This window comes from Rhinoraja longicauda, chromosome 26 (genome assembly GCF_053455715.1).
Source record: "Rhinoraja longicauda isolate Sanriku21f chromosome 26, sRhiLon1.1, whole genome shotgun sequence".
Lineage (NCBI taxonomy): Eukaryota > Metazoa > Chordata > Chondrichthyes > Rajiformes > Arhynchobatidae > Rhinoraja > Rhinoraja longicauda.
Genome location: NC_135978.1, coordinates 21,272,049 through 21,337,209, shown reverse-complemented (window position 1 = coordinate 21,337,209; position 65,161 = coordinate 21,272,049). Strand labels below are relative to the sequence as shown.

Here is a 65,161-nt window from a genome sequence, read left to right as displayed (position 1 = left end):
TTTATAATAATCAAAAATGATCATTAAACTGATAACCGTAATACTATTTTGAGGGTTTAACCTGGAGGATGGTGAAGAAATCAACACAGAAGGAATGGAATGATACTACACTATCAGGATGTTCATAGACAAACTAAAAGCTGAAGTAGGTGTCGACAAAGAAAGCGGAAGGAAATGTTGTCTTTTCAAGGCAGAGGAATTACCTTGGGGTGACTTTAAACAACTACTTTCCCTCTGTGCTCAGAGTGGAGATAGAAGGAATCAAGGGCCCAGTACCTCATGCGGTTGAGGGACTCAAAGACTCCTTCTCAAAGACAAAAGGGACAAGCTTTAAAGGCTGGTCGCTGCAGTGGCCCCCAAATCTTAGGAATTATTTTTTTTAAAGAACTCGACAAACTAATGGGACTAACATCCCATACTCCTCTGGACCAGATAGCCTATGTCCTTGACTTTTAAAAAGGTGGCTTCAAAGATTCAGAATTATGGAATTTGGAAGGGATATGGATCATGTTCAGGCAGAGGAGATTAGTTTAACTTAGCATCATGTTCAGCACAGACATTGTGGGCTGAAGGGCCTGTTCCTGTGCTGTACTTTTCTATGTTCCAATGGCTCCTGTGGATTGGGAAGTTGGAAAGTAATTGTCATTCATGAAAGGAGGGAGAGAGGAAGCTGGGAATGAACTGGCTGTCGGACACACACCAGCAGACAGGAATTACAGCAATCCATTGTTGAAGGTGTTTGGAAAACAAAAATCTACAGATGCTGGAAATAGAATCACAATCAAACAACAGAAGAGCAGGCCCTTCAGCACCACGTCCATAATCAACTATCAAGTACCCATCCATATGAATTTCATTTACCAACGCTTGATCAGTAGTTTTTAATGTCTTGGTGATTATGAGTTTGGCCAGATGCTTCTTAAATGTTTGTATCACAAAATGCTGGAGTAACTCAGCGGGTCAGGCAGCATCTCAGGAGAGAAGGAATGGGTGAAGTTTCGGGTCGAGACCCTTCTTCAAACTGAAAGGGCCCATCTCGACCCGAAACATCGCCCATTCCTTCTCTCCTGTGATGCTGCCTGACCGTTGAGTTATTCCAGCATTTTGTGATACCTTCGATTTCTACCAGCATCTGTAGTTATTTTCCTACACTTCTTAAATGTTTGATTGATTGAAAGATATACCGCATAGAAACAGGCCCTTCTGCTAATGAGTCCACGCCTATCATCAGTCACACAGGACCTTCAAACCACTTTGATTTATATCAGCATCTGCAGTTATTTTCCTACACTTCGTAAATGTTTGATTGATTGAAAGATATACAGCATAGAAACAGGCCCTTCGGCTAATGAGTCCATGCCTATCATCAATCACACAGGACCTTCAAACCACTTTCTCATCTACTCCCTACACATCAGGGGCAATTTAGAGGCCAATTAACCTAAAAACACACACATCCGTGGAATTTTGGGAGAAAACCGGAGTACCCAGAACAATCCCATGCGGTCACAGAGAAAACGTTCAAACTGAGGTCAGGATTGAATCTGGGTCTGTGGTGCTGTGAGACGGCAGCTCTACCAGCTGCAACACTGTGTTATGAGAGTACTTGCTTCCATCACATCTCAAGTCAAGTCAAGTTGAGATTATTGTCATGTCAGTGCAGTGAGGTACAGGTGCATTGAAAATCTTGCTTCCAGCAGCAGCTTAGGCATCCAGACTCAGATAGCGCACAAAAACATAAACTTTGCATAAATCACACATACATTCTACAAGACAGTGAAAAGAGAAAGAATGCAGGAAAAAAAAATTTAGATAAAAAAATTGACATTAGTGCAAAACACAATGAGAAAACAAGTCCATGGTTGTGCAAGAGGTGGTCCTCAGTGGTCAGGAACATGGGGACTGCGGGTGCCGGAGTCTTGTGCAAAACATAAAGTGACAGAGTAACCCGGCAGTGTAATGTAGAAACAAGGAAATATAAATGCTGATTTACAAAAGATGACTCAGAGTGCTGGAATAGTTCAGCGGGACAGGCAGCATCTCTGGAGGACATGTATTGGCAATGTTTTGGGTCAGGACCCTTTTTCAGATGCCAGTGTTTTGTAGTGTTCTGTTGCCGAGGTAGGATTAGGGTCGTGTAAGTCAGTTCAAGAAACTGATAGTTGTAGGAAAGTAGCTGATTCTGAACCTGGTGCTGTGAGACTTCAGGCTTCTGTATCTCCTGCCCGATGGTGGCAGTGAGAAGAGGGCATATGTACCAGATTCTGCTTCAGGGAACAGTGCATGAGATTCAGTTGTTACAGAGATACATAGATACAAAGACAATAGGTGCAGGAGTGTAGGCCATTTGGCCCTTTGAGCCAACACTGCCATTCAAAGTGATCATGGCTGACCACCCACAATCAGTACCCTGTTCCTGCCTTCTCCCCACACCCCTTGATTCCGCTAGCCCTAAGAGCCCTATCTTCTCAATCTTGACAATCTTCTCAATGAAATGCAGGAAGGACCAATAGTGTTTGATGCGTGGGCAAGTCGGCTGTGTGTAGGATGCAAAGAGAAGATGAAACCGCACAGACTGGTGCCTGAGCCAGTGAGTGAACCCCAGCTCTCTGCTCAACAAAGGACCTGATCTGTGTAGCCTGCTGTGCCCTCCAAAACACCAGCCTGGGCAAATTCACCAGCAGTGCCCGCCTCTCCCTTTTCTCCTAGCTTCAGTTTTTGTTAGTAACATCTGTCCACTTCCAGATGTTGCTGATGTGAAAGTGCTCTGAAGTCTGACACATGTTTTTTTTCCATAGAGTGGTGGGTGCCTAAAACATGCTGCCAAGTGTTGGTGGTGGAGGTAGATTCGATAGTGGTGTTCATGAGGCTTTTAGATAGACACATGGATTTGCAGGGAATGGAGGGGATATGGATCACTTCCGGCAGAGGAGATTAATTTAACTTGCCGTCGGCATGGACATTGTGGGCTGAATGGCCTGTTCTGAACCATTCTATGTTCTATGGTCTTGCTGGCAGCCAACAGATGTTCACTCCACAGGATTCAGAGATGAGGTCATGCCTGGCGTTGATCCATTCTTTATGAAACCTTTGTTTTGTGAGATGACACACCTTTTGAAAGTGCGTGAGAAGCTGAAGGTATGAAGGCGGATGTCGCCTGGATCAGCTGGACTCCACCCTAGATTTCTGAAGGAGGCAGCTGTTGAGATTGTGGAGGCAGTAGTAGTGATTTTTCAAAAATCACCAGAATGGATCCAGAGGACTGGAAAATCGCTAATGTAACTCCACTATGTAAGAAGGAAGCAAGGCAAAAAAAAAAGAGAAAATTATAGGCCGGTTAGTGTGACCTATTGGTTGGGAAATTTTAGAGTCCATTATTAATTATGAGGTTTCGGGGTATTTGAAAGTACATGACAAAATAGGCTAGTCTGCATGGTTTTGTTGAGGGGAAATCTTGCCTGATAAATCTGTTGGAATTCTTATGAGGAAGAAAAAGCAGGATAAAGTCGAGTCAGGGGATGTTGTCAACTTGAATTTTCAGAAGGCCTTTGAGAAGGTGCTGCACACGAGGCTGCTAAACAAGATAGGAGCCGATGGTATTAGAGGCAAGGTATTACCATGTTTAGCAGGTTGGCTGGCTGGCAGAAGGCAAAGAGTGGGAATAAAGAGGGTCTCTTCTGGTTTTCCGCTGGGATCAATGTTGGGTCTGCTACTATTCACATGAAGTTTTAATGATTTGGATGATGGGATTGATGGCTCTGGGGCCAAGTTTGCGGATGATACGAAGGTATGTGGAGGGGCAGGTAATGTTGAGGAAGCATGCAGTCTGCAGAAGGACTTGGACAGATTGAAAAAGTGGGTAATGAAGTAGCAATGAGCAGCCAAATGTGCTGCCATGCACTTTGGTCATAGGAATAAAGGCGTAGAGGATTCAGAAATCGGACGTGCAAAGGGACATGGGAGTGCTGGTGTGGGATTCCCGGAAGGTTAATTTGCAGGTCAAGTCGGCAGTATTGAAGGCCAGTACAATGTTAGCAATCATTTCAAGAGGAATAGAATATAAAAGCAAGAATGTAATGCTGATGCTTTATAAGATGCTGGTACCAGGCCACATTTGGAATATTGTGAGCAATTTTGGGCCCCATATCTGAGGAAGGATGTGCTGACATTGGAGAGGGTCCAGAAGAGGTTTATGAGCATTATCCCAGAGATTGGGTTAATGTAAGATGAGCATTTGATGGCTCTGTGTCTGTACCTACTGGAGTTTCGAAGGATGAGGGGGGGGGGGTCTCATTAAAATCTATTGAGTAATGAAAGCCCTAGATGGAGTGAATGTGGAGAGGATGTTTCCAGTAGTGGGAGAGTTTGGGACCAGAGGGCAGAGCCTCAGAATAACAGGACGTACCTTTAAAATGGAGATGAGGAGCAATTTAGCCAGATGGTGACTGATGAATCTGTGGAATTAATTGCCACAGACGGCTGTGGAGGCCAAGTAATTTGAGTATCTTTAAAGCCGAGATTGATAGGTTCTTGATTAGTATGGGCGTTATGGGGAGAAGGCAGGAGAAGTCAAAGGTTATGGGGACAAGGCAAGAGAATGGGGTTGAGAGGGAAAAATAGATCAGCTATGATCAAATGGCAGAGCAGACTCGATGGGCCAAATGCCCAATTCTGCTCCTATACTTTATTTCTGCTCCATTCTGCTTGGACAATTACTCTCATGGGCCTTTGGTTTTAAATAATAAAACATCCTGAAAGCCTGCTGCCAAAACTTGCTTTGTTTTCCGTCGTTGATAAAATGCCATCCCGACAACGAATGGCAACCATGCCAAATGCACACCTTATTTGCTACATTTTACACCTGACCTTCAAAACCCGCCTCTGTACAATGGCGGTGACAGGAGCCACATTCCCACATTCCATTTAACCTCGCGGGGCCCAATTCCCACATCCTTTTATCCCACTGGGGCCCATCCCGCACCCTTTAATAGCATGAGAGCCCCCATTACCACACTCCCTTTAATTCACGGGGCCTTAATACCACACTCTTTAAACTCACGGGGCCCCATTACCACACTCCCTTTAAACTCACGGGACCCCATTACCACACTCCCTTTAAACTCACGGGGCCCCATTACCACACTCCCTTTAAACTCAATGGGCCCCATTACCACACTCCCTTTAAACTCATGGGGCCCCATTACAACACTCCCTTTAAACTCACAGGGCCCCATTACAACACTCCCTTTAATCCCATTGGGGCCACATTCTCACGCTCCCTTTAAACTCACAATGGTCCCATTTGTTAATTCCCTTTAATCCCTTTCCTTGAACTCCCTTTAAACTCACTGGAGCTCCATCGACCAGGCACCACCAAAATCGTGAGAGTGCCGGATTCTCGGATTTTCCTATATATGTTTTGCACTGGTTATACTGCCCACCCCAAGGAGTTATTTATTGGGGTATTGCCCAACTGAGATCACTGCCTCACGATGCTGGAATCGGTGCTTAAATCCCCTCACCACTCCCATCATTTGGACCGATACCATCCACAAACAATTCAGACAGAAACCTCAGCGCTGAGATGAGGAGAGATTTATTTTTGCAGAGGAATATAATTAATTGGACCTCCCCTCGTCCCGCCCCCCCCCCTCATGTCCCCCCCCCGCTGAGCTGGGCGGTAACAATAATCGAGGTGTGCTCACGGGGGGGAATGGTAGAGTATGAGGGAAGGTGGAACCCAGGCAGACAATGCTCTCATTGCTGCCATTAAACTGGCTCGAGTCGGGAGTGCCAGCTTTCAGATCCCACCATGTCAAGCCCTCAGAAAACATTTTTCTGTTCCAATGATATCACTTCTCATCCTTCACAGCTCCAGAGAGTCTGCAGGGCGTACGACGCGTGATCATTAAATTAATCGCCATCTGTGCGGCTTGGAAGCACCGGTGATGCTTTGTGTCATCGCTCTGAGATTTGCCGAGGCCTCTGACATGACTGTTTTTAAACGGTGCAGAACCAGTCGGCGAGGCTGGTCAGGAGGTCTAACCACCAGCATCGGCAGCTGGTACCTTCGCCCAAGCTGGGTTCTGGAGGCAGGATGGCGCTGCAGAACAGGTGCCAAGGGAAGATGGTAGTGGGCCGGATTGTACCTCCTCAGGGTTTCTCCCTCCTGGAACGTGATGCGAAATTGCTTAGCGTCTCTCCTTCAACATTCCTTTGGTGCTCATCTTCAGTGCAAACTACAAGAGAACAGTGGGAAGCCATTCAGTCCCTTGAGCCTTTCCCACAGTTCTGTCAGTTCATGTCCTCATTAGCCAATACCTTAACTCTGTTTACCTGCCTCCCCTCTGCAACCATTAAGATTATATTTCCATATGACCTTATGATATAGAGGAGGGCATTCGGCCCATACTAGCTGAGAGCGCAATCCTATCACACACTAATTTTCTAGTTAAATTACTCAACCTGGTTTTGAACTTTCTGTTCGTAAGTGATAGGAGCAGAATTAGGCCCTTCGGCCCATCAAGCCTACTCCGCCATTTAATCATGGCTGATCTATCTTTCCCACCTAACCCCATTCTCCTGCCTTCTACACCCATACTAATTAATTTCCAATGGACCGTCTGGCTCCTCCACTCCCTGATGCAGAAAGGAACAGGTTTCCATTCCCCGTTGTGTGACACACTGCTTTCTGGCATCGCCCCACAGAGCCCACAGAGCCCAGAATGGTTTCAAGGCTTTGTCTCCTTGGTCTCTCTCCCCAACCAGAGAAAATGGTTTTCCTCCACCCATGTAGCCTAGCCTCCTTCACTCTTCCTAAACACTTCAAACATCCTCCCCTAACATTTTATACTCGAGGGAAAACGGGTTCCAACTGCACATCTTTTCCAAGTGGCCGTGACTGTTGAGTAAACTCAAGTCGTACCTGTCAAGGGAGATCACATCTTCCTGTGCAATCTGAGCATGGACAATCCACGTGGTGGTGCCAACCTTGCACCCCTGTCGTTCTGGATGGTGGGCTTGGGAGATGCAGTCGGAGCAGCCTGGCTGGCTGTCAACAGCGCCCACTCCGCCCCGGTGCTGGAGGGAGCGAGAGTTCAGGGGGGTGGATGAATGCCAGTCAACAGGGCTCTGTTGTCCTGGATGGTGTCCAACTTCTTCACCTACACTCTTCCAGGCAAGTGGAGAGTGGTCCATCACATTCCCCACTCCCGGCTCTTCAATGGTGGAAAGTTCTTGGAGTGTCCGAAGGTGAAGGCCACAGATGGCAAGTGGAAGGAACCCTGCATGCAGAGGCCTGGATAAAGAGGAAAACAAAAGCATACAGTTAGTGTAGAAACACAAGAGACTGCAGATGCTGGAATCTATTACAAATAAAAGAAGAGCAGCTAGAGGAACTCAGCGGCTCAGGCAGCATCTGGAAAGTGAAATGGACAGTCAAAGTTTTAGTTGGAAGGAACTGCTGATGCAGGTTTAAACCAAAGATAGACCCAAAAAGCTGGCGTAACTCAGCGGGACAGGCAGCATCTCTGGAGCGAAGGAAAGGGTGACGTTTCGGGTCGAGACCCTTCTTCAGACTGGTTAGGGATAAGGGAAATGAGAGATATAGACAGTGATGTGGAGAGATAAAGGACAGTGAATGAAAGATATGGGAAAAAAGTAAATTATGATAAAGCAAACAGGTCATTGTTAGCTGTTTGTAGGGTGAAAATGAGAAGTTAGTGCGACTTGGGTGGGGGAAGAGATGGAGAGGGGAATGCCGGGGCTACCTGAAGTGAGAGAAATCAATATTCATACCACTGGGCCAAAGTTTTCAGTCGAGATCCTTCAGCTCAATGAAGGGCTCATCCTGAAAGGTTAACTGTTCATTTCCCTCCACAGATGCTGCCTGACCCACTGAGTTCCTCCAGCTGCTCTTGATTTTTGGTAGGTACAGAGCATTGAAAGACGGACAACCTTTCGTCAGCAGAGAAAGTGTGGGCAGGGGAGGGAGGGTTCTTAAAAAAATATGGCATGGAGAGGCCAAGAAGTATCAGCGGCAGATAAAAATATTTAAAATCCCAAGCATATTACGAGTGAGCGGGAACCAGGGAAAGAGTGGGACTCATTAAAAAACATAAAGGGGCAAACTGTAGATAGAGCCAGGGATTAAAAGAATACCTTTGGTTTAATCCCAGGAAAGGAATAGCTTTCATCTGTATTCACTCAGGCGAAAGACATTATAATCGGACTTTTCAGTTGGAACATTGAAATTTCAGAACGTGTTAAGATTAAAAAACGAGGAGATATTGGATATCTTCATGGGCACAAAGGTGGATAAATCCCCGGAGCCTGAAGTGGGTTCCCAGGCTGGGAGGCAGTGAGGAGAATACTGGGGCTCTGATAGACATGTTTAAATGGAGACGCAAGAAACTGCAGATGCTGGAAACTTGTGCAAAACATAAAATGCTGGAGGAACTCAGTGGGTCAGGCAGCATCTGTGGAGGGGAAATGGACAGATGACATTTCAGGCTGGGACCCTTTCTCAGACTGATGTTTGGCTGCAGGTGAGGTGCCAATGACTGGAAGAGACAAGATGTGATGCCTTTATTTGAGAAGTGTACAGGGGTACCAATCAGACCAGTCAGTCAAACCTCAGTAACAAGGAAATTATTGAGAAAAATTCTGAAGGACGGGATTACTTGGAAAAGAGGGATAGTTAGTTAGGATTTGTTGGTGGGAGATCCCGTCTGATGAATTGACATTTTGAAGAGGCAACAATGTATTGATGAGGGCAGGTGGTTGATGTCATTTATACAGCCCTTGTCAAGCTCCTACATGGGACACTGGTCCAAAAGGTTGGAATCCACGGGATCCAGGACAAAGTAGCAAATTGGATCTGTAACAGGCTTGGTAATAGAGACAGAGGGTGATGATTGAGAGTTAGTGCATGTCACCAGTGGTATAACCACAGGGATTGATGCTGGGACCCTTGCAGTTTGTAATATCCATTGGCGACTTGGATGTTCACATGGGTGGTGTGATTAACAACTTTGCAATCGATACAAAAATTGGTGGCGTTGTGATAGTGGGGATGGTCGTCGAGCCACATGGACGATGTTGATCATTTGACAAGTTGGACAGTGCAGTGGCTGATGGTACCTAATCGTGATGAGTGTGAGATGATACACTGGGAGGTAAAATAAGGGTAGGAAATGCACGGTAATGTTCGGGCCTTGGGGAGTGTTGAATGGACAGAATGGATAGAGGGATCTTCATGTAAAAGTCTATAGGCCACTAAATGTGGCAACACAAGTAGGTAAGGTGGTGAAGAAGCATTATGTGATGCTTGCTGGTGTTATGCAGGGAATGGAGTGTCAGGGTAGAGTGACTATGGTAGAATATAACACGTTGATTCGGTGGTGTCAGGAGTACTGTCTGTAGCCTGGTTGCCACACTGCAGCGGGATGTGATTACACTGGAGTGAGTACAGAGGAAATTCAACAGGATCAACAATTTGGGTTGAAGCAATTCAGTTATGAGGGGAGACTGCAATGGTTGGATCAGTCTGAAGAAGGGTCTCGAGCCAAAAAGTCACCCATTCCTTCTCTCCAGAGATGCTGCCAGGTTTTATATCAAAGTGTCTACCTTCGATTTAAACCAGCATCTGCAGTTCTTTCCTGCAATGGTTGGATTTGTTTTCCGAGGAACAGAGGAGGCTGAGGGAGGATGTGGTAGAAGTGTACAAAACCACGACAGTCGGAAACCATTCCCAATGACAGAGCTGTGGGGAGTTAAAGGTTGAGAAGGGATCTGTGGAAGAACCCTTCCCTCCAGATGGTTAGTGGAGTGAGTGCAGAGGAGATTCACCAGGATGTTGCCATGACAGAGGAAAGCAAGCATGCCATACACCTCCTTTACTACCATATCTACTTGTGTTACCACTTTCAGGAAGCAATGGATTGCACCCCAAGATCCCTCTGTACATTAAGGTTAATTTTACATCCATCAAGCAGTGCAAGAGCTCACATGCAGCTGGGAATCAAGGGGTTCAGTGGAAGGACATGGCATTCTCAGCAACTCCGTGGAAATTGAGTCCACTCCACCAAACATTGCCCCTTGGCCGAATAAGGAGATGGGTGGGATGCGGTCATTGGAGAAGATTTGATATTGCTTAATGGTGCCAGACAACACAAGCCCCATTGAGCTGAATCATGGAGGAAGATTGAGTGTAAACCAAGTGAGATACATTGAAGCAGAGAGATGTAGGAGAGAACAGTGGTGCAGCTGGTAGAGCTGCTGCCTCACTGTGCCAGAGACTCGGGTTTGATCATGACCTCGGATGCCGCCCGTGTGCAGTTTGCACGTTCTCCCTGTGACCGGGCCCTGGTGAGACCGCACCTGGAGTACTGTGTGCAGTTTTGGTCTCCAAATTTGAGGAAGGATATTCTTGCTATTGAGGGCGTGCAGCGTAGGTTCACTAGGTTAATTCCCGGAATGGCGGGACTGTCGTATGTTGAAAGGCTGGAGCAATTAGGCTTGTATACACTGGAATATAGAAGGATGAGGGGGGATCTTATTGAAACATATAAGATAATTAGAGGATTGGACACATTAGAGGCAGGAAACATGTTCCCAATGTTGGGGGAGTCCAGAACAAGGGGCCACAGTTTAAGAATAAGGGGTAGGCCATTTAGAACGGAGATGAGGAAGAACTTTTTCAGTCAGAGAGTGGTGAAGGTGTGGAATTCTCTGCCTCAGAAGGCAGTGGAGGCCAGTTCGTTGGATGCTTTCAAGAGAGAGCTGGATAGAGCTCTTAAAGATAGCGGAGTGAGGGGGTATGGGGAGAAGGCAGGAACGGGGTACTGATTGAGAGTGATCAGCCATGATCGCATTGAATGGCGGTGCTGGCTCGAAGGGCTGAATGGCCTACTCCTGCGTCTATTGTCTATTGTCTATTGTCTATTGTCATGTGGGTTTCCTCCCAGTGCTCTGGTTTCCTCCCACATACGTGCGGGTTTGTAGGTTAATTGACCTCTGTAAAAATGTCCCTGATGCGAGGGAGTGGATGATCAGTGGGCCGAAGGACTTGTTTACATGCTGCATCTCTAAAACTAAATTAAGCAAATGTACATAGCTCTGGGAGACAGCAATTTATTCCATGCCCATTGGAAGCAAAAGGGAGCTGAACATGGGATGGTCACTGAATAATGGAATCAAAGAAAGGACTGCACCATGAGCCCTCCTCCTGCTGTAATAACCCCCTCCACCCTTCCCTTTTGCCCTATTGCTCTGATCCTTGCCTCCCAACCCATTCGCCACAATCTCCACGGTTCCACCTCACTCCACGCTGACGATTGGTCTCGCAACTAGTGGCCACTCATCATTTCTAAACTGGTGTTAAAGCAAATGACAAATGAATTTTATTTTAGTCTTTACAGGAAACAAACACGACAGGGGTTAGGGGAAGGAACTGACAGACGTTATCACAATGGCCACCGCTGCAATGGATCAAATTGGGGAACTGAAGCCTTTATCTGCAGAACCAGAAGTGTTTGATGATCAGGAGGATGGAGCCCTGGATGGAGCCCTGGATGGAGCCCTGGATGGAGCCCTGGATGGAGCCCTGGATGGAGCCCTGAATGGAGCCCTGAATGGAGCCCTGAATGGAGCCCTGGATGGAGCCCTGAATGGAGCCCTGAATGAAGCCCTGAATGAAGCCCTGAATGAAGCCCTGGATGCTTTGGTTAAAATCGTCCAAGTCAAAACAGGGGGGGTGGGAGAAAAAAAGAGGAGGCAAGGCCAGTGTATAAAGCATTAACGGGCACCTTCAGTGAACTTGGCAATTACTCACACTGCAGTCCATACCTGCTGTCAGTGTGGCCGTCAAGGGCTGGGGCAGGAGGTGGGAGAAGGGGGTCACCCTTAGGGCTACCGATATTGGATTCCAACAATGAGCAGGGCAGGTGGATTGTGGAACTCGTGGTTGTGGAGCTCCCAACAGTTTCTGGAGATCAGCACAGGCTCAATGGACCGAACAGTCACCTCCGACCATGGGTGTGCTGTGAAGTGATGTTAAATAAGTGTGAGGGGGGTAAAGTCAGTCAACAAATAATGAAATCTGGCCATGAAACTGCAGAGACACTACTTCAGGCCATTCAGCTGAAGACATGAAAGTAACGCGAGATTTCTTCCAAGATCTGGCTGTTCACGTGCAGATCTCAGTGAGCCAACAGTTGCCGGTGCCCTCAATCGGACGCTGGTCACATCTGCTCCAGGCCCACACTGAGAAAGCACTGAGCTTCGAAGTCTCCTGCAGATTCACCAGCACGTACGTGCCTCCGGCAAGGGTGAAATCTAGGGATGGGAGGGAGAGGGGAAGACTGGGGGAGGAGTGTGACTGTTCTTTAAAGAAACAATTTAGAATAGCAGTTGGTGCTGGGATCGGACTCCTGCTAGGGCACAGTTCAGGTTGGGTTGGGTAGAAACGGGGCTGCAGTGGGTGTTGGAGGTGGGCGAGGAAGGCTATTAAATGAACGGGAGCATAAAGAAGAAAGTGGAGCACACAGTGGCGCAGCGGGTAGAGCCGCTGCCTCACAGCGCCACAGACCCCGGCTCAATCCTGACCATGGCTGCTGTGTGTGTGGAGTTTGCATGTTCTGCCTGTGCCCGTGTGGGTTTCCTCCCACATCCCATGGCATTGCAAATTATTCCCCACCATATATTCATACAGCTTCCCCTTGAAGGCCACAATAGAACCTGCTTCCGGCACATCTGCAGGCAAGGCGTTCCAGATTCCAACCACACGCTGTGTGAAGACTTTCCCTGATGTCACTCTTAACTCTCCTTCCACTTTATTGCGTGCACGTGATCTCTAATCGTCAACCAGTGAGAATAGCTTTCCGCCACAGTTTAAATTTTTTTTCTTCCAAATCTCCCTTCAGCCTTCTGTAAAAGAAAACAGCCTCGGCCTCTCTGATCTATCCTTGTAACATTGGCCCGTCGAACCAGGAATCTCCTCTGGACCCTCTCCAATGTTCCCACATCCTTCCTGTAATGAGGTGGCCAGAATTTAGCGCAGAACTCCTGCTGAGGCTGGAACAGTGCCGAGTGAAAGTGCAGCATAATATCCCGTTTTACATTCTCTGTGTAAATTTCTGTGTAAATTTGGAAATGAATATCTGCATTGAATGTGTAACCTCCGGGATTGTCGGATGGGGCTTTTGAAAAGAAGATGTTTTGTAAATATTTATTACTTGAATAAAGTTTTTTTTAAATATATAAAAACAAATAAAAAAATTTAAATTGTCTGTGCCTCAATTGATAATGCACCGTTATGCTTGCCGTGTTAAACATTAAATGTGGTGATCTTTCTAATCCAGTGTAGGGTAACATGACCTGTCCTATCAGTGTAGTCATCTAGGCTGTGCAGGGGAGATTTAGATTTAGAGATACAGCGCAGAAACAGGCCCTTCGGCCCACCGGGTTTGCGCTGCCCAGCGATCCCCGCTATCACACTAACACTATCCTACACACACTAGGGACAATTTTTACATTTGCCCAGCCAATTAACCTACATACCTGTACGTCTTTGGAGTGTGGGAGGAAACCGAAGATCTCGGAGAAAACCCACGCAGGTCACGGGGAGAACGTACAAACTCCGTACAACACCCGTAGTCAGGATCGAACCTGAGTCTCCGACGCTGCATTCACTGCAAGACAGCAACTCTACCGCTGCGCCACTGTGGAAAGTGGTCAAATCTGTGGACAGACATGGACAACCACCACAAGCTAGCATCTCGCCAACGGAAAGGTTTGCATTTCTGCGGCACCGTTCACCACTGCAGGACTTTCCAGAGTATTCCACAGCTAGAGAAGCACCTCTGCAGTGTGGTCACTATTGTGGAGGGAAGAGGAGGCAAGCTCCCACAAGCAGCTGTGTAATGACCAGCAGGCAGTGTTTAGGTGAGGATTATTGAGCACATCAGGAAAATGGCTGCTGACATGGGACATGGAACATAGCAGCACAAAAGACCCTTCTGCCCACAATGTCTGCATCGAACATGCTTTCCACACATGATCCATATCCCTCCTTATCCATTATGCCTATCTAAAACATTCTTAAACACCGCTATCATATCTGCTTCACCCACTGCCCTTGGCAGTGCATTCCAGCCACTCACCATTCTCTGCGTTTAAAAAAACTTGCCAGCACATCTCCTTAAACTTTCCCCATTTGATCCTAAAACTATGCCCGCTGGTTTTTGTCATTTCAATCCTGGGAGAGAGATTCTGATTGTCTGCCATATCATAATGTTACAAACATCTATCAGGTCAGTCTCGACCTCCAATGCTCCAGAGAAAAAAATCCAAGTTTGTCTAACCTCTCTTTATTGCCATTACCCTCCCAGAAGCATCTGGTAAACCTCTTCTGCACCCTCTCCAAAGCCTCTGTATTCTTCCTATAATGAGGCAACCAGAACTGCCCACAATTCTCCAAATGTGTGTCACTGTTGTTTAACTGTTCACTTGACAATTTTTGTTGGATAATGCTATTGGCTCCCAGAACATTTTCCTTATAAACGCAGTTTTTTTTAAATGGAAATTGTTTCATGAATCCTTTTGGAGAAGGATTCCTGGCCTGCTCGGCCCACCTGGGCTGAGACATGTCTCCAGTCCACACCACTGCGGTTGAATTTAGCAATTATTCGGGAGTCACAACTGACCGCAGCAAACTCACCGATACCTTCACAAGGCAGCCGGTGAATGGCCATAAATGCCAGCCGCATCCACGTACTTAGAATCAGATTCGGAACTGAACAAAGACAAGTCAGCGGTAGATCTGCTTCGTGGAGGCATGAAGAAAACAGCCTTAACTTTGCTCCTGTCCTTCCATAACCAACACCCCAAATCCAGAACCTACTGAGATCCACGTGCACCACTTCGGTCTTGTTGACACTGTCCCCTGGTGGGCAAGTAATCCTATTACCTATTGATTCACAAAATGCTGGAGTAACTCAGTAGGTCAGGCAGCATCTCAGGAGAGAAGGAATGGGTGACGTTTCAGGTCGAGACCCTTCTTCAGACTGATGTCAGGGGGGCAGGACAAAGGAAGGATATAGGTGGAGACAGGAAGATAGAGGGAGATCTGGGAAGGAGGAGGGGAAGAGAGGAACAGAAGAACTATCTAAAGTTGGAGAAGTCGATGTTCATACCACTGGGCTGCAAGCTGCCCAGGCGAAATATGAGGTGCTGTTCCTCCAATTTCGGGTGGGCCTCACTATGGCACAGGAGGAGGCCCATGACAGAAAGGTCAGACTGGGAATGGGAGGGGGAGTTGAAGTGCTCAGCCACCGGGAGACCAGTTTGCTGCCTGACCTGCTGCGTTACTCCAGCATTTTGTGAATAAATACCTTCGATTTGTACCAGCATCTGCAGTTATTTTCTTATACTACCCATTACCTATTGACCTCTTCACAACTCCTCTCTCCTGATGAGAGCGGCCCAGTGGTACAGCTGGTAGAGACGCTGCCTCACAGCGCCAAAGACCTGGGTTTGATTCTGTCCTCGGGTGCTGTCTGCATGGAGTTGGCACGTTCTCCCTGTGACCGTGTGGGTTTCCCTCGTGTGTTCTGGTTTCTTCTCACATCCTAAAAACATGCAAGTTTGTGGGTTAATTGACCTCTGTAAATTGCCTCTATTATGTAGAAAGTGGGATAACATAGAACTAGTATGAAAGGGTGATCAATGTGACTTGGTGGGCTGAAGGGCTAGTTTCCATGCACGGTAGCGCAGCGGTAGAGTTGCTGCTTTACAGCGAATGCAGCGCCGGAGACTCAGGTTCGATGCTGACTACGGGTGCTGTACTGTAAGGAGTTTGTACGTTCTCCCCGTGACCTGCGTGGGTTTTCTCCGAGATCTTCGGTTTCCTCCCACACTCCAAAGACGTACAGGTATGTAGGTTAATTGGCTGGGTAAATGTAAAAATTGTCCCTAGTGTGTGTAGGATAGTGTTAATAGTGTTAGTGTGCGGGGATCGCTGGGCGGCGCGGACTTGGTGGGCCGAAAAGGCCTGTTTCCGCGCTGTATATATATGATATGATATGATCTCTTTTTAAAAAACTGATGTCATCAGCAAATTTAGCAACCATACCTTCAGTGCTTCATTCAAGTCATTTATAAACCATGATCAATATGATCAGCCATGTTCATATTGAATGGCGGTGCTCGCTCGAAGGGCCAAATGGCCTACTCATGCACCTATTTTTGATGTTTCTGTTTTTATAAACAGCAATGATCTCTATGTGTCACACCACCAGATTTTCTGCTGACTTGCTCCCTTTTTGAATTCAGGAACTACATTTGCTACGTTCCTATTAAATTGAACCTTTCCCAAATCTGAGGCATTCTGGAAAATTAAAACCAACCTTTGAAAATTAAAACATCAAACCATCAACCTTTGCACTGGCCATTTTATTTAAGATCTCCAGATGAAATCTATGAGGGATGCAAGGATGTATTAGCCCTCAGCCTCAACAATCTGCTCAGTGCAGCTTCTCACTGATTTCCCACCTTCCTCTCGCCTTTCCTTCCAATTTCTAACTTAGATTTTTCTAGGATATTATTTGGATCCTCTACAGTGAAGAGTGACATAAAATACCTGTTTAATTCATCAGACATGTCAATATTTTCAGTTATTAATTCCACAGGCGTATACTTCAGGGGACCTTTGCTCATTATTATTTTCTTAAAATAAAATATATTACTACTCTCTTTTACTGGGTCGCTTCATTCCACATTTGAGCACAAAGTGCTGGAGGTACAGGACGGGTCAGGCCACATCTGTGAAGGGTATCGACTCGACCTTTCAGAATGAGAAACTTCTTCAGACGGACCCAGCCTGAAGAAGGGTCCCGGTCCAAAACATTGCCTGTCCATTCCCTCCACAGATGCTGCCTGACCCGTTGTGTTTCCTCCAGCACTTTACGTTTTGCTCAAGACTCCAGGATCTGCAGTTTCTTGCGTCTCTCTTTATTCCACACTTAATATTTTTGTCACTCTTTTGATTTTTATATTCTGTCCAATCTTCTTACCTATCTTTACATTGATAATATCTTAACAGACCACAGATGGTGGATATGTTGTTTATATATTTTTCTCTTTCGAATCTGATTAGTGCATTCTGAAGATCTCCTTAAATGTCTGCCACTATGTCTTGATTGACCAATCTCAACCCAGCTAGCTCACAACTGTCATCCCTTTAACTGCCTGTATTTAAGTCTAAAATATTAATCTTGGACCCATTTTCTTCTCAAACTGAAGATAAAATTGAACCATATTACAATTTCTGGGGCAGAGATTTGCCTTCACCACGGGATTAATTTATGAACCGATTTGATTTCACACTTTACCTTCTCTTTAATGTTGATACGAGCTGGACCAATTCCTCGAATTAGTTCTGCGTATTAGGTTTACATATCTGTTGTGCTGCTGCAAGGATTCAATTTTTTTGTTTGGGGACATAAGACAATAAAACACTCTTGGCTCTTGAACTCATTCCTTAAGCTGGAATGTCAACATTGATCACATTCCACACCACACACAAAGATCTAGCCAGATAACCCGTAACACTCTCACCACCTGGCAGAGCCTTTGTTACTCTCAACAAACTTCTCTCGTTTGATTTCTCCAACTTTCTACAAATCAAAAGTGTAGCCACAAGCACTTGCGTCGGCCCCAGCTTGCCTGTCTTTTCACTGCCTACGAGGCACAATTCGTGTCCCAGACCTCCTCTGGCATCCCCTCCCACCTATTTTGCTGCCACATTGAGGACTGCATTGGTGCTGCTTCCTGCACCCACAAAGAACTTGTCAATTTTATCATATTTGCTGCGAACTTCCATCCTGTCCTCAGATTCACTTGGACCATTTCTGACCACTTCTCTCCCTATTATGGATCTGTCTCCACCTCAGGAAACAAATTAACCATCGACAGTCAAGTGTTGACACTAGGAACTGCAGCGGGAATGGAACACTGAAATTCTTGGTGCATGTCTGCTACAAATCCACTTACTCCCACAGCTACCTTGATTACACCTCCTCTTTATTGATTTTTTGTTTATTATGTATTCTCAATGTGTACTGTGCTTACAGGCCTGTTAAGCTGCTGCAAGTAAAATTGTCATTGTTCTGTTGTCGGTAACAATGACAACTGAACACTCTCGAATCTCGACTCCCACCTTGTCTCCTGGAAGGGTGCCAACCCTTTGCTTCAGTTTCTCCATTTTTGCCACATCTGTTCACAAAGTTATGGTTTCCAACCAGGATCTTTTTGAAAAGCCTTCCCCTCTGCCATAGTTGGAGCCCTTGTTTGCATTTTCTCCATTTCTCAAGACGTCTGCTCTCGCCTATCTCCCCCCCCCCCCCCAACAACAATAGAGAAAGTTCCCTGCATTTTCACCTTTCACTCCAGCAGCCTCTGCATCCAGCACGTCATCTATCACCATTTCCACCAGCTGTAACAGGATCCTACTACCAACCACATTTTCCCCGCTCACCCCTTTCTGCTTTCCTCAGGGACTACTCTTTCCGTGACTCCCTGGCCCACTCATCTCTCGCAGTCCCCTACAGCCATAGATGGTGAAACATTTGTCCCTCCATTTTCTCCCTCACTGTCATCCAGGGACCAAAACAGTCCTGTATGAACATTGAATTTTCCCGCTTCAAGTAAATTTCATTTGTGTTTTCCCCCCACTTCCACCAGTCCACCTTGGTTCTATTTTCCTTTTTCCCCAAATCTGTTGTCAGCCATCACCCACCACACTGCCTTTAAATTGCTTCCTTCTCCACCTTCCCATCAGTCCCCACCTCATCTGATTTGTCCTATCCCATACCAGCCTATCACCCTCCCTCTCATTTCATTATCATGCCTATTTCCCTCCACACATTCAGTCCGGATGCAGGGTCTTCACCTGCATCATCAAACATCCTTTTACCTCCACAAATGTTACTTGGCCTCTTGAGTTGCCCCAGCAGTTTATTTTGTTTTGCTCCAGATTCCAGCATCCACATTTCATGTCTACATTTCAAATCTCCCAATGTCTGGGAAAAGAACATGCATTCAATATCCAGTCTACCCCGTATCTCATGGGGAAATTGCAATTAAGTCACATTGCACGATTTAACCATGTCAGTGTAGAAAACTCTGCCAATATCCCACAAACGGCAAATTAAAAAGCACCGTAGAAAACAACCAGTTGGGATGCACCACAGCTTGGTTTAGCTACAGCCCGCCCAAGACCACAAGAAATTCCAGACTTGTCATTGCACCTTAGTCCATCTCACAAACCTGCCTCCCCTTCACTCGGGAGAACAACCAACATAATCAAAGTCCGCTCACAACCCGGTCATTCCTACTTCGCTCTCTATCAGGCAGAAAATACCAAGGTTTGAAAACACACACCACCAGATTCAAGAATAGCTTCTTTTCCACTGTTATCAGACTCTTGAATGCCCCCCACATTTGTGTAGGCCGTGATGTATTCCCAATCTTTCAAACTGCTTTATTACAGCCCTTGCACTTTCTTTTCACTTCACTTTCTCTGAAACACTATATTCTGCAAGGTTTGATTGAATTCACATATGAATGTTTTACCTGGATAACACACCAAGTAGATTTTCACTATGTCGCTATGCTCTAAACTCATACCAATATAGATGAGGTGGTGTAAATTGTGAGTTCAGATTTCAAAAACATCACTTGTGATTATTCTCTTGAATATGAAGATTAAGTTGCAATCTAATGGATAGAAACCATTTCCTCTGGAAGAAGAATCTGAGAAAAACTTTAACATTAAGGCTATGACATTTTTAGAGTCAAATCGTGAAGCAATTCTGTGCACCTTTGCCAAGACAATACATACCGAGGACTGGTTGGGATACCTGTCAATAGATTTATCACGGACACAATTCAAAAATGGCAATGTAAGGATGGGGGTTAAATGTATTCAAGAGAGTTGGATATAGCTCTTAGGGCTAATGGAATCAAGGGATATGGGGAGAAAGCAGGAAGAGGGCACTGATTTTGGATGATCATACTGAATGGTGGTGCTGGCTTGAAGGGCCGAATGGCCTACTCCTGCACCTATTTTCTGTTTCTATGTAAATATTCTGTCTCAAGTTGGCAGAAGAGGCTTAAGGGGTAGAGCTTTTAATTTCATTTGCAGCTCGAGTGTTGCAGCCCATCCCTAAATGGCCTCAAGGTGGTAGTGGTAAACTGTAATCTGTGTGAAGGTGCAGGCAGTTATTGGGAAGCGAGTGCTGGGATTTTAAACCAGCAGAGGAGGATGAACGATACATAATTTCCTTGCCTGGAGAGGAATTTGAAGGTTATGGTGCCTCAACAAATAGCTCTGCAGCCCATCCTTAGGTTGTAGAAGTCACTGTTGTGGGAAAGTGTTGTTGACGGAGCATTGATGAGTGAATGGTTAGCATGGTGAATGGTGCATCAGCAAACAGGTCAGTTTGTATCATGCATTGTTTTGCTGCACTGCACTTTTCCAGACTTGTGGTATTATGTTCTGGATAATTGTTAAAACAAGTTTCCATTTAAATGGCCTCTTTCACACTTGGAAGCAAACCAAAAATGCTTTCCAGCTAAAGAGATGTATGTAATTGCAGTTTCACCCATTTTGTATCCCACAAGGTAATTGAAAGAACAGGGTATAAGATGAGTGATCAGCAACAACTCTTGAAAACATTTATTCAAAGGGCAGTAGGAATAAGCCATGAAACTACAGGCTGCTGAGCCTTACAGGGAAATTATTGGAAAATAATTTAATGGACATTTAATTTCACGTGGAAAAGCAGGGAAAAGGGGAGTCAACGTGATTTTGAGGAGGTAAAGAAAATTGCTGAAAGAAGCCCGGCAAATTGTTTACATAGACTCTAGCATGACATTTGCCAATGGCTGGTAGGGTAGGCCGAGGTTAGGGCACAGAGGACCCAAACTTGGATTGGTGATACAAGATTTTTATAATAGCAGAATAGTCATAATAGCAGAATTAGGCCAATCATGGCTGATCTATCTCCCTCCTAACCCCATTCTCCTGCCTTCTCCCCATAACCCGACATCCATACTAATCAAGAATCCATCTATCTCTGCCTTAAAAATATCCATTGACATGGCCTCCACAGCCTATAGTGGCAAAGAATTACACAGATTCACCACCCTCTGGGATTACCCTCTCAGGTACTATCCCAATGTTTAAGGAACAGTTAGACAGGTACATAAATAGGACAGGTTTGGTGGGATACGGACCAAAGGCGGGCATGTGGGACTAGTGTAGCTGGGACTCTAGTCTTAGACTCTCCCACAAGTAGAAACATCCTCTCCACATCCACTCTATCCAAGCCTTTCACCATTCGGTATGTTTCAATGAGGCCCCCCTCATTCTTCTATACTCCAGTGAGTGCAGGTCCAGTGCCGACAAACATTCATCATAAGTTAATCCTGCACCAGGGCTCCCAAGTCCCTTTGTACCTCCAATTTCTAGATTATCCCATCATTTAGAAAATAGTCTACCCCTTTATTCCTACTACCAAACTGCATGACTCCACACTTTGCTATGCTGTGTTCCATCTGCCTCTTCTCTGTCCACTCTCCCAGCTTGTCCAAGTCCTTCTGCAGAGTTCCTGCTTTCTCTGCACTACCTGCCCTTCCCCCTATTTTCGTATCATCTGCAAACTTGGCCACAAAGCCTTCAATCCCCTCATCCAAATCATTGATATACAACGTGAAGAGTTGCAACCCCAGCATCGATTTCACATAATGAAAAGTGACCCGAGATGGATGGACTCAATTTAGATATCCAGAAGTATCTAATGCAGTTTTATAAAAAAAAGTTTTGACCCGGATAGACAGAGACATCACAGTCATTTCCAAAGTGATTTATTTGCTAGGTATAATAAACATACATTACAGTACATGCTACAGAAAATAAAGGCATATTTTAATTGTCATGGAGAATATAGTGTTGTAGATGGTACATCTCTTCATATTAACAATACAACAGGATTTCCACAGTATTAACCCATAAGTCCCCCTCCCAACAGCTCGACAAGGTATGGTACAATTACAAAAATAAGAGCATCTTAAAACATTGATTGACATTTACTGAGGGAAAACAGTGTTAAAGTCAGTATGTATAGCTTTTGTATGAAAACAAAGTAAAGCAACCATAACTCAAACTCTCTCCCAGTAGCAAATAATCACGATCCCTCGATTTTGATCTCTTCCAGTGGAAAGAAACATTAATTCAAAGATGGAAATGTGATATTTGAAATAAAGAAGTGTTTATATGTCCCATAATCACTGCAGGTCATGTTTGGAATGATGTAGGCTTGGTCCTCACAGTACCCCCAATATGGGGACTGCATGGAAAAGAAACATTAACATTTAATGCTTGGACTGTTCTCTCAAATTAATCCCATAAAAAATGATCAATTAGCAGCAGTGTGGTTACAATGACGCCCAACCCATTCTAATTCACTGGCTGCATTAAGTTAGTTAGTCTTACCCACCAGAGAAGTCTGTAAACAAATTACACTGTCTGAGCCACCCTGAGTTTCTTCCCATAATAGCTCCGGCTGTTCAATTGCACTTCCACCAGCAGCTTTCTGCACTTTACCCAAAATGCCAGCCTGTTGTTACAACACAGGTTCCTGGGCAGGGCAACATAGATTTACATTTAAACCCAAATTCCAACTGCGGCTAATGTCAAGGTCAACTTCCTGTTCATTTGCCCAAACCCAAACCGGTGATGCTAAACATGAATGTGGCACTATCCCCGCCTCACTAAGATGTGCTGATATTAGTTAATGCAGGGATTGGGAAGGAGATAGGAACCCTAGTTCAAATGCCCAAGTAATATACAAAGCAATTGTTAACCTTTTACACTCTTGGGCTGGGAGACAGGTTTCAAACTGAACCACCTGCCTTATGGCATAGTCAAGGTATCAAACTGAATTGCTGCATTTATATATCATTAAAAACTGGCAAAAGTCACTGCTGCTGGGTGCCTGACAAGAGTCTGGTGGAAAAGGGATGGAATGAATTTTGCACTCATTTAACATGCTTCTTCAGTGGTCCCCGATGTGTAGCAGTTGGAAAATGCACCTGATTTCAGTCTTTTTGTTTCTGCATCTCAAGGTTAATTAAACTGCAAATTGCATGCTTTGCACGATATGTTGCTCAATCCCTTAACAGGAAATGCTCTCACCCACTGAGCTCCAGGGAAATGCAGAATTTGCATCTTAGTTGGCAGGATGGGCGGAGTGGGGACAGGCCGACTCACCCGTCTCCCAGTAAAGGAAATAGTCCCCAAAGGGAACATTAATCCAACAGATCAGAGAAAGAATGCTTGTGTTAGCTGGGTCAATGCCAATGCTGCTACTTCTCCACAGAATGTGTCAAGTACTTTCAAGTAACTATTGGAGGGCCAATGTATTTTGTGGTGCAAGTCACTGTCACCGATCATCACAAGGAAGTGTCAGGTATCAAAAGATTGACGAATCACACTCCCCTACACGCTCTCTGGAGAATAGCCACTTCCATAGATACCAGTGGGAAATACATTAATATACTGGAAACACAATAGACCAAGACAGCACATGATGTCATGACGACCCAAAGGCAATAGCAAGATTTTTGCATCTGTCCATTCTCTCAATCAGTTGGAATGCTCTCATTCCAAACCGCCCTCAACAATTAATAACACTGAACATTTGATTTCAATTCTATTAAACCATCATATCATATCATATCATCATATCATATATATACAGCCGGAAACAGGCCTTTTCGGCCCTCCAAGTCCATGCCGCCCAGCGATCCCCGTATATTAACACTATCCTACACCCACTAGGGACAATTTATTACATTTACCCAGCCAATTAACCTACATACCTGTACGTCTTTGGAGTGTGGGAGGAAACCGAAGATCTCGGAGAAAACCCACGCAGGTCACGGGGAGAACGTACAAACTCCTTACAGTACAGCACCCGCAGTCAGGATCGAACCCGAGTCTCCGGCGCTGCATTCGCTGTAAAGCAGCAACTCTACCGCTGCGCTACCGTGCATCAGAAAATATATATTTTTAAAGTGTCTCAAAATAAACAGCATTTACTTTTTCTTAGCAGAGTAAATCACAGTGGCCGAAAGGAAGTTACCAAAAAGATTCATCTGTGCATGTGGTTGCAAGCTCACTATCTTCACCATTTGCTGTGATGGGCGCTGTAGGCGCAATAATCACATGCTCCTGACGCACAATTTGTAATTTATGATTATTTCATTATCACACAAAAAAATCAAAACCAGAATTAACCAATAATTTATAGATTTATTAATGGAAGTCAGTTTAGTGTAGAACAGTGTGAAGTAATGCATTAGGTGTAGGAAGTGCAAAGAAACACTACTTGGACAGCAACTGCAGAACTTATAATGAAAATATTTGTGAATTTAAAAAGGAGAGATTAAGGAAGAAACATATTCATATGGATAGTACATCCTAGATACATGCCATTTGGACCAAATTGCTTTATCTGCAATCTTGTAATGTTTGAGATTCAGAATGCTTTGATAACATCCAACTCTGCACAAACTGCATGTAATTTTGGGGGGGATATTATCTTACACAAATGACAGGCTTAAAAATCAAGTCCACTAACTTTCAATCATCAAATATACAAGGGCAGGCTGGGAAAGGAAATCATGTCCTCCCTCCCCCTCAGCCCAAAACAGGTTAACATAAAACTTTTGTGATACATGAAATACTGTAGGTAAAAAGGTCTGTAGCACTCAAATAAATTTGCTCGAGATGCAGCCAATTTAACGATAAATACAACAAAATATGTGAGCATAGACATTCCACTTAATCAGTTCACTTCTATGTTTAAATCAGTTTGATCATCTTTGACGACAGGAACTGTAAAAGGGAGTTAAGATGTGAAGCTACTGGTCACAAGACTAGGAGTATATGCACCCCAAATCTTCAGTGAGCGGAAAAAGTAAAATTAAAAAGCAATGTAATACCAATATATTTCAGTCATGGGTTTCAGTAACACCAGAATACCATTAACACTAAAAATTCAATCACAAGATTAAAACTCACTGTGCAAATTTCCACCATTCTCTAACCCAGGCAACTCATAGCGGATTTGTTCTTTGGCTCTCCTACTTTTGTCTGCTAAGAAATAATAAATTCAATCTGCAGATTGGAGATGCCGGCAGAGAGATTCAAGTAGTACAGTATTGGCTCCACAGGTTGCACATCAGCACTGATCGACTGACTGTTGTGACTTGCAATATGGAATTGTGCCCAGGTTTCCTTCTCCCTTCATCATTCAAGGTCACTATTGCCTCAATCATTGTTCACCTAGCATGCCTGTGAAAGCATTGTTGGAGAATCAATTCCACAGACTATTTGCGTGAGCATTGGCAGTTTAGTCACCTGTAGATATGCTAGGTACATTCCAGTGGCTAACAATTAGAGTGACCTACCAAAGAGATCATGGGTGGAATTTACATTTTGACTGAGCTACTGTATTGCAACTGCAGACAGTCCATGGGGAAAATCCACAGTTACAAAATAATTATAAAAAGGACTTAGTATGAGCCGGGTGTGAAATAAATCACATTTAAAACACTTAATCGATGAATCACTGCACTGCACAGGTAATTCCAGAATGTGAGCAAGAACACACCTATTTCTCTTAAGTGCCAAATACATTTTACAAGGGGTTACTACTCAGGTATTGGGAAAGTTCTACTAATGTGCTGACATACCTGTGAGTGAAAGAATTAAATAGTCCATCCACAGACTTGCATAATCTACAAAATCATAGCTGTGCCTTTTCCTGACCTCCAACAGCACCCACTTGTTGCACAAGAAAACACGTTTCTTTCCTATTTGACTGGATGGTAAATGGAAAGACGAGCATCACCCTGGAGGCTTCAATAAGGACAAAAAAAACCCAGCCACACCTGAAAATAGTTTTGCCCATAGATCGGCAGGGAAACCCAGAAAGGGGAAGGTTACTATTCTTTTAAGAATGGATTATTACAGATCTTCCAAAGGCACAATAACATCATTCAGCAGGTTTAGCTATAGAGAACTTGTTCCATTCCACGTTCCTGATCTAAAGAAAGCTTTCAAAAGCTGAAAGAATTTGTCAATCACAAGTAGCAGTGAACCATCATTGCAAGGTGCAAAGGAGCCATGTATAAAAAGAGGCCAAACTCAGAGGCTTGGTTCAAACATTAAGTCCCCATAATTATTAAAAAACTTCAATATGGAGAATGTTTTTTTTAATTGCCAAACTTCATACTTTTCATAGCATGTCCACAGTTTTATTTTCCATTTTGGGTGAAAATGTATACACTCAACCAAGATTGATAGACTATCACTGAAGCCAATGATGATTAAGGTTAAAATACTGATAGAAGCACAGATGCATAACGAACCCCATGGTGTGCATTGTTACAATTAAGAGCAGAGTAACCAACAGAAAACAAAGCCCACACCATCAATACTTCCATTTGACCTTTTCCAGCTTAGGCTTATCTCTTTCAGTCTTTTACAAGGTACTGTTGAGAAAAATAGGGACAACAAACCAATAAGCACCTTGACAATATGTCAATATAATATAGAACTTGTATTGACTATTCCCATTTCTCCCATTGCCGCTCCTCACACCCCGCTCTCCGGTTGCATCAATTACATCATTTATATCCCAATTCTTTTGAACATGATGTGTATTCTGCTTTTGCTGATCTTTGTATTGTAAATGAACTTAATTTAAACACTGGAAATCAATGCATACACTGAGACCAACAAGTCAGTCAATGGCATCCACGTTCTCATTCTGATCCCCTTTCTACCAAGGATAAAGAAACAATATCTGAAGATAAACAAATCTCACCTATTCATACAACCCCACCAAACATAATGTTTGTGTCAAGGCACATTGTGTTTGTACACAAATTAAAAAATCTTCAAACACTTGTCATATCATGATTATAACTGTTCTCCAGAGTAAAACCTGAGCTATCCTTATACTTCCTTAATTTTGGTGGGGAAATATTTAAAAACTCACATCATGCATCGTGTTTGAAAAGAAAAGTTGTGTCCTAATGTGGTATCTGATTACTAATGGCAGATGTGAGATACAGGCATAGATCTATGTTCAATTTCCATTTACCAATTTCTCTCATGATAAGCAACATATAAGCAAATGATCCAAGTCTAAATTTAACCTCAGAGCATTAATGACCAGTGAGAAAAGCAAAATGTCACAAATTCCAACATGGAATAAAACCTCATTCTAATGGACATCAATGTTTGAGAAGCAGAGATGATATCTACTGTCTGCCACGCTACCATAAGTTACAGGCCTCAAATTACATTAAATTGCATAGTAGTTTGGCCACTAAACGTTTACATTTGATGCTAGTTAAATATTGAACAAAATTCTCTTTCCTACCCCTCTCACTGGTCATTTTCAGCCTTTGCCAAGAATCAGTACTTCAAGCTCTTCAGGAGCAGCTTCTGGTGCAATCAGCCACCTGCTCTGCACACATTTTCCACGCTCTATACCACAGCCCGTTTAAACACTCATAGCCATCGGCTCAAAGGAAAAGTGGTCACAGCAATCTTAAAACAATAAATACATGTCTGTATTTTGTTACAATTTTTAAACAGCATCTTTTTACAGAATTTCAATACAATCTCAGAGCAGAAATAAGGTTTAAAAGAAAAATAATTTCAGAGAAACCATTTGTAAAATGTTAGTATAACTGCTATGTTTAACTGTGCTATATGTCAAAAATAACATAAAAGATTAAGACACTCGGGTCAGTTCAGGAGATGAACAAGAACTTGTTCTTTCCTTACATCTTCCTGTACAATTCTTAATTTTTTGTGCCGTGTGATTTGCATTTGCTCAAGAGCAATGGGGCTTCAGACAAAGTAACAACTGGAAGACTAGGTATCCTGGGATCAATTAAGCAGTTTCCAGGAAAAAATAGTCCAAGGAATGTGCCAGGATTTAGGTCGTGCATGATAATCAAGAGAGCATTTTCATTGACACTAGAGAAACGTGAATCTTTGTTTGGAATGGCAAAGTGTAGATAAACATTAGGCACGTGTTCATCAGAAGAAAAATAAACTTGATTAATTCATTGCCTTTGTCCATCACCACAAACCAGCTGCACGATTAGCAAAACAAGATCATAATTAACTTAAACCCTTTACCCTCCTATCCTTTAACATTAATTTTTGTAGTGTTTCCTATTTTATGTGGCAACAAGTTACAAGACAAACTATACTTGCATTTCTTTGCATTAGTTCTTGCATGATCCTTGCATTAGTTATGGTGTTCATTGGCAAATTAGATATCTTGGAAAAGGGGTTCAATAAGATTAAGCCATATTTGATGTTCTTTGATTGACAAATGATCAAACTGTAAAACAGTTATTAAGAGTTCGCTAATAAAAAGTAGCTGACAATGAGATGTTTCCATGTCCTAAAAGCTATTCCTAACCTGGTTGACATTAGTTTTCTGAATAAAAGTAGTCCCTTTAATGGATACTGCAAAATAAAATAATTTCCCGTGATTGTTAAAATGATCAGACAAATGATTTTAAATGATTTGCTTATTACGCAGCTAAACATATCATGGTACATCCCTATCCAGTAGTGTTTAGTATTTGTCCCTATGAACTGTGAAGTTGTGCGAGATCATGCAAGAGAGACTGCGGTCCTTTCCAATTGCTGGGAAATGGTTATGCTGTGACATCTGCGCCACTACACCAATTCTTCATGCAAACAAGTTCTCTTGTATCCAATAGGCAGCTGGCTGCTCAACCACAATTGAAGACCTTGATCCCACCTTCAGGCAAAGTCCACAATTCCGGCATTCTGACAAGGATGCCGGATGACAAACAGAAACTTGGAACGATTCTATTTTTTTTACTCCGTTACCCAATTCAGGGACACCAAAGGCAATTGTAGTTCCCCAGCTAACTCAGCACACAGGACTGAGAGCAGACGCTCGGCATGGTTTAGTGTTGAACTGGAGCCATCATTGCTCACTTGACCTGAAGGGAAGTTTCATTTGCGTTTTGTAAAAAACATCTCACACATACATCCAGATTAACAGCCACAATATTTGCAGGAACATTAGTTAGGGAAGAAGCTCTCAACTCCAAAGGCGCCCACCATGTGAATCTTACACACCAACGAACATTAAAACCGTTAAATCAAAAAGGAGAGCAGTGTCAAAAGCATACATCAGCGCTGTCACTGCAAACAGTTTCAAAGACAGGGCATTCCATAGTCAAGTTAACTGCAATCTTACTGGGCTAGTGTAAACATTAGAGGGCCAAAGTCTTGGTACGAGGTTGGTTGGGGAGGGGTTTGTCAGGAAATGGAACCATAAAGTCTGTTCTCATCTGTAATTCATATCATTGTTTTCTCCGAAACAAATCCACTCAGCTTAGGTCCTCCTCAGGGTTCTGTTGATCCAGTAGCCGGACATGAGTGAAAGGGAAGTGGCCATGTTTACCATTACACTCTCCTTCCCACTGGCCACTCACATTGATCTTGGTTACCTTCACTAGGTCTCCAACCTACAAAAAGAAACAATGTCAGTTACAATACAAATTAAAATTAACATTCAAAAGCTTTAAACAGGGCAAAATATCAAAAGAATGCAACAGGAGTGCCAGCACATAATTCACAGCATATCTCTCATCATACATCTCCTTATAACATAGGAGGCCCACAAATTATATTAGCTCTCACTGCAACTCTAACAATCCTATTGCCTCACACATTTCCATGTAACCCATCTTTTCTCATATGTCCAACAGCTCCCCAGCTTTACTAGTAAAATACTAGGAGTATTTTTTCCCCTTGAAGTTCCAAGAATCCTATCTATCAGTAACAAGAGGTGTCACAATGAAGTTGGCTATTAATCTGTCAATGGCATTTTCCAGTGCTGAGCCGCTTATGCAACTATGCATGGAGTAAAAGTCTGCTGGGCCTGAACCCATACTCAGATGCATATAATCCCCTTGACTACTTGCACAATTGTAAATCAGTGATGGGGGAAATTCACTGACACCAAGTTGCACATTCCTCTTGCATTAAAGGATGCCAAAGTCCCAAATAGCTGCACTTCCCCACATTATTGAAATTATACGAGCCAAAAATCAGCAGCATGCGTTGAGATTGTATATCATATTGAACATGGCATTACATAGTATCTTGATTCAGTAAAGAAGTTCAATATATTTTATTGATGTTAGCTAATAAACATATGAACAAAAGAGATGATTTTAAAAAGCTGTTAATATGAAGATCAATAAGGTTCTCGAGGCAGGGGGCAATACACTGAACGTAGGACAGATTTACAAAGGGAATTCCAAATCTCAGGATCTTTGTAACAGAACACATGAACAAAAGTTGAACATACAACCCCTTGTGGTTTTTCTGCTTTTAAGAGGGCCTAATCTTCTATCTCAATGCCATGGTACTATGCTTTCTTCATGAATCTCAATTCACACAATATCTAAGAGGTATCGAATATAGCAAATGAGCTTCCACATCCCTCATGGGCAGAACATTGAGACTGAGTGACCCCAGTTCTAAACCTCCAGCCAGAGGTAACATCAAAGCCATCAATTTTCCATTTTAGCAAGACCAATTCTCACTTGTTTAATTCCTACAGTAAAGGTCTAGTCCACATGGTTTATCCTCTCAGGACAAATCTAGCAAATCACTGCATTCCCTCTATTGTAAGCATATCCATCCTTGGGTATGGAAACCTCTCAACTTACATTGCCCTCTATTTATTGCAAGAGGGTGTAAAGTACCATTGACCTTTTTACATGCTTGTTGTATCTGCATGTCAACTCTGAACAACAGTGATAAACTTATCTGTATTCCATTGATCGCTTTAACTCCTTCAGTCTCACAACATTCAAGGCACGAGATCCACAATTGTGGCCAAGCCAATTCTAACTACTCGATAATTACAAGTCATGCTTTTGTTGCAAAACTCTGGAACTCCCATCCAATATTAAAATCTTCCTTTTAACCATACATTTGATTATATCCCCCAATACGTGCAGAGACCACAAAGAATGATCACTTTGGAAAAGGTGTAGAAGTGCCTAACAAACCAAGGAACATTAATATTTCACAAGAACGAAAGAAAGTAAGTCAAGGCAGAGCAGGGCGGCACGGTAGCGTAGCGATAGAGTTGCTGCTTTACAGCGAATGCAGCGCCGGAGACTCAGGTTCGATCCTGACTACGGGTGCTGTACTGTAAGGAGTTTGTACGTTCTCCCCGTGACCTGCGTGGGTTTTCTCCGAGATCTTCGGTTTCCTCCCACACTCCAAAGACGTACAGGTATGTAGGTTAATTGACTGGGTAAATGTAAAAATTGTCCCTAGTGGGTGTAGGGTAGTGTTAATGTACGGAGATCGCTGGGCGGCGCGGACTTGGTGGGCCGAAAAGGCCTATTTCCGCGCTGTATATATATATGATATGATATGATAGCACAGAAAATTGGATCAAGTGTTCAGCACCAAAACCAGGCCGGGGATAGCACAAGTTGGATGCAGGTTGCTGCTCCCTCTGCACTGTTCTGACACACACTTTCACGGTAGGGACATTGTGGGTTAGTTGCAGTTTCTTAACACTGATCATGACAATCTTAATATCTAACCACCATGACTCAGCAAAGTCAAAGATCTTAAACAGGATACTTATCTAGCAGCATTTTTTCAGGGAAAGGAGTCAGACGCTTGAAATCCAGCAGGTCCAGACTGATAAGTCACTTGACTGTTACTAGTTGAAGGAAGGCTGGCTGTTATCAGCAACAGCCACATAAAGCGTGAGTCATTCCACAAAGTGGGCAGCCATCATGACAACACCCTGCTTCTTTAGGGAAAACAGACTATAGCTAAAGCATTATTTTGTTCCTAAAATTAGCTTAACCCCTGAACAGTCTTGATATTTAAGGTTGAGATTTGGATTTACATCTGGGACAGTGTAGAGAGGGGAAGAAAGCAGAAAAAGAAAAGCCTACCTCAATTATTTTCAATACTCTATGTCAAAAGCGTTTTATTGTCATATGTCCCAGAAAGAACAATGACATTCTTACTTGCTGCAGCACAACAGAATATGTAAACATAGTACACTGTAAATATGATAAACGAGAGAGAAAAGTTTCAGTATATGTACACATACTCACAAGTACACACACATATATATATTTTTCACATATATACACATACACATACTCAATAACAAACAATAGTGGTGCAATAATAATAATAGTCTATTGTAGTTCAGAGCTTATTTGAGGTTGTAGTGTTTAATAGCCTGATGACAGTGGGGAAAAAGCTGTTCCTGAACGTTACAGTTTTCAGGCTCCTGTACCTTCTTCCCGATGGCAGTGGTGAAATGAGTGTGTGGCCAGGATGGTGTGGGTCTCTGATGATGCTAGCTGCCTTTTTGAGGCAGCGACTTCGATAAATCCCTTTGATGGTGGGGGGGGGGGGGGGTCAGAGCCAGTGATGCACTGGGCAGTGTTCACAACTTTTTGCAGTCTATTGCACTCCTGGATGTTCAAGTTGCCAAACCAGGCCATGATACAACTAGTCAATATGCTCTCGACTGTACTGTACACCTGTAGAGGTTCAAGAGAATCCTCTTTGACATACCGAATCTCCTTAATCTTCTCAGGAAGTAGAGGAGTGGATGTGCTTTATTCATAATTGCATCAGTATGCTGGGTCCAGGAAAGACCTTTGAAAATCTGCACACCCAGGAATTTGACGTTTTTGACTCTCTCCACAGGACATAAACAGGATTGTGGGTCTTCATCCTTCCTCTACCAAAATCCACAATCAGTTCATTGATGGTAAATTGAATCTTTTCCTCCTGGAATTACATTGCTATTGTTAAAATGTTAAAAACATTTAATCTTCCTCAAAGCCTACAAAATCAGAAATCATCAACTTAAGCTTAAGGCCATTTAAAAAAAAAGATACAGTACACGGCTTATGGTCTGTCTGGTCATTGAATAAAGTAGGATTTGATAGGTAGAAAATGTGATGAATCATGTCCCACACCCAAAGGAGGGAATACATTCCATGAATTTATTCATCTATTCACAACTGCATTTTTACTATACAGTGTAAATTCCAGTTTAAAAGCACATTTTTAGTTTTCACCAATTGATACAGGACTCACAAATGAATTTACATAGAAAAAATAAATGGACAAAGGTGCCATACCACCCAAAATCACCCTAATAAGGAGTCAACATAAGAAATTAGGAAAAGGTGGCAACTGGTGAAAAGAATTGAAAAATACCTGATGTAGGCACAAGATTGTCCTTAGCTTTTAAGGTCAACGCAATAAACAAACAGTTACCAGAAAGCATTCCAACCAGCACACATCACATTCCAACACTAACCTGTTGACCTCACTGATGTTAGTCTACTGGAGAACTTAAGTGCCAGATCTGAATAAAGTAATACCAAATAATTAGATATCACGGTGGGATTCTTTGAAGTGATACTACCCTGATTTTTTGCAGCACAAACTTATCAATGGAAGAGTGCACCCTCAGGAAGGGAAGTACCACTGTTCGAATTCTACAGGCCCTATTGCAAACAAACATGCTTGGGAATGTCAGTCTCAGACTCATAATCATCCACTCTAGTGGGATCAAGGGCAGAGAACTATAGAGGTGTCCGATTCAGCAATATGATCACGACCATTATTCAAGTTAATCCTTTAAAGAAAGATTTGATAAAAAAGTAAACCACTCCAAATGTTCAGAATCATTCCAGCAATTCTATTAAACTATTTATTCACAAAATGCTGGAGTAACTCAGCAGGTCAGGCAGCATCTCGGGAGAGAAGGAATGGGTGACGTTTCGGGTCGAGACCCTTCTTCAGACTGATGTCGGGGGTGGGACAAAGGAAGGATATAGGTGGAGACAGGAAGATAGAGGGAGATCTGGGAAGGAGGAGGGGAAGGGAGGGACAGAGGAGCTATCTGAAGTTGGAGAAGTCGACGTTCATACCACCGGGCCGCAAACTGCCCAGGCGAAATATGAGGTGCTGCTCCTCCAATTTCCGGCGGGCCTCACTATGGCACTGGAGGAGGCCCATGACAGAGAGGTCAGACTGGGAATGGGAGGGGGAGTTGAAGTGCTGGGCCACCGGGAGATCAGTGGCGTTAATGCGGACCGAGCGCAGGTGTTCAGCGAAGCGATCGCCGAGCCTGCGCTTGGTTTCGCCGATATAGATGAGTTGACATCTAGAGCAGCGGATGCAATAGATGAGGTTGGAGGAGGTGCAGGTGAACCTCTGTCTCACCTGGAAAGAATGTTTGGGTCCTTTGATGGAGTTGAGGGGGGAGGTAAAGGGACAGGTGTTGCATCTCGTGCGGTTGCAAGGGAAAGTGCCCGGGGTTAGGGTGGTTTGGGTAGGAAGGGACGAGTGGACCAGGGAGTTGCGGAGGGAACGGTCTCTGCGGAATGCAGAGAGGGGAGGGGATGGGAAGATATGGCCAGTGGTGGGGTCCTGTTGTAGGTGACGGAAATGTTGGTGGATGATATGTTGGATCCGCTGGCTGGTGGGGTGGAAGGTGAGAACGAGGGGGATCCTGTCCTTGTTGCGAGTGGGGGGATGGGGAGCAAGAGCGGAGCTGCGGGATGTAGAAGAGACCCTATCTCGAGGACATCTCGGTAGCCCTAGTCTGAAACACCTCATCCCGGGCACAGATGCGGCGTAGACGGAGGAATTGGGAGTAGGGGATAGACTTTTTGCAGGGGACCGGGTGGGAAGAAGTGTAGTCCAGATAGCTGTGCGAGTCGGTGGGCTTGTATTCTCGAGGACATCTCGGAAGCCCTAGTCTGAAACACCTCATCCCGGGCACAGATGCGGCGTAGACGGAGGATGCAGTCTTGTTTTTGGACCTTGATGATATTAGATTCCCGATTTTGAATGTGGTATAGAATTCAAGAGTCAGTAAATGGCAGACAACGGCATTCCTCAGGCTTTTATTTTGTCAAACATTTCACATATTGCCTTTGCATGCATCTGTCACATTCACAGCGATCTTTGACATTTTCAATTATACTCAGGAACACAGTGTCATAACAGGTTGGGATGAGAGTGCCAAATTAGAAAAGCAGCTGAGTGTACAATCCAATCTGCAGAATAGTTCCCAGCAAAAGCCTTCTGTTTAAAAGAATTTATAAGCAATTGCAACCCTCACCAGTCATGCAGCCTGATTCCAGCTGTCCAAGTGAAACACATACTCACTGGAGATCATTCCTCATCTTTAGAACATCAGTTAAATATGTCAGCTATGAACTTTTGGAACCAAATGTTTCCAGTTGGGTTGTTCACTTTAAAGCAGCAATATTCAATAGATGTCAAGAAGTAGGAGAAAGTTTGCAGATGTTCCACCGAGTCTTGGTAAACCTTTACATTTAAAGAAAACTAGTTTTGCACATACCGGTAATAGAAAAAAATGTAGTATGCAACTTCATCAAAATCATAAGTTGTAAATCCTGGATGAACACATAAACCAGAAACAGGTTAAAGCTATTAAGCCCATCAAATTTCTCCTGCCAGTCATTCAAAACTTGTTTTTATGCTCACTTTCTTGAAACAGCCTCCACCTGCTTGATAATAATCCCAGAAACATTGCCTGAGTAAGTTTTTATTGCATGAAAAGAAAATCAACTGAAATATGAACAGTCCTCAATGGTTCACGAGTTTCATATGCATCTACCGTTGGGTTTAGTTCTACCCTATAAGGTGCCACACGATAACTTCCATTGAATCAGCTGACATTGTATCATGGTTGGACGGGATAAATTTAATTTCAATGCATAAAGACGAGATCATCTCTTAAATCAGCTTACTTACTTGGAACACATTGTTCCAGCACTGCAAGACATCCTCTTTCCTCTGTTATTAAAATCAAGAATAAGGCAACATAACTGCACTCAATACAGTATGTCAGCTTTGCCCTGAGGTTTAGCCTTCTGCAATTCAATATATAGGCAACCCCCTCGACACGTTGAGGGCAGGAGTTCCGAGGAAATAGAAGTATCACGATTTTCTATAACAAAAAGCCATGTCATCTGGCAATATGTCAATAAATGCAAGTTAAAAAATAAATTTTGTATTGATTTATTTAAAGCAATGATGGCAAAATTCTGGAACCTTGGATGAGACGCGCGATAAATTTGGTCAAAAAAAAGAGGAAGTGTATGTGAGGTTTAGGAAGGTGAAATCAGACAGGGCCCTTAAGGAATATATTGAAAGCAAGAAATAATTGAAACAGGAAACCAGGAGTGTCAAAAGGGGCCACAAAAATGACCATGGCGTGGAGGATTAAGGAAAACCCTAGGCAACCTGCCAGTGGACTGGACAATAGCTAATGCTGTTCCAGTAAGAAGAGCAATAAGGATAAAAGAATGTGATACAGATAATCCAGAAAATTATAGACCAGTGATTTTCTGTCAGTGATAGGGAAGCTATTGGAGAAAATTCTCAGGGATAGAATCTACTCACATGTGGAAAATCGTGTATTTATTAATGATAATCAGCAGAACTTCGTGCAGGAGAGGTCACATTGTATAATCTTGGGAAAGTTTCAAGAGGAGGCTTCAAAGATGATTCATGAAGATAGGCAATAAATGTTGTCCACATAGACTTTAAGGCATTTGACAAGATGCCTCATAGTATGCTGACCGCAAGGTTAAGACACATGGAACCAACAGCAACTCGATATTCTGGTTTGAAAAATGGCTTGGCATTAGATGTGCATCAGGGTTCGGTGCTGGGCCCATTAATGTTTGTCATCAATGTCAATGATGTGGATGAGAACGTACATGGCAAGATTAGCAAATTTGCAGATTATACAGAGGTGGGTGGTATTGCAGACAGTTAAGATGGTTGTCAAAAATTGCAGCAGTATCTTGATTGGTTGGCCAGGTGGGCTGAGGAATGGTTGATGGAATTCAAGAGAGAGAAATGCAAGGTGTTTTGGAAAGTCAAAAATGGGCAGGATCTACACTGTGAATCATAGGGCTCCGGGGAGTGTTGTAGAGCAGAGGGATCTAGGAGTGCAGGTACATAGTTCCTTGAATGTGACATTAAAGGTAGATAGGGTGGTCAAAAAAGCATTTGACAATTTGAGTACTGAGTATAGGAGTTGGTAGGTCACGTTGCAGTTATACAGGACATTGGTGAGGCTGCATTTAGAGTATTGTGCTCAGTTCTGGATACTAAGTTGCAATAATTTTTTTGTCAAGTTGGAAATGGTATAGAGAAGATTTATGAGGATGTTGCCAGAACACGAGGGCCTGAGCTATAGGGAGAGGTTGAGCAGGCTGGGACTCCATTCATTGGACCGCAAGAGGATGAGAGGTGATCTTATAAAGGTGTACCAAATCATGAGAGTAATAGATTGGGTAGACGCAGTCTCTTCCCTAGAGTAGGGGAATCAAGAACCAGAGGACGTAGGTTTAAAGTGAAGGGGAAAAGATTTAATAGGAATGCGAGGGGTAACTTTTTCCATGCAAACGTTGGTGGATGTATGGAATGAACTGCCTGATTAGGCAGATGAGGCAGGGACTATCGTGATGTTTAAGAAACAATTAGGCAGGTACATAGGACGGGTTTGGAGGGATATGGGCCAAACACAGGCAGGTGGGGCTAGTGCAAATGGGACATGTTGGTCAGTGTACACAAATTGGGTCGAAGGGTCTGATTCCATGCTGTATGACTCTATAACTAGAGAGAAAATAGTAGTTCAAAATTAGCTCGGTATGCACATATCGGAAAATTGTACTACAAAGGAATTATATGGATTTCTGACAGCAACGATAGCACCACTTACTGACAATAGTATAAATGTTATACATAGATCCGAAACACTAGCATTCTCCAGACGTGGATTTCATCAGGGAGCACGGATTTCTTTTGCCTTGCATTTATCCAAAATGAGAGAACCATATATAAATTTGTTCTTCAGTAGTCCCCATATCAAATATTTTGAATTTGCTTCACATGTGACAATTACAGAAAGTCAAAGGTAATTTCAGGTGACAAGCCATTATAGGTATCAACTAGTAACTCAACTATTCATCATCTGTGTGTTGGTGTTCATCGCTGAGGAAAGTTGACTTTGAACAAGAAGCCATTCACTCAGCCCACTTTTGTAGAGTTTAATTATAGCCATACCACCCTGGCTACTCAAATGTATTCTAGAATACCTTGCTTAACGGTTACACCAGTGTCCAGGTTTTAGCGTCCATAAAACCAGAATTAGGCCATTCGGCCCTTCAAATCTGCTTCACCATTCGATCTTGGCTGATCTATTTTTCCCTCTCGACTCCATTCACCTGCCTTCTTCCCGCAACCTTTGACGCCGTTACTAATCAAGAACCTGTCTATCTCCAATGAAAGACACAATATGCTGGAATAACTGAGCAGGTCAGGAAGCATCACTGGAGAACATGGATAAGTGACATTACGGGACCCTTCTTCAAAAGGGTCCCAACCCAAAATGTCACCTATCCATGTTCCCCAGGGATACTGCCTGATCTGCTGAGTTACTCCAACATTTAGAGTATTTCTTTGGTACGCCAGCATCTGCAGTTCTTTGTTTCTACCTATCAATCTCCGCCTTTAAAACTACCCAATGACTTGGTCTCCACAGCGGTTTGTGGCAATGAATTCCACAGATTCACCACCCCTGGCTAAAGAAATACTTCCGCATCTCCAGTCATAAAGCCAAACAGCACAGAAACCGATCTTTCGGACCAACTCATCCATGTCAATCAAGTTGTGTAAACAGCTAGTCCCACTTGCCTGCACCTGGCCCTATATCCCTCTAAAGCTTTCCTGTCCACAGACCTGCCCAAGCATCTTTTTTTAATGTTGTAACTGAACCCAACTCTACCCCTTGCATTAGAACCTGGTTCCATTTACCCACCATTACCTGAAAAAGTTGCCCCTCGGATCTCTTTTATATGTCTCCCCTCTCACCTCAAACCTAAGCGCTATAATGCTGAGAACTATGCTCTCCATTTCTTCCACTTTGCTCTACCTGTTGTACTTGAGTTTGACTAGATTGTATTTAGGTATAGTATTATCTAATATGATTGGATAGCATGCAAAATGAAGCCTTTCAATGTACCACAGTTCATATTAACAATAATAAACCAAAACAATAGTATTTTTTCAGTTTATCTATGCTCCTCTTGATTTTATAAACTTCCATAAGGTCATCCCTCAGTCTCTTGTGCTCAAGAGGAAAGTCCTAGCCTATCCAGCCTCTCCTTATACTAAACGCTCCAGATCCAGTAACATCTGGATGATACAAAGCTGGGTGGTAGTGTGAGCTGTGAGGAAGATGCTATGAGGTTGCAGGGTGACTTGGACAGGTTGTGTGAGTGGGCGGATGCATGGCAGATGCAGTTTAATGTGGATAAGTGTGAGGTTATCCACTTTGGTGATAAGAATAGGAAGGCAGATTATTATCCGAATGGTGTCAAGTTAGGAAAAGGGGACGTACAACGAGATCTGGGTGTCCTAGTGCATTGTCACTGAAAGTAAGCATGCAGGTACAGCAGGCAGTGAAGAAAGCCAATGGAATGTTGGCCTTCATAACAAGAGGAGTTGAGTATAGGAGCAAAGAGATCCTTCTACAGTTGTACAGGGCCCTGGTGAGACCGCACCTGGAGTACTGTGTGCAGTTTTGGTCTCCAAATTTGAGGAAGGATATTCTTGCTATTGAGGGCGTGCAGCGTAGGTTTACTAGGTTAATTCCCGGAATGGCGGGACTGTCATATGTTGAAAGACTGGAGCAACTAGGCGTGTATACACTGGAATTTAGAAGGTCGAGAGGGGATCTTATCGAAACGTATGATTATTAAGGGGTTGGACACATTGGAGGCAGGAAACATATTCCCAATGTTGGGGGAATCCAGAACCAGGGGCCACAGATTAAGAATAAGCGGTCGGCCATTTAGAACGGAGATGAGGAAAAACTTTTTCAGTCAGAGAGTTGTGAATCTATGGAATTCTCTGCCTCAGAAGGCAGTGGAGGCCAATTCTCTGAATGCATTCAAGTGAGAGCGAGATAGAGCTCTTAAGGATAGCGGAGTCAAGGGGTATGGGGAGAAGGCAGGAACGGGGTACTGATTGAGAATGATCAGCCATGATCACATTGAATGGTGGTGCTGGCTCGAAGGGCCGAATGGCCTATTCCTGCACCTATTGTCTATTGTCTATCCTCCAATCTTTTTGAACCTTATTGAAGGTTAATAACATTCCTCCCATAGAAGGGCGAACAGAAATGCACAGAATACTCCAAATGTGGTTGTACCAATACCTTGTACAGCTCTAACATTAAATCCTAATTCCTAAACTGAATACCCTGACTGATGAACGGAAGCTTGCCAAGCATCTTCTTCACACCCTATTTATCGTTGTTGCCACTTTCATCGAACTACTAGACCAAGTGGACCTGTTGGGCCCAAATCTCTACTGCATTGGTGCAGCACCCTCTCCCCCCACCTCTTACCCTCTCCCCCCACCTCTTACCCTCTCCCCCCACCTCTTCCCCTCTCCCCCCATCCCCCTCAACCCCCTTATCCTCCCTCCCTAGGAGATAGATTTAAACTTTAAAATGTGAATAACTTAAAAAATATAACACTGATTTCAAAGAAACTTCTTCCATTAGCACCAAAGGGACGATGGTGAGTAACGTGGGCCTAAAATGGTTGCGCTATCCTGTACCGTTTTGGCTGCAGGTCAGGAACAAACAAACAAATGAGAGTTTTAGTATATAGATGTACCTCCCTCCACCCTTGGGTCTCTGCTCTAAAACATTTTGCAGAGCCCTAGAGTGTAAGTGCTGCCCTGGTTTGTTATATCTAAACACAACTCTTGCATGTATCCAATTGGCTTGCTCACCCTGGATCCCATATGATCTAACCTTCCAGACCAGCCTACATGTGGTACCTTGTCAAAGGACTTGCTGAAGTCCATGTAGACAACGTCTACTACACTGTCATCATCAATCTTCTTGGTAATTTCTTCAAAACACAACCCAATTTGTAAGATGCAAATGATAGGCTCACCAGCCTGTATTTCCCTGGCTTGTTCTTGCAGCCTTTTTTATCCCCTAGTTTCAGTATCAAATCCAGGATATCTTAACCTAAATTTAAATCAGATTAGGCGATTCCAATCCCACTCAAGATGCAGGTACAAAACGGGAATAGATGAAACACTACATTAGTTGCCTTTTTTAGTGAAACGTTAAATTGAAAAAGTGTTTGCTCTCCCCAGTAAGCATTAAATATCCTTAGGACCATTCCCAAAGAGCAAGAGAGTTACCCCATGCCCTGGGGCAATATTACTCCACCACATTTCAATGAATCTAGTCATTATCATTCTCTTAAGAAATATCATGCACAAAATTGATTTGCATATCTTTTATACTAAATCAAAAAATACTTGACTGTCTGCAAGGTGGCTTGAAACACTTTGAAAAGGTACATGAAAGAAATTCAATTATTTTCTTTTACCCTTCATGCTCTCATTCCTAAATCTAATGCAACATAAGTGAACAACTAAACCCAAATACAGTAAACTTTGAGGAAACTGGGTTATTTGACAAATTTTAGAGCAAATCCAAGTTTATTCTCAGGAGAATCTTGAGAATTTAAGAGCAAAATTCAATTATGGGAACAGATGTTTTGTGACAATGAGGCAGAATATTATAGATGCTGGAAATATGAAACAAACGGAAAAATTACAGAAAAACTCAGGTCAAGCAGCATCCATGGAAAGATAATGGAACAGTACAGCATAGGGACAGGCCCTTCAACATCTGTGTCGACTAAGATGCCAAATTAAACAAATACATGTGATCTATACCCCTCCACACTCGGCATGTTCAATATCCCTTAAACATCACTTTTGCATATGCTTTCCAGCCTGAAAATATGCCTCTGATTACCTACCCTATCTGTGCCTCCATTTATTTTTTTTACACCTCTATCAGCTTTCCCCATGGCCTTCAAAGCTCTAGAGGAAAAAAAAACACGGTTGTCTAACATCTCTTTATGTCCAATACCTTCTGATCCAGACAGTATCCTGGAGAACTCTTCTGTGCCCTCTGCAAAAGCTCTACATCCATCTTGTAATGCGGTGACCAGACCTGCAAATATGCTCCAAATATGGCCTAACCACATTTTTATACAGCTGCAACAGGACCTCCTGAATTTTATACTCAGTTCCCCAATTGATGAATGCAAGCATGCTATTGGCCTTCATCTTATTTACTCATGTATCTTTCAGGGAGCTGTGGACTTGTACCTCACGATCCTGCTGTACATCAATGCAATTCATGGTCCTGCCATTTAATAGATAACTATCTGACACTCCAAGTCCAGAACTATACTCGACCAGAAATATTGATCATTTCCTTTCCTCTATACGCCCCAACCCACTAGATAGTTCGAACAGCTGAGTGCTTCAAGCATTTTCCATTTTTGTTACAGATGTTAAGTACTTGAAACCACACCTCATCTTTTCATCAGATGATACAGATTTCAATGACAACTCAGATACCAATAGCTGAACTACACTTGATGAACATTTTTTTTTTACACCCGCATGTTTCAAGTGGCATTATTATATAAACCACAGATCAGTACAGCACAGGAACAGGCACGGCAGTCCACAAATTCTGTGCCAATTATATCGCCAATTTAAACTAATCCCACCTGCAAATGGTATTTATCACTATCTCCTGCCTGCTCATGTGCCTGTCTAAATGCCTCTTAAATTACTTGACATATTTGGTTGTACCTAAAAATAAGAACTCTGGACACATTTTCCACCGTCTTAAGGGAAACTTCAGAATTGAAGTTTGGTTTATCCATGTTAAAATTAATTATAAACATGATTGGCACAAATCTCATTTAAAATGTAGAGCAAGGTTGAACCTATTATTACACTTGGCTAGATACACAGTTCTGCAATCTTTGCTCGTTCCACACTTGCTTACCTGACTTTTTTTTCACATGAAATAAAGTAGTTTCAGCAAACTAACCAACTGATCTAAGAACAATGTGATTTAATGGAAATCAAATAAGTTATTGACATCACTGTTGGTTCTTAATAAATAATATTTAAATACTTGAGTCATGCATGAAATATCTGCAAGCTTTAATTACTGACTCAAATGTTACAAGAATTAAAAGGTGTGAAATCAAAGATCAATTGGTGATTAGATGGAATGTAACCATCAGCAGACGTCTACAATCTTATTGCTCTGTAATTTCCTCCTGAATCAGTGATTCGATTAGTTCACACATTGAATTCAGCATTTTTTACAAGTTGCTATTACCAACATAATGAACTTTTGTTTTCTTAATTTTTGGTTCAGTATGGAAGTGATTTTCTTAAGTTGTTATGAAATCTTTTAATTAGCATTTGAAAAAGCAGTTCATTTTCCCTCTTACATTTGACATATTTGCTTGTACCTAATGGTGTGGACGCATCTACCTCAGTCACATCACCAAGCTCATACATAAACATAAAATGCTTGCTTAAAGTGCAAAATGTTAACTATCCTTTTGCCTTTACATACGCATTTAGACCTACTGAGCTCCTCTGGCAGTTTGCTTCCAATTCCAGCATCTGCAGTGTTGTGTCATCCACAGATAAATTGCTATATAGTAATTTGAAAGTCATGCACGGCATTCTAAAACCAAATGCTACATGGTTGCCATTTATAGCCAGCATTGAGTTTCATCAGTGGGGGAAGATATCCAAATAGATCTTTGGGATGCTGCTTTTTATCCATTAAAATACAAACAAAAATTCAAATCCTACTACAATATCAAAGTTCATAATCATAGCTGCCAGATTACTACTTGGAGGTTAGAGCCATAAACACAGAAACTGACCTTTCAGCCACCATGTCCATATTGATCAAATGCCCATTATATTAATTGCATTTACCCAGATTTTGTATGTTATTGTCAAAGTACTTTCCTGCAGTTATTTTACTTCCCATATTTCATTGGAAGCATCAATTGACTGAAATGTAGCAGAAAGGCAACCCATTTCCTTCCACAACAGCTAAAGTAAACAGCTCACCCCCAAATGAATCTTCTAAGCCCATTAAATACGCAAACATTTTTGAAAATGCACTATTTCTTCAATTGGCAAGTTATTGCATGTCCATTATACTCTCCCTAACACAGAGATACCAAAGAAAGCTATTATGTTAGTGGTGCTAGTGTAGAAGAAATTCTGGTCAGCATACTAGGAAAAGAGATTGGCAATCTCTGTTCAAATATTGTAGTGGGACTTGTGATTTCCTTCTGACTGGCAGTCAAGCCTGGTTTAACATTTCATCTAGATTGTCTACATAAATTGTCACATGCTCAGTTGCATGAGAATATGCATGGATACGATTTTGTTCCATTACATAAAACATGGAGGTCTGCATTTGTAGAAATGACATGCCGTAATTTTGATTCATGTTGCTCTTGCCAACCTTCTATGCAGTTCCTCAGGATTGAAGATGACTTGCTTCCACTCCAATTTTGTTGAAATTGCAGACTCTTCCACAGATCCAGCAGATGGTGCCTGGCAGTGCAACCAAATGAATGGCTTCATGATGTTGCTGATGCATTTACTCTAGGACCTCAGTGCTATCCTCAATGTCCCTTCACCACTTCAAGTAGTCAGAGGGAAGAGATGCATGCGATAGAGGAATGATGTATCACTACATCCTTAAATCTTTTATTCTAGCTGCCTTGGAATAGAATGTCTAATTTTGGACTTATGAATGACATGGCCTGCCGAAACGAACCAAATGAATATAATTACTGCCTTGAAGCCAAGGATGTTGGCCTGAAATAGGTCATTAACTTTGGTTCATTTATCCGGCATTACATAGTATCAGAGAGCTATACAGAACGGAAACGGGTCTTTTGGTCTACCTTTTGTATGGGGTACTGCACCTCCTCCCACTCTGCTTCCCGTTAGAACTCCATTCAATTTTTCAATTTCTCCATCTCAGTCATATGTGCTATGATATCACTTTCACCAACATTTGCATCTATCATAACTCTCAGGGCTGTCAACCTTATCTCCTCAATTTCCTCACACCAGGCCTCAAAATCCAATGCAAATGTGAGGAACAGAATTGCATCTTCCATTTGGGTATATATTACAGCTCTCAGGACTTCAAATGCAGAAGCTTTAGGTAACCACCCCTCCTCTGCACCCCCCACCACTCAACATGAGGCTGAAGGTATTTCTGCAATAACGTGTATCCATTCTGCGAGTTGAAACATACCGCAATTGATGAATATGGAGAAACTATTTATATTATCTGGGCGGAATCACGACTTGAATGAATGAATGAAATCTTTCGAGAACTAAATTTAAATTCCACAACTAACAAGATGGGATTCGGATTTGGATCTTTCCATTTAGTCTATGCTTCTAGATTGCTAGTTCAGTATAGTCCTAACCCCAAACATCATCTGTCCATCTCCCTCCACAGATGCTGCCTGACCTACTGTTTCACCAATATTCTATATTGGGCAAAAATAACTGCAGTTCTCAATAGGACATTAGTTAAAGGGGGGCTATACAACAATCTGGCACTTTCGATTTTGAGCTAAACGTTTTTTTCCAGATTTACTTAATCATTTGAATTTAAATTCTCAGTTACTTGCGTGGGAAATCAGTATCTTAAGGTCAGCGATCCACACAAACAATCCCAATATGCTATTCTATTGACCCTCTCTCATTTTTCATTTAGATGCTACCTGTGAGCAACATTGTCTGAAGTGGCATCAGCTTTCCTATAAAATGGCATTTACACTTCAAGATAATATCAGCCCCGTCCATCTCCAGTTGAAAACTTGATCTGTGCCCATTATCTTAAATTCATTTTTGCCACATTTCTGGGTGGCCTCTCTTCTTGTTTTCTATGAAGTTTAAAAATTACAAACCTGTCGCTCATGCACCTAAACCTTCAACATGCTTGCTAACATGCACTGGCTCCTGGTTAAGGAACACCTCAAAATAAAAGTGTTCTGTTTTCAATTCATTCCCCAAACCTCTCTACTTTCAATATGTATGTGCAGGTCTCTGCAACAAATAGGTGCTGTCTCTTCAGCTGCTTGGGTGCTAAGCTCCATTTATATATTCAACTTAATTTGTTAAGACGTTCAATGTCAGTCTGCAGCTTGTTCCTGTCGTTTTCAGTATTGCCATACCACACCCTCTTATAGAAACATAGAAAATAGGTGCAGGAGTAGGCCATTCGGCCCTTCGAGCCTGCACCATTCAATATGATCATGGCTGATCATCCAGCTCAGTAACCTGTACCTGCCTTCTCTCCATACCCCCTGATCCCCCTGATCCCTTTAGCAAAAAGGGCCACATCTAACTCCCTCTTAAATATAGCCAATTTATAATTTGGTATAATCACAATTTAAATCTTTTGACTCAAGAAAAATTATAACCCCCCCCCCAGTGATCTGCTACAGACCTTCTCCCAGTGTTAACAGCTACTCTTTACTCCGTTTTCTGCCCTAAAAGCAGCAGGCAATCTATTCTTTGACTTCAGAGTCTGCATTCCTTGAGTTTAATTACATCCAACTGCAATATATCGGTAATCTTTCACAATTAAAGCTCTTCTATTTGCTTCCAAGACTTGAATACCCAACAGCAAGCGCATCACTATGTGCTGTTACAAAAGAAAAAAATTGACAGATTTGATTGAGTTCTTGAGGGTATAACAGAGGATGAATTCAAGGTGCAACCTACAAGGTTCCTTCATAAGATAAGGATGCACAGGCGAAGATGGTGTGACGATGTGGATGGGGGAACAGCGAACCAAATTATAATTATGTAATAGATCATTTCCCAAATGCCAAACAGTAAGTTGTGACACGTCACATGCAGTAGTGCTGGGTCTCAAATATTTTATATTTCGTGATCGGAGTGTCTCGTCGTCAGAGTGGCTGAAGATACCAAAAATGCACAGAATATGTTGAGTACACAAAGCCTGTAAAGGCATCGAGATAGATTAAATAATTCGGCATGAAGTTGAAGTTGGCAGTATTATGCAATTATCTGGTTAGCCAATTTGGAATGAAGAATAAATCAAATTAAATTGCACGAGAACACAAAATGTTGTGATGCTAAGGGATCCAACATTTGGCTTTATTGCAAGGAATATGGTCATTAAAGGTAGAGGTGTTTGGATGCAACTTTGCAAAGGCACTGATACCATTGCACTTGGAATACAGCATATAGTTTGGATTCGTTTTTAAGGAAGCATGCACTTGTTTTCACAGCACAGGGAAGTATCGCAAGATTGATTTCTGGAACTAAAAGGTTTACGAGTAATAAAAGATTGCGCGGATAGGCTATATATTCATTGTAGCACAGGAAAATAGAAGGTGACCTTATTGAAACACAACTCCTGATGAGTTGGCAGGATGGATGCTGAGAAGATCTTTCCCTAAAGGGATGACTTGAATGCTTTGTCAGGATTTCTACAAAAGTGCTATAGAATTCAAAGAGGAGGATTTTCTTCAGAAAGTCATGAATCTCTGGAATTCTCTACTCCAATGACAAACTAGTTACTGTTTACCATGTGGGAAATGACTCCATATATTCTAACGTATTTATTCACAAAATGCTGGAGTAACTCAGCAGGTCAGGCAGTATCTAACTATTATTTGGCTGCTCCCACATCCATATCAATACACCAGCCACAAAATTGTTTTCTCTGTAGCATTGGATGCTGAGAGATAACCTGATAAAAGTACATAAAATTACAAGAGGGATAGGTAGGGTAGACGGAATTTTTTTCCTCCCCATGGCGGAAACGTCAAAGGAGAGAGAGTATAGGTTTTTGGTGAGATGGGGAAAATTTAGAGGAGATGTGAAAGGCAATTTTTTTTTAAATCACAGGAATGGTAAATACCTGGAACAACCTGCTAATGAACAGGGGAAGCAAATACTAGACTTTTAAGAGGTACTTACAGGCAGAGAAGACAGAAATACCGAACACATGTAGGCAGACAAGAGTAGTTTGCATTGGCATTGTGGTCAGTTCAGACATGATGGGTGGAAGGATATATTCCTGCACTGTGAGAGTTGTAGAACAGCAGCACTGAATATATTCAAGGCAGAGACTGACAATCGACAAGAAAGTCAAGGATAAGGGAGAGAGTAGGCAAGTGATGAAACCAAGACTGGATAAGTCATGTTCTTAATGAATGTTAGAGCACGCTTGAGGGACTGAATGTACCACTGCTGAAAAAAAAATGCTGGAAACAGGGGTCTGCAGTTTCTTATGAGCAGTGTATGGAGAGATACTCCTGACACTCTCTCTCTGCAAAATGGTTGAAATACATAGAATAAACCAGCAAACCAAGTGTTTTTTCCCAGATCAACATCCCCAGCATTGTGGCCTTAATGCCACTTTCAGCTCTGATAAGCAGGCCACATTAAGATTCTGAAAAAGACACCATATTTAAAGCTTTGTGACAGGAAGTGATAACCTCGCAGAAAGGGTGAAGCATCTCACAAACTATCCCACCAACAGGCACCTCTTGTCCTACCTGTCGTGTCCACAGGTCGTATATGGACTTCATCTGTCATGTCAGAAATAGAAATCTACTACACAAAGGTACAAATCTTCTTGACTTTTCTTTAACTCAATAGCAGCACTCACTTTTATCAGTTATCCATTCAAAACCTGCTTCAGGTTTGAGTCCACGCATTAGGTTGTGCTTTTGGAAGTGTCATTTACACAATCAAAGCCAATTAATCTCTTCTCAGGCGAGTTATAAAATAACATGCACCAGTATTACAAAGTTGAGCAGCTCCCTCAGGTTTCCTCTGGGTAATGTTTAGCCATCAATAGATTAGTTACATATTTTAAATGGTAGAGTCATACAGCACAGAAACAGGACCATCGCCCCAACTCATCCATACAGAGGCCCTATAGAAGAAGCGTCCACGTCGCAGGGCTGGAAACTGGAAGTGTCCTGAGCTAATTCTGCAACCACCATCATCTATTGTACAAGTGATGGCTCCCACTGATTGTCGCCGGAAGCTTGCGTCCTTTTCAGGACGGACGATGATGTAACATTTGAAACATCGATGGACACGAAAGATCCATACAGACCAAAAAGTAAATCTGATCTGGACCTTTTTGCCTGTATTTCACCATGTTCTTCTCAACCTTTCCTAACCATGCACCTATTTAAATGTAATTATACCCTCATCTACACCTTTCTGACAGCTCGTTCCATGTACCCACCACCATCTGTGTGAAAAAGGTACCCCTCATCCCTTTTAAAGCTTTTGCCTCACCTTAAACCCATAGTCTCTAGTTTTAAATTCTAGTACTGTGGGGGAAAAAGACAGTCTATCCACCTTATCTATGCCCCTAATGATTTTATACACATCTATAATGCCATCCCTTAACCTCCGACACTCAAGTGAAATCAGCCCATGTTTATTGAGCCACTGCATATAATTAGACAATAGACAATAGGTGCAGGAGGAGGCCATTTGGCCCTTCGAGCCAACACCGCCATTCAATGTGATCATGGCTGATCATTCTCAATCAGTACCCCGTTCCTGCCTTCTCCCCATACCCCCTGACTCTGCTATCCTTAAGAGCTCTATCTAGCTCTCTCTTGAATGCATTCAGAGAATTGGCCTCCACTGCCTTCTGAGGCAGAGAATTCCACAGATTCACAACTCTGACTGAAAAAGTTTTTCCTCATCTCAGTTCTAAATGGCCTACCCCTTATTCTTAAACTGTGGCCCCTTGTTCTGGACTCCCCCAACATTGGGAACATGTTTCCTGCCTCCAACGTGTCCAACCCCTTAATAATCTTATACGTTTCGATAAGATCTCCTCTCATCCTTCTAAATTCCAGTGCATAAAAGCCTAGTCGCTCCAGTCTTTCAACATATGACAGTCCCACCATTCCGAGAATTAATCTAGTAAACCTATGCTGCATGCCCTCAATAGCGAGAATATCCTTCCTCAAATTTGGAGACCAAAACTGCACACAGTGCTCCAGGTGCGGTCTCACTAGGGCCCTGTACAACTGCAGATGGACCTCTTTGCTCCTATACTCAACTCCTCTTGTTATGAAGGCCAACATGCCATTGGCTTTCTTCACTGCCTGCTGTACCTGCATGCTTCCTTTCAGTGACTGATGCATTAGGACACCCAGATCTCATTGTATGTCCCCTGTTCCTAACTTGACACCATTCAGATAATACTCTGCCTTCCTATTCTTACCACCAAAGTGGATAACCTCACACTTATCCACATTAAACTGCATCTGTCATGCATCCGCCCACTCACACGCCATGAATCTTCATTGCATCCTTTCCAGCTTAATGTCACCCTTCAAATAGCTGGGCAAAGAGAACTGCATACTATTCCAAATGTGGTCTCACCAATAACATCATGCCCTGACTCCTGTCCTCAGTTTCCTGACCAATGACGGCAAGCGTGACAAATGCCCTTCATCACCCTGTCTACCTATTGCCACTTTCAGGGAACTATGCACTCGCACTAATTGTTCATGCTGTTACACTATACTCACCACTATTTACTGTTCAAGTTTAACTTTACAAACTACAACACTTCACACCAGTCAGTTAAATTTACCTGGCATTTCTTGGCCTACTTCCAGTCAATCTAAACACTGTTGTGATCTTCGAAAACTTCCTTCACCGACCATAATGCCAATTTTAGTGTCATCCACAAACTTACTAACCTTGCCACCTACATTCTCATCGAAATTATTCACAGAAACAACAAACAACAATGGATCCAACAATAATCCCTGCAGCACACCACAGGTCACCTTCAACCCGAACAATGAGCCTTCACTACCATCCTGACTCCTTATACTAAGCCATTTGGCTAACTCTTCCTGGATCCCTTGTGATCTTAACTTCCAGAGTAGCCTACAATGAGGCCTTCCTAAAATCCATGTCGACGCCACCCATCCTACCCTCAACCTTTTTGGTTATCTCTTTTTAAAAAAACTAAAATTGCTTTGCACAAAGCCATCCCTAATCAATCTGTGGCTTTCCAAATTATGGTACATCAAATCTCTCAGAATCTCCTCCAGTAACTTTCCCATTTCACTGTTCATGGACCGAGCTCTGCGCAAGTCGGCTTACCAGGCAAGTTCCCAGGTTTCTAGGCTATATTTGTTTTAATGAAGCACATTGCAACATTAAGGTGCAGGAAAGAGGCAAGTACTGATTCCAACAAACCTTCCACCAATTCATTCCAATACTTGTGGGTTTACTAATTACATTCATACTGTTTCTGTACATATACTAAAACACATTGTGAACATCTTAGTTTTATTATTACTTAACACAATCTTGTTCAAGAACAGCAATTCCAGCACCCCGAGTCTTTCCACACAACTAAAACTAAACACAAACTATTCAACTTACACCAATTAAAAGTAATGATCAAAGTTGTGGTACTCTGCTGTTCAATAAATGGATGGCTAATCTAATTCTAACCCCACATTCTTATCCACTCGTGGTCACCTATCACCACCTTGTTTATCAATAACTTAGTGTTACTTTAATAATATTCAAAGACTTTGCTTTCACTACCATTTGAGGAAGAGACTACCAAAGACAATCCTGATTTCTTTGTCCAATCCAACTTCTGTACTCAAACACCACCCATGTGTTAAATATTTTAAGGGAACCAATTCATCCAACAGGCACTTGCACATTTCCACAAAACTTTCCAAAGCATTTAAATCTCTGCACAAACGTTTCTCTTCCTTTATTTATGATAAATCTGTGTTAATGGTTCTCTATTATTGGAAATACTCAGTTTATTCAAAATGTTCCATAAATTGAACAGACAGGATGAATAGAGCCTTTTGCCCAGAGTTGGGGAATCAAGAACCGGAGGATAGAGGTTTAAGGTGAGAGGGGAAATGTCTAAACTCAAGGGCTAACTTTTCCAGAGGGTGGAGGGTACACATAACAAAATGCCAGACGAGATCGATGAGACAGGTACTATTAAAGCGCTTAAAAGTTACTTGGCCAGGTGAACGGATAGCAAAGATTTAGGGGGATATGGGCCATATGCGGCCAAATAGGACTAGTTTAGATGAGGCATCATTCCGTACTGTACAACTTTTCTAACTCTCTCATCTTTTTTAAAGAAAGCAACTCCTGCTTCGACAGGTTGGCCTCCCCACATTACATTAACCAATAACTCTCCCCGTCTGTATGGGAAAAGAGAGCAAGTGAGGGGGATAAACAAGACGAGGTCACCTACCTCCAGTGCCAGTGCCGTCTTGTCGTACGCATTGGGCACCCGCTTCTGGAAGGCGCGGGCATAGACCGGCCCGTTCTGCAGATTGGGCAGCTGGGTACTGACATTGGGCTGAGCGTAGGGCCCGAACTCCTGCTGTCCGCCGCCCTGCTGTTGTTGGGCCGCAGCCAGCAGCGAGCTGTCCGGGCTGCCGGCCGACCCGAGCACCGAGCCAGGCCGACACTTCTCCACGTAAGGCACGGGGATCATGCCGCAGCGACCGTCTGCGCTCTGCGCGTTCCACCACTGGTCCTCGGGCTTGTCGATAACTCGCAGCAGGTCGCCCTTGCGGAAGGGCAGATCCTCCTCGTCGTTGCCCGGGAAGTCGAAGAGGGCGCGGACGAACTCGGTGTCCTGATGCTGCCGAGGGCCACCGGGGCCGGAGCCGAGCCCGAGGTGCGGGGGTTTAGCCACCGGCTCCTGCAGGGTGGTGGTGTCCAGGTAGTGGATCTTGTAAAAGTCCAGCAGGCCGGGCAGGTGCTCGAACTCCTGATCGCCGATGCGGAAGCGGGAGGGCCCGGAGCCCGGCTGCGAGCGGCTGTTGATGATATAGTGAGACACCTTGGAGTTCTCGCTCACACTCAGGACGTAGTCGCCAGGGATGGTGCGGCTGTCCCTCACCAGGAAAGTGCCGTGCCTCTGGCCCTGCAGCAGCGACACCGCCTCGTCCCGCCTCATGCTGCCGAAGTACCAGCTGGACCGGTCCTGCACATCGAAGTTAGACGCCATCTCGGCGCCCGCTGCCCGGCCGCCACCACCCCGCCGCCTAGGCCGCAGGCCTCGGGCTCGCCTGCTTCTTCCTTCGCACGCCTACCGAATGTAGTTTAATTAGCCCGAGGGCGCGGGTTTACCTCATAAAACACACCCGGAACCAACCCACACCCGTCTGCCACAGGCACAGGGCATATCCAAGTCAGTTTTGTTGTTTAAATAACTAACTGGGGGAAAAATCAGTAGTCCCACTGCTCACGTGTGCTGCCTCCTCCCCCGGCGATTTCGCCAAGTTTCTAACCGCTATCTAGTATTTTTTGATAAGGAGAAGGCAACGCCTGGTGTCTAAAAGGTGCCGCCGCCCCCCTCCCGCTCTTCCCAACGCCGGAGTAAAATGGCGGCGGCGGCGGCTGAGGGAGGGAGGGAGAGACGGCAGGAAGGTCTGACCTCACCCGCCGGAAGTTGGGAGAGGAGCTGGTCTGGTCCGCCATGTTGTTACGGTCAGACGGTGTGATTGCGTCACTGGCCGTTCGAGTTGGAAACGTTCAGGGCACCTTGTGAAATACACAGAGAGCTGGAGTAACTCAGCGGGGGGGAGCAGTTCTATAGCAGACTATAGCAAACATGTACTATAGCAGACTATAGCAAACATGTACTATAGCAGAAACGTGCCTTACTTCCTTTATATTTAAAGTGCCTTTAGGTACCTAAAAGTGACCTTGCTGTTGATGTGCCTTGTTATGTTATTTTATGTTATGTTAAATGTTTTTGTATGCTATTTGAAAAAGCAATAAAAATAATATTTTTTAAAAACTCAGCGGGTCAGGCAGCGTCTCTGGAGAACATGAATAGGTGACCTTTATTTTGCTCCATTTCCAAGATTCCACTGCCGTCCACAATCTCGGGGTGTCCCGTAATAGTTTGCAACTAGTAAAGTATGAAAGAAAACCTGGGTTAAGTGCTGTAGGAAAATAACTGCAGATGCTGGTACAAATCGAAGGTGTCACAAAATGCTGGAGTAACTCAGCGGGTCAGGCAGCATCTCAGGAGAGAAGGAATGGGTGATGTTTCGGGTCGAGACCCTTCTTCAGACTGATGGCACCTACATCAGGATACGTCAAGCTACGCTCATTGGCGTCCAACCTTATGTCGCTGAAAGTTTTTCAACATTCTGAAAATCCAGCGGCGGCCAGAAAGACACTACGACTCTTTGGAGACTACTCACGACCATACAGGCGACACCCTGGCAACCATGTGGCGACAGTCTAGTCGCCTGTAGTCGCCTAAATGGGACAGGCCCTCAGCGAGAAACATGTCCTTAAATCCAACGAGTGTATGCTGACCAAGCACCCGTTTACACAAATCACAGTTAAATGGAGACCCAAGGGGCTGTAGGTGCAACAAGCATGAGTAAAATACAAAGTGCTGGAGTAACTTAGTAGGTCAGGCAACATCTGTGGAGGGAATGGACCCTGCTAACTCCATTCAATCCTTTCCCTTCACAGACGCCGCCCGATCTGATAAATGAATCCATCCAGCACTTTGTGTTTTACAAAATTCTACATTCCCATCTTCACCCCACAGATTTTACCCCTCACCAGCACATTAGGGGCAATTTACAGCAGCCAATTAAATTACCTGCCACCAAATATTTGGGGTATAGTAGGGAAACGGAGCAGTTGGAGGAAACCCAAATTGTCACAGGTAGACTATGTAAACTCCACACAGACAGCATCTGCGGACAGGTAGGACATGAAACCCAGGTAGCTAGAGATGGGAGACAGTAGGTCTCTTAGCTGAGCACTCGTTGCTGCCAGGCCTACTCAGTTTTTCATGCCTTTTCTTGCAGATTTCCAGCACCTGCAGATTTTTTAACATGTTCATATCGAGTCAGAATATGGTGCTGCTGGGCAAGCAGCTTTTTTCTAACTTTTGGACTTCATTCCAACAAGTGACACTCCAACAAATACTTAATTCACTTTTTGATCTCGCAAACGCAGTGAATTTCATGAGAGCCAGGGTCCTGGTGTGTTTCAAGGCAACTGGCAAACACTCGATGCCAAACCATTGGTGTAGGAAGGAACTGCAGATGCTGGTTTACACCGAAGATAGACACAAAATGCTAAAGTAACTCAGCGGGACAGGCAGTATCTCTGGAGAGAAGGAATGGATGACATTTCGGGTTAAGACCCTTCTTCAGAGGCAGGGGAAAGGGAAACGAGAGATATACACAGTGATGCAGAGAGATATAGAACAAATGAATGAAAGTTATGCCAAAAAGTAACAATGATAAAGGAAACAGGCCATTGTTAGCTGTTTGCTAGCTGAGAACGAGAAGCTGGTGCGACTTGGGTGAGGGAGGGAAGGAGAGAAAGGGAATATAGGGGTTACTTGTAGTTAGATAAATCAATATTTATTCCACTGGGTTGTAAGCTGCCCAAGCGAAATATGAGATGCTGTGCCTCCTATTTGCATTTAGCCTCTGATAATGGTGGAGGCCTGGGACAGAAATGTCAGTGTGGGAATGGGAAGGAGAATTAAAGTATTGGGATTTCCAATCAAATAGATAACAGATTATCGGAGTTTTACAGTACATGAACATACAAATGGCATTAGATAAGGTGCTTAATAACATGCTTGTCATCAGGATTGAAGACCATAAAATTATCCAGTTAACAGGGATGAGTGGTTTTGAAGAGTTGTTGGGATTGAGAGGAAGTGTACACTGTGTTCTCTGGAAATTAGAAATTAGAAATTGATTTTCTAAGTATACATTAATGATGGATGGGGCTGCACCGGGACAAGTTCTACATCTGCTGATGACTCAAACCATGGGGGCGTAGTGAAAAGAAGGGAGGACAGAACATACTTCACGGTGACTTCACAGGAAGCCCAATGTAATGGGTGGACAATGACAGATGAAACATAACGTTGATTATTTTATTTTATTTATTCGTTTTTAGAATCTCGGTGTGGCAGGTAATGCCAATATTTATTGCCTACCCCCAGTAGTTCAGAGTAGTCTACTCATTTTTGTCCAGAGTGACGCAACACTCTAATGATATGAAAATTGAATCCTCTAGTTTTGGGTAACACCCCACTTAAGAGTGTCAGGGGTTATGGGGTGAAGACATGAGATTGGGGTTGAGAGGGAAAGATAGATCAGCCATGATTGAATGGAGTGGACCTGATGAGCCAAATGGCCTTATTCTGCTCCAAGAAATTATGAGCCCCCACCTCTCTCTTTCCTGTGCCCCTCCCCAACGCAGTGCGCGCACATTTATCCCACTATCCCGTCCCTCTTATCTCCTCGCCCATTCCACCTACATGCTTCACATGTTTATTTTTAGTTCAGTGAGGAAACAGGCCTTTCGGCCCACCGAGTCCGCGCTGACCGGCGATCCCCGTACATTAACACTATCCTACACACACTAGAGACAATTTACACATACACCAAGCCAATTAACCTAGATTACCTGTACGTCTTTGGAGTGTGGGAGGAAACCAAAGTTCTTGGAGAAAACCCACGCGGTCATGGGGAGAACGTACAAAGTCTGTACAGGCAGCACCCGCAGTCGGGATCAGCAGCAAGCGCTGTAAGGCAACAACTCTACCGCTGCGCCACTGTGCCGCCCTCTCCTCCCCTTACCTGACCCCCATTATATCTCCTTTTCATTTCTATCCTCGGTCACTTACTTCGCCCGACCTTTGTCCCACCTCCACCTCTCTTTTCTAGCTCTCTCCCCCACTACTGCAATCATTCTGAGGTCTAATGGTTCCTTTATTATTTAAAAAAAGTAAAGGAATCCAAAACATCACTTCTCCACGTCCTCCAGACTTGCTGTCTGCAGCATCCAGCCAATTTCCCTCTACCAACACTCTCCTCCGCCTCGACGGCAGAACCAGCCAATTTCCCTCTAACTGCCCTCTCCTCAACCCTCTCTTGTTGCTGCCTGACTTGTTGAGTTAGTCCAGCGCTTTTGTGTTCTGCTCAAAATTCTAGCATTTGCAGTTCTTTGTGAGTCCAGAGCAAGGGGTTGTTCTGGTGAAATGACAGAGTGCACGTAATGCATGGGTTTAGACCCAGCAAGGTTGAAGGGTCAGCAGCATATTTTCGGCTCCGGATGCTGCTCAATGTGCAGAGAATGTCGAGCTGATGGCATTCTCATGCATCTGCTGTATTTGTCATTTGTGGTGATGGAGGGTCACATCATTGGGGGAGTAGCCTCACTGAGAAGCAGCGGTGCATCTTGTACACTACAGTTGGTGCACCAGTGGTGGAGGGGTGCTTCAGGGTGGGTAGATGGGTGATAGTCAAGTGGAGGAAAAACAAACCGCTGGAGGAACATTTTAATGCATGTGGCCTTTGCAACAAGGCAGATGAATTAACAGCACAGACAGCAACATACGAGTTTGATCTCGGCTTCGTGTTCAGCATGGGCATTGTGGGCTGAAGGGCCTGTTCCTAAGCTGTACTGTTGTGTGTTCTATGTTCTACCTAGTAGCTGTTACGGAGACATCGTTGCCAGGTGACCGGGGCTGAGTCAATATTCCAGGTTACACAATGGTGCAAAAGAACAGATCAGAAAAGAAAGGAGGTGGGGTAATGTTGTTAATCAAGGGAGGTGTCATAGTCGTGATTTCGAGGCAGTGGATGGTGATGTCGAATTAGTTTGGGTTGAAGAGTTTGGGTTGGGAAAGAAGACACAGGTGGGAGTAGTCTAACGGCCCCAAAAATATGACTTCTTGATAGGGCAGTGCATCAATGGGGAAATACCGAGAGCATCTTTGAAGGGGTTGCAATTGTCCTGGGAGATTTTCATCCACATGTTGAATGGACAATCAAACTGGCAATGGTATTAAGGTCATAAGGTCATAAGGAATAGGAGCAGAATTAGGTCATTCGGCCCATCAAGTCTACTCCGCCATTCAATCATGGCTGATCTATCTCTCCCTCCTAACCCCATTCTCCTGCCTTCTCTCCATAACCTCTGACGCCCGTACTAATCAAGAATCTATCTCTGCCTTAAAAAGATCCACTGACTTGGCCTCCACAGTGTTATGTGGCAAAGAATTCCACCGGGGGTCTGAAGAAGGGTCCCGACCCACAAAGCCGCCTTCCATTCCCTCCACAGATGCCACCTCAACCGCTGAGTTCCTCCAGCTCTTTGTGTTGCGTTCCAGATTACAGCATCTGCGGTTCCTTGTGTCTCCTCGTTCTCAGCAATTTCCGTCTTTATTTCAGTTATCCAGCATCTGCAGGTTTATGATTTTCCATTTAGAGTCTTGTGTTAGTCTCTGAGCCAACAGCTGGGGTGTTGACGGAATGACATTTCAGCGAGGTGTTGAGTTATTGCTCACTAATTCTTTGCCGACGTGAAGAACGTGGCAAATGTGTCAGTGTGTGTACAGTCAGGTCCACGGCCACCTGATGGCGCTCTACATCTGCCCTTCAGACAACCTCCTGACTGCAGACAGACACAAAAAGCTGGAGTAACTCAGTGGGTCAGGCAGCATTTCTGGAGAGAAGGAATGGGTGACATTTCGGGTCGAGACCCTTCTTCAGACTCAGACCAGCATCTGCGGTTCCTTCCTACGCAACCTCCTGACTATTGCAGCTCACGCTTGGCAAACATCACAGCACAATCATCAATCAAAGTTAACATTGGCCATCGAGGGAGATAGCCAATGGGGAACTGATACATCTGTCAAAGGTCTGCGCCGAGAGGCTGTAAGGTTTCAGGGGATAACTCCCACACCTGGATCTGAAGTAGCGTAGATCGTGTTCGATCCTGAAGAAGTGTATCGACCCGAAACGTCACCTATTCCTTTTCTCCAGAGATGCTGCCTGACCCGCTGAGTCACTACAGCTATTTGTGTCCATCTTCGATCGTGACCTCGGGTGCTGTCTGTGCAGAGTTTGCACGTTCTCGCTGTGACAGCGTGGGTATCCCCGGGTGCTCCGGTTTCAACCCACATCTCAAAGATGTGCGGGTTTGTAGGTTAGTTGCCCCAAGTGTGTTTGAGTGGATGTAAAAGTGGGAAACATATAGCAAGTGTGAACGGATCCCACCAACACCATCATCAAGTTCGCGGATGACACGACTGTGGTTGGACTCATCTCAGAAGGAGATGAGACAGCCTATAGGGATGAAATCCAAAGGCTGGCAGCATGGTGTTCAGTGAACAATCTGGTCCTGAACTCCTCCAAAACAAAGGAACTTATAATTGACTTTAGAAAAACCAGTGGAGATTACGACCCACTCTACATCAATGGGGTCTGTGTGGAAAGGGTACCAGCTTTCAGGTTCCTGGGTACGCACATCGCAGAGGATCTTACCTGGTCTACCAACACCATCACCACAGTAAAGAAGGCACAGCAGAGACTCCACTTCCTGAGGATCCTCAGGAAAACCAACCTGCAGGAGAAGCTCATGTTGTCCTTCTATCGCTGCTCCATCGAGAGTGTGCTGGCATACTGTATAACCACATGGTATGCCAGCTGCTCAGAAAAGGACAGGAAGGCCCTTCAGAGGGTCATCACGACGGCCCAGAAGATCATCGGCTGCTCACTGCCCTCCCTGGAGCACCTGTTCAGACTACGCTGCCTCAGTAGAGCAGGCAAAATAATAAAAGATCCATCCCACCCCGGCCACCGTCTGTTTGTTCATCTGCCCTCTGGTCGACGTTTCAGGTCGATCAAATCCCGAACAAACAGACTTAAGAACAGTTTTTACCCCAGGGCCATACGAGAACTGAACACTACCTTTGCACTAGGCAACACCGTTAAAAAATCTTGTACTTAATATAATTGTATTTAATTGTATTTATGTATTTATTTGTTTTTGCATTTATTGCATATATGTTTGTACGCACCGTCAGGATTGGCTATTTTTTTAATTTCGTTGTACTCGTTGCAATGACAATAAATGAATATTATTATTATTATTATGATTGATGGTCGGCGTGCACTCGGAGGGCTGAAGGGCCTGTCTCTATGCTGTATCTTTAAATCAATCAGTTCTTTAGTATGGCTGCCAGTGGGGGGGGGGGGGGGGGGGGGTGAAAGTGGTGACCAGAATTGTGGGAGTGAATGGATCTTGTGTTCCAGGGATTGGAGGAGGCTTCAGACGTTGGGAAGGGCAGGAGCAGGAAGGGAGTGGAAATGACGGGTGGGTATTTGAAGATCCAGTCATTGTTTACCAAGGAGCCAGTGGATCTCAGTCATCGCAGATGCCGAGGTCTAGGCAATAGAGCAGACACAGATGCCTGAATCCTGAGCAAAAAAAACAAAGTGCTGGAGGAACTCCACAGGTCAGGCAGCATCTGCGGAGGGAATCGGACGGACGGCATGTTTCTTCAAGGGAAGTGGTAGAAATTGCTGAAGCTCTGAGCTTAATCTTCCAGACATCCCCGTGAGCTGAGGTGATAGCAGTAGATTGAAAAACAGCGTGCATTACACACTTAAAAATCAGTGATAAACTCAGCAGCCACAAGTCTTGAAGAAAAATCCCGTCCTCAGGTGCGAGGCTAGTTCTGTTCAGACAGAATAGTGAGTGCCTGGAATACACTGCCGGTGTTGGTGGTGGAGGCAGTGATGTTTACAAGACTTTCCAACAGACACAGATCCATGGGTATGGATCAAGTGCAGGGCAGATGAGATTAGTTTAATCGGGTTCGGCATGAACAGTGGGCAGTGCTGTTCTATGTTCTTTAATTTGTGACTGTGACCAGTTCAGGGAAACATCTTCCCTGTTTTCACCTTGTCAAGGCCTCTAAGAATTTTCTATGTTTCAATGAAATCATGTGTCATTGTTCTAATAAAAGAAAACAGGCCCAGTCCTTTTAATCCCTTTTCATTGAGTCATACCACACAGAAATGGGCCCAATGGGCCCACCATGTCCATGCCAATATTTTTGCCCGTCTATACCATTGCCATTTGTCTATGTGTCTATATCCCTGTATGCCTTGCCTGTCTGAATACCTCTCAAACCCAGTAATTGTATGTGAATCCACCACCTCCTCTGACAACACCTTGCAGATATCAACCAGCCTCTCTGTAAAAAGCATTTTTCCTCAGATCCCCTTCAAAACTGCTTCCTCTCACCTCAAGCCTCTGCCCTCTTGTATCTGATACCCTTTGACTGTGGGAAGCTCACCATCCCAGGAATGAAAGCAGTGAACCATCAGTGCACACCCTCGATCCTTCGTTGTGCAAGGGGACCAGATCTGAGCACAATATTCCAGATGCAGGGATCTCATGAGGGTTGTATATAATTGGAGCAAGATGGCTCCAATGGAACTGAATTCCCATTAAAACAATTTTATGATAATTTACATAAAGAAAGTGCTTTCAGTCGGTGGAGACCAAACCTTGTGGTCACATGAGGTCGACACTAAGTTGGGTGTGTTTCTGGGATGACATTCCCAGAGCGGGCTGATGTGGAACTCCCTGCAATAGGGACGGGCTGAAGCAGTTCTGCTTCAATGGGAAGTTGGATAGAACCATGAGAATGAGGGGGGGGGGGGGGGTGGGGTGGCGGATAAGGAGACGGGAAGAGATACAGAAGGAGTGGAGGAGAGGAATGAAGAAAAAGCAGAGAATGGGGGGAGGGTTAAAGATGGAGAAGAAGCGAGGGATATGAAGAAAGGAATCACAGAAGGAGAAATGAAAGAGACGGGAAGAGGAAAATGAGAAATGGAGAAGGGGAGATGGAGAGGGGGAGAGATGGAGAAAGGCAGAGATGGAGAGGGGGAGAGAGATGGAGAGGGGGAGAGAGATGGAGAGGGGGAGAGAGGTGGAGAGGGGGAGAGAGGTGGAGAGGGGGAGAGAGGTGGAGAAAGTGAGAGATGGAGAAGGGAGAGATGGAGAAGGGGAGAGATGGAGAGGTGGAGAGAGATGGAGAGGGGGAGAGAGGTGGAGAGGGGGAGAGAGATGGAGAGGGGGAGAGAGATGGAGAGGGGGAGAGAGATGGAGAGGGGGAGAGAGGTGGAGAGGGGGAGAGAGGTGAGAAAGGGAGAGATGGAGAAGGGAGAAATGGAGAAGGGAGAGGGATGGAGAAGGGAAGAGAGATGGAGAAGGGGAAGGAGAGAGGATTGTAGGAGATTGAGGAACAGGAGATGGGATGGAAGGAAGCAGCAAGTGTAGGAGGAAGCGAGAGGGGAAGGGAAGGGATTTATCATCCGGGGAGGGGGGGGGGGCAGCAGAAGTCTCATGGAGCCTGATGTCGTGACTCTGAGCTGGAGGTTGTTGGTGATCCTCTGCGAAGAGCACAGATGTTTTTGAGAGGCTGTTTACGCCCCAGGGGCTGGGCGTGAGGCTCTGCTCGGACCACTGCCAGCTGAATCTTGGCTGAATCAACCTGCCTTTAATTTCACTGACACGGTTTCTGACATCTGGAAATGTTTGCACATCAGAGCAGCTCTCCCGTCCCGGCCAATCAGCAGCGTGTCCACGAGCGTGGGGAGGGGGCTGGATCCGAGCGATCCAGCGGAATGGTAGTCGATGCACTCCCCAGATCCAGATTCCCACTCTCTGTTTCTCATGCCCGTCACACCACGGCGATTGTTAACCAGTCCTGGGAGCTTCTGACCCAGGCCCACCCTCCCTGATATGTCCCCCCCTCCCTGATATGCCCCCCCTCCCTAATATGTCCCCCTCCCTGATATGTACCCCCCTCCCTGATATGTCCCCCTCCCTGATATGCCCCCTCCCTGATATGTCCCCCCTCCTAATATGTCCCCCCCTCCTGATATGTCCCCCCCTCCCTGATATGTCCCCCCTCCCTGATATGTCCCCCCCTGATATGTCCCCTCCTCCCTGATATGCCCCCTCCCTGATATGTCCTCCTCCCTGATATGTCCCTCCCTCCCTGATATGTCCCCCTCCCTCCTGATATGTCCCCCCCTCCATGATATGTACCCCCCCTCCCTGATATGTTCCCCCTCCCTGATATGTCCCCCCCTCCCTGACATGTCCCCCCTCCTGATATGTCCCCCCCTCCCTGACATGTCCCCCTGATATGTCCCCCTCCTGATATGTCCCCCCTGATATGTCCCCCCCTGATATGTCCCCCTCTTGATATGTCCCCCCTGATATGTCCCCCCCTCTCCTGATATGCCCCCCCGATATGTCCCCCCCTGATATGTCCCCCCCTCCCTGATATGCTCCCCCTCCCAGTTCCCACGCCAAGACCCTCTCACAGCCCTCGTCTCTTTCCTTCCCCAAAGCCATTCCAAATACACCCCCTCGCTCTCTCATTCTCCACCCAATCTCAGCCTTGCCCTCTTGAACACAATAACCACAACACTAACATCAATGATGTCCTCTCTGGACTGTCTTTGGTTTCGCTAAGGAGCACGGGTCATTGTACCAGTGTTGTGGTATTAATTTTTTGGATTTTCTTTTGTCTTTTATATATTATGCGTATGTATTGCATTTACAGGCCTGTTAAGCTGCTGTAAGTAAGATCTTCATTGAACTGCTGTTGGTACATATGATGATTAAACACTCTTAATTCTCTTTCCCAGCCCCTCCACACAACCTTTTCCTCTCCAATCGTTTTCCTCCTCCCTCTATCCACTTCCCTCCTTTCGCTCCCTCCACTGCCCTACCTCAGCAGACTGTGAGGAAGGCTGTCAAAGTATATGGCAGGGTATCGATCAACTACACAAATAGATGAGGAAATGTCAGATATTGCACTCTAGAGATTGAATGAAAGGGGAAAATATAAAATCAATCTTTAACAGCATTGATACACTGGGATCTTGGATCCAAGTCCATAAATCCTGATGCAAGACAAGTAGAAAGAGTGGTAAAGAAGGCATATGGCATGCTTGCCTTTGTTGGTCGAGACAGTGAGATTGAGCAAAGGGCTTTGCTCAGGCCACATTTAGAGTATTGCGAGCAGTTCTGGTCACCCAGTCATGGAAGGACCTGGAGACTTTGGAAGTTTACCAGAATGATGCCTGGATTAGGGAGTATTAGCTACAGGCATTGGACAAACTTGGATTGTTCTCTGGAGACTTGGAAAAAGTACATATAATTATGAGAGGCATAGATACGATACAATAGAACTTCATTTATCCAGGATGGAAATTGGTCTGATAACAGCCAAAAACCACAAGATATATGAAATTAAAGTGAAGATTTAGGATGTGGGATTTGGGATGTGCAAAGAATGGGCGGGGAGGGGGGGGGGGGGCGGTCAGTCCACCCCACAACAGAAGGGGAGGAGGTGAACAGTTTGATAGCCACAGAAAGAGGATCTCCTGTGGCGTTCTGTGCTGCATCTTGGTGGAACCAGTCTGTTGCTGAAGGTGCTCCTCAGGTTGACCAGTGTGTCATGGAGGGGGTGAGCTGTATTATCCAACATGCTCCATAGTTTGAGGAGCATCCTCCCCTCCAAGCCAACCAAGATAGGGTAGACAGAACCTTTTTTTTCCCAGGATGGAAAAGTCAAATGCCCTTAAAAGGGCATTGTTTTAAGGCGAGGGAGGTAAAGTTTAAGGGAATTGTTTTACACAGAGGGTGGGTGCATCAGAAGGCTCTGCCAGGGGTGGTGGTTGTGGCAGATGCGACAGTGGCATTTAAGAGACTTTTGAATGGGGACATGAATATGCAGGGTTATGGATTATGTGCAGTCGGTTTACATTTAGTCATGGAGTCATACAGCGTGGAAACAGGCCATTTGGCCCAACTTTCCCCCAACCAACATGTCCCATCTACACTAGTCCCACCTCCCTGCGTTTGGCCCATCTCCCTCTAAATCTGTCCACGTCATTCACCTGTCTAAATGTTTCTTAAACGTTTGATCATGTTCGGGATGGACGTTGTGGCCGAAGGGCCTGTACTGTTTTGTGAGGAGAGGGTAAGAGGAGGAGGGAGGGGTGGATAGGAGGGTTGGGGGGGGGG

The 65,161-nt window shown here is 44.1% G+C and overlaps 1 protein-coding gene across 1 annotated transcript; it reads right to left on the bottom strand.

The window, feature by feature from the left end:
* Positions 1-21,910: 21,910 nt before the first annotated feature.
* crk (v-crk avian sarcoma virus CT10 oncogene homolog) lies at positions 21,911-53,671 on the bottom strand. Its single transcript, XM_078422609.1, has 2 exons — positions 52,500-53,671; positions 21,911-29,664 (listed from the first exon to the last, which is right to left on the bottom strand). Exons 1-2 carry the CDS (start codon positions 53,262-53,264, stop codon positions 29,527-29,529), a joined length of 903 nt encoding a protein of 300 aa, XP_078278735.1. The 5' UTR covers positions 53,265-53,671; the 3' UTR covers positions 21,911-29,526.
* Positions 53,672-65,161: the final 11,490 nt, after the last annotated feature.

Excerpts from the sequence above, each read along its gene's own strand:
- crk (XM_078422609.1), bottom strand. The coding sequence starts at position 53,264 with ATGGCGTCTAACTTCGATGTGCAGGACCGGTCCAGCTGGTACTTCGGC. Across the intron at positions 29,665-52,499 it reads AGACGGCACTGGCACTGGAG|GTTGGAGACCTAGTGAAGGT; the intron begins GTAGGTGACCTC and ends TTCTTTTTGTAG.